Source organism: Haliotis rubra, unplaced genomic scaffold (assembly GCF_003918875.1).
Source record: "Haliotis rubra isolate DU_JTF1 unplaced genomic scaffold, ASM391887v1 Scf175, whole genome shotgun sequence".
Classification (NCBI taxonomy): Eukaryota; Metazoa; Mollusca; class Gastropoda; order Lepetellida; family Haliotidae; genus Haliotis; species Haliotis rubra.
Window position 1 is genome coordinate 454,385 of NW_025765725.1, and position 60,948 is coordinate 515,332.

General features: G+C 41.7%; 4 protein-coding genes across 4 annotated transcripts; 1 reads left to right on the plus strand and 3 right to left on the minus strand.

The window, feature by feature from the left end:
• The first annotated feature begins 2,346 nt into the window (after window positions 1-2,346).
• On the plus strand, window positions 2,347-22,466 carry LOC124272979. Its single transcript, XM_046708217.1, is given in 12 exon segments — window positions 2,347-2,444; window positions 10,836-10,968; window positions 12,955-13,097; window positions 13,581-13,618; window positions 13,620-13,681; window positions 15,554-15,685; window positions 16,550-16,586; window positions 16,618-16,673; window positions 17,911-18,071; window positions 19,003-19,114; window positions 19,615-19,799; window positions 22,195-22,466. Coding segments are annotated over 12 exon segments (1,170 nt in total). The 5' UTR covers window positions 2,347-2,392; the 3' UTR covers window positions 22,254-22,466.
• Window positions 22,467-25,307: 2,841 nt separating this feature from the next.
• Window positions 25,308-35,988, minus strand: LOC124272980 (fatty acid-binding protein, adipocyte-like). Its single transcript, XM_046708219.1, has 4 exons — window positions 35,769-35,988; window positions 30,607-30,776; window positions 29,174-29,287; window positions 25,308-28,035 (listed from the first exon to the last, which is right to left on the minus strand). Exons 1-4 carry the CDS (start codon window positions 35,878-35,880, stop codon window positions 27,985-27,987), a joined length of 447 nt encoding a protein of 148 aa, XP_046564175.1. The 5' UTR covers window positions 35,881-35,988; the 3' UTR covers window positions 25,308-27,984.
• A 7,441-nt stretch (window positions 35,989-43,429) lies between these two features.
• Window positions 43,430-50,674, minus strand: LOC124272981 (fatty acid-binding protein, adipocyte-like). The gene is made up of 4 exons (XM_046708220.1): window positions 50,465-50,674; window positions 48,291-48,460; window positions 47,664-47,774; window positions 43,430-43,828 (listed from the first exon to the last, which is right to left on the minus strand). The coding sequence occupies exons 1-4, from the start codon at window positions 50,574-50,576 to the stop codon at window positions 43,778-43,780; spliced, it is 444 nt and encodes a 147-aa protein (XP_046564176.1). The 5' UTR covers window positions 50,577-50,674; the 3' UTR covers window positions 43,430-43,777.
• Window positions 50,675-52,860: 2,186 nt separating this feature from the next.
• Window positions 52,861-59,234, minus strand: LOC124272982 (fatty acid-binding protein, adipocyte-like). The gene is made up of 4 exons (XM_046708221.1): window positions 59,025-59,234; window positions 55,667-55,836; window positions 53,801-53,911; window positions 52,861-53,280 (listed from the first exon to the last, which is right to left on the minus strand). Exons 1-4 carry the CDS (start codon window positions 59,134-59,136, stop codon window positions 53,230-53,232), a joined length of 444 nt encoding a protein of 147 aa, XP_046564177.1. The 5' UTR covers window positions 59,137-59,234; the 3' UTR covers window positions 52,861-53,229.
• Window positions 59,235-60,948: the final 1,714 nt, after the last annotated feature.

The window sequence follows — 60,948 nt, forward strand, 5'->3', positions numbered from 1 at the left end:
GCTTGAACAATATGTTCATGCGTTTAACATTTGACGTTCCCTTGCATGTGTTTGTGACGAGTGCTAGGGCTGAAAGAAGACACCCTCACCTTATCGCGATCCCCTGTTTCATATACACATGCCTCTGCCCAAGCCAGGATCGTACAACTAGATATCGGTGGCGATGGGATTGCTTTTCTCGCATATATTTCCAGAAGGATTATATCAACACGACTTAATAAAGTTACAAATAGGATATTTTCACTTTCATCATCGAGTGTTAATATCAGAAGACACGAGGATGAGATTCTATTTATCATCAAAAATCACTCGTCATTAGTTTTCAATGAAAAATGTACATCTCTGAACACGGTACTGCCATTAGACTTGCAGTGCAGCGAAGTCATAGCATTGTGACGTCATCAAGTTCATGACGTCATAGCATTGTCAGGGCATTGTGAAAAATCTGTCAAAACGATATCTCATAGGATATATCGTTTGTTATTACTCGTCCGTGGAAGATACTGCAGTGTAATATTTTTACGGCAATATTACCCTATAGTAATACCGCAAGACATATGACGTCATAATGGTGTACAGTTATGACGACACAATGCTAATACCTCTGTCACAATGGTATTAGACCTTGCTTGACTCGTGGAAAGCTGAGAATCACACATCACACTGTAGGCAGTTTCTATCAGTTTATGTTGGCGAGTAATAAACAGAATACTAAACTCACTTCCGAGAAATACCATTTTTATTAAACTCGTGAAAGATTTAGCATCAAACTCGCTTTCGCTCGTTTGATACCAAATCATTAACTCCTTCAATAAAAATGGTATTACACGCAAGGTCGTTTAGTATCCTCTATATATCACAAAAGCAATATCTCCTGTGGAACACAGTTTGGGAAGATAAACGTGTATAAAACACATCTAAACAAATGTAGAAATTCTGCCGATTTCTTTTTCAGAATTCTCCTATCACATGATTCTGACCTTTCTGACCAGGAGGTGGTGTGGTCACAAGCTAGGGGTCAGTCCATGGATTGACGTCCCCTGACCACATTCCTCTCTTGCCCACAGCAAAGTTCCTCACAGACGTGACAGGGTACAACTTCCAAATATTCAGTTTGAAGTCCTTCGTCAACAGCAGATTCTTAAAAATCAGATATATATCTGTCTCTCGCGCTCTGTTCTTGGTGTATGTCAACTCCAAAAACTTTGAAAAATCGTTATTTTTCCGTTCCAGCAGCTGGTATTGACTGATAAGAAAGGTAAGATACTTTCTGGATGTCAACCTCTTTATGACAACATCGTTTCGGTAAAGGTCTTGCTTGACAACGGTATAAGATGCTATACCGAGACGTCGCATCATAATAAGATGAGAAAGCCACAATAACTCGGTGCGCCTAGTGGCTGCAAGAGTTGTATTCTCCCCAGGGAGTTGAGCGAACGCTTTAACCACTAGGTTACCCCCACCGCCCCAGTAGTATTTAGTCATTATTATACCTTTGTGTATTTACCTGAACGTCATAAATTAGGGCGTAGGAACAAGGGGGGGGGCTTGGGGTGTTTAGCCCCTACTTGTTTCAAGACGAAACCATATCTGCCTTACCATAACTACAATTTCATTTTGATTTTCAATAATTTTCATAAATTAGCACACACACCAACACACCCACACACCCCCGCTTTGAAAACCGTTCCTACCCCCTGTATGTGACAAATAATCTCCGACTCAATTAACACTTACAATCAATCATTGCTTTGCTATGAGAAATAGAGATTTGACGTTACGCCTTATTTGTAATTACCGGAAGAAGACGATTTAAATCATGTACCGATTGGTGTTAGGCAGTTTAAGGTACCAATCCTTCTTCGTATTTTTCCCTTCTCCATTCCAGTTTTTACATGTAACCCCAGTGCCAGGGGACGTCAGCACAATATAGGTTTAGCTCCAGCTCTCTAATGCATATAACAAATTTGTTTAACGTACGTTTGCTCAAGTAGGGTAAAAACGTAGCGTTATTTCAATACCTTATCCACGACTATGCGCTCACGTCAACACAAACACAACAGAGCCCCGTAACAGGGGTCTGCAATGTCAACCACAACGAGAATCTCGGCTATTTCGACCACTCAGCATTTTAACAAGTGTAGGGATTTACAAAGAAGGGATTATTTTCGAAGTTGCTAAAATAAGTTCTCCGACGTCCGCTATCGGCACGCTGTGCGGAAGACGTGCGAGGGAGGAAGAACCCGGATTTAGCAGTAGGCTTCGCTGTGATACGACGCAGTGTGCCGAGCAACAGGAAAGGCATCGCGGAGTGTTCGGCCAGGTTCGTCATTCGGGCTACCTCGCTCACTTACACCGGATTGTATCTCGTCGTCTCCATTCTTCAAGCATCATGGAACACTCGACAGTGGGATTTACTATAATAATGTGTTTTCTATTTCAAGGTGGGCAAAAAATCTATTTTTTCTTCTCCTTTTTCTTATTTTGTTAAACCATTAAAAATCATTAATTTTACGTGGTGTGTGATAGCTTTCATAGCAGGTTGTTATCAGAGGCCTTGCATACTACACCTACCTCTATGATGAAGTGATTCAAACTGGCATTTGCCCTGACAGAAAATAAGAAAGTTTTTGTTTCTAAATTGTATACTCGATATACAATCACACCAAAAGAACTGATTCTAAATAACGATTTACTGTTATAGCAAGTTTTTAGTGGTTGAGCAGGTAAGAGTCTCAAAAATATGTCAATGATAAGCAAATTGTAAAATAATTCTTCATAAAGAGTAAAAGAGCTCATTTAAATTTATCATGACGACCTTAGATATACCTCATTCATTCTCATCGAATCTATGGTATAACGAAATATGAATTAATGTACTGAGAGTCTTTAGGAATATAGTTCCTCGAAGTTATACAGTTATCTCGAAACATCAAAGAGAGTCTCAGGATAAGCCCCATATGAGATAAGAGGAAGAAGGATCTAGGTAGCCCGTGAGGACGTAGGTCTTTCTGTATGGGATTACCGTTGTGATATGACACCGTCGGCGATGTCGTAAGTCACCTAATCTGCATGGATTAATTATTTGCTTTTGTCCTTTTAAGGTTTGAGACCTGTGCAGTGACATTATGTGGATATTAATTTTTTGGTTTATTTTGGCAGCTCGCGAAGGTAACATATTTTTGTTACGACTGTTGGCTCAGGTTTGTTTGTTATCTGTGGGATATTGTTAAGAACGGATTGTCCTTGAGTGTTTATTCCTTGAAGAAGGATCACATATTTTCATAAGACGATTATTATGGCCATAGTTTAGACCATAACTGAAAGGCGTTTGTAAAGAAAAGTTCCTTTCTAAAGATGTGATTCTGGTGTGAGATGGATTTGAGAAGGGAAATACAATGTATGATGATTAACTGTCTTCTTCTATCTAACAAATTGTGAAAATAGTGAAATATTGTATTTTTGTTTGAAGTAAAGGGAAACATAAAGGGCGGCTAATCGGGAATTGAGTCAATTGACACAATACTTTACATATTCTGAAAAACAGAACTAACATTATTCAGAATCTAAGTGACAGTTGGTACCATAATTTTTTGAAGTCATGACGTTATTATCTGTAATATCATCCCGCGGAATCCGAGTGAGAATTTGCCCTCAGCAAGCTACATGTATGTTTGACGTAAGAGGCGACCATTGAATCCGGTGGCCAGGTTGTATAACGTGGTTGGTTCATGTCCTCGTATCCCAGCGACATGGACCCTTGTTCATAATATCACTCACTGGATTGTCCTGTCCAAACTCGAATGCTAACAGACCACACTCACAATAATTGGGATACTGTTAGTTCCACCATGACTTCAGTAAATACTGGATTGTGATTGGTTAAATAAAGTCATTTTCCATTTTCCAAAGATTTTCCAGCACAGTATGTATTTTTTTTAAATAATAATAGCGCGGTTATGGTAGAATGGAGATAACCATACTGTGTTGTAAAATCAGAGGTATTTAACGGAATTATAATAGCTTTACTTTATTATTTAAAACCTCAAGCCTCGCGTTCGGTTTTATATCAAATTTAGAGCTATTTTAAGTTTGTTATATACCTCTGATTTTTCGATACAGTATTTTTATCTCCTAAGTGTGTCACAGAACAACAAACGAACGAAAACCATCTGACATAACCATTAATCGTCCTTTGTTGACCGAGAATAGCTGCAAAATTGCTTACAATATTCCTTTTGTTGCTGTCACGGCTTTCGTTTGAATAGGAAGCAAAAAACTCTATCATAGGTCACAGAGTGGGTGCGACAGGGACGTCGTTTACGTCCCTTTCTTTTCAGCATTTAACACCAAGACATTCATTTGTTGTGTGTATCTGTTATAATATGTTCAAGTGTACTGTTTCAATGGGCGTTCTTCATGATGTACTGACATAGTTACACGCAATGTATTGTTCCCGATACTTTTCTGACTACATATTATGAAGACCATCCTTCTCCGACACAGCTTTTGTACTTTCATCACACAATCCATTCCTGAGCGTTTCTCACAGTAGCTGTGTTGTTGCCAGAGCATTGCGTTATCTGTCTTCAAATTGATATGGCTTTGTTTTCGTTTTGTAATTAAGTTCACATTTGACGACTCACTGGAGTATGAATTTAATTAATTAAAAATTATATTATAGAAATGTAATGTATACTGCAGACGTCGACATTTGTATCTGGTAACCTGATTTTGTCATGTAGATATTTTTATGGAGCCACCGGGCGCGGCGTGCAGATTTGTGTAAAACACATGGCATATGAAGGTTGAAAAACTTTCAAATAGTCACTCGTTTCGAGGACACGTGAGCGAAGAGTTAATTAACCTAGCCACTTATGGAGCTTTTAGCGACATTTTAATCGTCTGAACTGTCTTCGCGGGCGACAGTTAACACAGACCAAACAACATCAGCAACGGGAACCTCAGTTTCATTATTTACCTCCATGCCAAACGTTTGCCTCCTGTTTTCAAATCGAGCAGGTCGCGCTTTCCTTAAACCGACTTAACGAGTTCACATAGTTTTCTGAACATGCAAAATAGTTTATCGACTTTTTTCACTCGCTTTGGTTTACAAAGAGACTCCGTAGTCAGAAAAGCCAAGTTACACAATCAGGGGGATTATTTGGTATTGAAAAATAATGACACGTTAAAATATTGATTAAAAGCCAAGGCAACTGTGGATTTAAGTTAAGAGGGAATGTTGACATCCATAAGATCAGCGTGGGAGGAACTCGGCTGTTGGTTTCAGTGCTGTGGCACAGCAAACAGCATCACTGCGCATGTCAATTACCACGTGCTTGTTGATGTCAAGCATTCGTGAAGCTTTACGAACAGATAGATGCTGTCCATGTTAAAGTAACGGCACGATTGTATTGATGGGCCCGGTGATGTGTTCCCAATCAATATGATACAGATGAGTAAGGCATGTTTATATTCTTCAAGGAAATGTAGATTTGGTGTCGTTGCAATTGTTATTTATTCTCTTTAAAGGGACTGAGTGAGTTTAGTTTTACGCTGCTTGAAGCAATATTCCAGCAATATCACGGCAGGGAACATCAGAAATGGGCTTCACACATTCTACCCATGTAGGGAATCGAACCCGGGTGTGTAGTCAGTACAACAGTCTCTAGTTTGACACTGTCTTTGTGGAGTGAGTACAACAGTCTATAGTTTGACACTGTCTTTGTGGAGTGAGTACAACAGTCTATAGTTTGACACTGTCTTTGTGAGTGAGTACAACAGTCTCTAGTCTCATCCTGCCTTTGTGAGTGAGTACAACAGTATCTAGTTTGACATTGTCTTTGTGGAGTGAGTACAACAGTCTATAGTTTGACACTGCCTTTGTGAGTGAGTACAACAGTCTCTAGTCTCATCCTGCCTTTGTGAGTGAGTACAACACACTCTAATTTGACACTGTCTTTGTGAGTGAGTACAACACTCTCTAAATATGCATTCCAATAAACGGTTAACTCAATTAAACGGACGACTGAGATGATACCATAGTCGACTCCCTCGACTACATGCTTCCTGGCACGTGTTACTGGTGCATCTGCCTGCACGTCTTACAGGGCGTCTTCATTCACGTCTTCCTGCATTTCTTCCTGTACGTATTTCTATGGAATCCTGGAAGGGACATTGTCGCGTTGTCGCCCTCTCAAATACAAGCAAAATGAGGCAAATTAACCAAAACGCGACACGCGACAACGCGACAGTTTGCCCATTTGTCGCATTGTAGCGATGTCGCGTGTCGCGCTTTGAATAATATTTTTTTTTATTCCTCCAAAGGGCGACACGCGACATAGCGACAATTTTCAAGGTCAAAACATGTCGCGTTTCGCCCTATCTAAGATGTGTAAAAACAGCCTAAAAATTTACTAAAACGCGACATCGCGACAATGCGACAAATGGGCGAAAAGTCGCGTTGTCGCGATGTCGCGTGTCGCGTTTTGGTTTATTTTGCCTCATTTTACTTGTTTTTTAGAGCGACAATGTCCCTTCTCGGATTCCATATATTTCTCTATGTCGTACATGGCGTATGTTTCCTGAGTGAGATATGTGACCGTCAAATCATCCTGTTATTCCAATATGGCTATTAATCAGTGTTATGCCTATACCAACTGTCTATGGAGAGATAGCCTAGTGGCTGAAGCGTTGGTTCGAAAACCTGGGTTCTTTGCCCAACTTGTGTGAAGATAAAGTTTGGTGCCTCCTGTAGAGGAGAAAGGGAATTATGCTAGGAGCGGCGTAAAACTCCACTCCCTCATCTTCCTAAGATTATAACTATACTGCGGCCGTGTGTTTAATCACCCGTGGAAAAGGTGAAGTAAAATGGGGTTAACGTCGTACTAAAGAATGATTCGCTCATATGACGACGTGCATGCGTGCGCATGTGTGGCTGCTTGTACCAGCCCAGACTTAAGCTGGTTTTATAGTGCTAGCCCACTGAGATACCATGCCGCAGTGAAGCATGAATACCCCACTCAGACACATTATACTGACTCCGAGCCGACCAGTCCTTGTTGTACCCATTAATGCCGAGCGCCAGGCAGGGACCAACAAGTACGGTAACCATATTTTAACGTCTTTTGGTATGAAGCGTCCGGGGATAGAACCCGCGACCTTCCGTTCTCCGGGCGGACGCTCTCACCACAACACCACAGAGGCAGTTCCACGGAAAAGGAGCGCGCAGGCGACAGAAGCTTAAGTGTTTTCTGAAATATAAGATTAGAAAAAAAACCACATCACATCACGGCTGCAGAACGATATGATAATATCACTGCATGGGATATGAAGAAACAATGTTCTGTGAACGTGCTTTGGGATACAGGCAACTGACTGACGGAACTGTTGGGGTCGTTTCGGGATGGTCCCGACACAGATTTCGGAGAGACGCGACTGTGACGAAGCCGTCACGAGGCAGCCCATTTCGTCCAACACTCCCAATATAACTGTGTGTAAACAACACTTATTCGTGAATGAGCATATGTACAATGTCGGGACGGATGCGCCTGCTCTGTGTCACGTGACTCGCGACAGCGCCACCTACCGTTGTACTACTGTTTGTTTGACAAGAAGCTGTCGGTAGAGACATCTACATTCTCTGACCAACAAGTAAACATTTGTTTACATCTGTTTATTCACCTCGGGTTTTAGAATGGAAATAAGATGATTGTTTGTATTCGAATTATTTTCACGGTTTAAATGTAAATGTAACTTCTGATATACATATATTACTACTATGGTCTTAGATTTCATTCACTAAAACCAACACTGAATATGATTTGTGATCCAATCTAACAATTTCATGCAGACATAATCCACTATTTAATACTGATAATATACAACTGTTCATTGAAGCAACCAATGCTGTAGTGAGTGAGTTTAGTTTTACGCCGCTTTTAGCAATATTCCAGCAATATCACGGCGGGGACACCAGAAATGGGCTTCCGCATTGTACCCATGTGGGGAATCGAACTCGGGTCTTTGGCGTGACGAGCGAACGCTTTAACCACTAGGCTACCCCACCGCCCCTCCTATGATGCAGATCACTGGATTATCTGGTTCAGACGCCGCCATATAGATGGAATATTGCTGAGTGCGCTGTTAAACAACAAACAAACAAACAAACAAGCAAACAAACAAACAAACTTATCTTTCACAGAAACTTACGGCACATGAGAGCAGATATTTCAATACTTATGTCTTAATGCTTAATGATTTTTCTATCCTCTCTTGGCAATGCATTTCTGTTTTATATAGTCATACCTGCCCTCTTTGTGACCAGCGTAACCAAGGTTGTATGGCCATATCTTCATACACAAGTTTTCGAGCGTCCGTCCGGAGTGCGGAAGGTCGCGCGTTCGAAACCAGGCCGCGTCATACCAAAAGACGTTAAAATATGGTACTTGTTGGTCCCTGTCTGGTGCTCGGCATTAATGGGTACAACAAGGACTGGTCGGCTCAGAGTCATTATAATGTGTCTGAGTGGGGTATTCATGCTTCACTGCGGCATGGTATCTCAGTGAGCAATCACTATAAAACCAGCTAAGTCTGGGCTAGTACAAGCAGCCACACATACACATACATACGCATGCACGTCGTCATATGAGCGTAATAATCTTAAGCACAACGTTGAACCCCATTTCACCTCACCTCACCTCACCTCACCTCACCTCACCTCACCTCACCTCTCACTCTCCTCACACACAAGTTAATAGTCCCAGAATATGTCTCTCTCTCACACAAGTCCTCGAATATGTCTCTCTCTCTCTCTCCCTCTGTGTTAATCATATTTGTTTCATCGTCTCTCTCTCTTCTCTCTCTCTCTCTCTCTCTCTCTCTCTCTCTCTCTCTCTCTCTCTCTCTCTCTCTCTCTCTCTCTCTCTCTCTCTCTCTCTCTCTCTCTCTCTCACACACACACACAAATGGGCGCTGGAGGGTGAGTTTCTCAAAGATAGCATTGGTTTTTGGGCAGCATATAATGTGTCCGAGTGGGATGTTTAAGGTAAACTCTCCCCCTCTCCCACCTGGTGATGTACAGCCACGATGTGGAGAGTTCAAAGGAGTATTAGGGTTTCACCAGACAGCATATAATACCACTGTTGATACTGCCCAGTACATACAGAACACTGATGGCTAAGACAAACACACTCATTACCTTCTAATCCCAACGTAGAAAACGACAATTAGTTTACTTTGCATAGAGAATCCTACTCTGTTTGCTGTCGGTGCAAGTATGACCCCACCCTGGCTGGTCCTACGTACATACGGGTGACCTACATTACGTTTTACCGTGGCGTCGTTTACTGCTCTAACTCCCCCGCTCTCGACCGGCACTGACAGACATCTGTATTGAGCAACTTTTGAGTACATGACTATCATTTGACATAACACAACACAACACAATACAACACAACTCATTAACGTTATCCTAGCTTACACATGATGGTCGTGGGGCGATGGGGTAGCTTAATGGTTAAAGCGTTCGCTCGTCACGTCGAAGACCCGGGTTCGATTCCCCCATATAGGTACAATGTGTGAAGCCAATTTCTGGTGTCCACCCGCCGCGATATTGCTGGAATATTGCTAAAAGCGGCGTAAAACCGTACTCACTCATTCAACCAACGACTGGCTTAACTTACTCAGCGTCACTGGTAGGCGTTGGTCCATCTCAGCCATGTTCTGTTGGGGAAAGGCCTGGAGAAACAGCTGAGCATTGCAGTACAGGTGTGTTATAATAATACGTGGACAGGCAGTACGTGACTGCAACGTGACATCACGTTGCTGCATTTACTCAAAGCCCGGAGCTACATCTCGAACGACGTACACGTTGATAAATGTTATCTCATTAGTTAAATAGTGGTCGGAAAATTGAACTGAAATTATGTGCGCAGAGCAGAGATGATTTCATATTTCCCCGTCAACTTTTACAAAGATCCATCCTAAACTCACTTCATGAAAATTATTTATGCTACACTGAAATAACATGTAGGTCTATTGAAATTACTATCAAGTGTCCAAATATAACTGGCACGAGTCTGTAGTCCAGGAAGCGTTCGCCTTTCAGAAGATGAGTTCTGATGTCACCATTACCCTTCCATACAATGACGACGTTGGGAAACGCAAGCATGGTTAGCAGGTTCTCCTGGTATACCCTTGCATTACCGCCAGAGTTGTCAGATATATGGTGGACTTCTCCGAGAATGGTATACTGTCCTAATCCTGCAGCCTCAGATGTTCTCTGCACCACGTCAGACGTGCCTTAAGATGACGCGAAAGTAAAACTGAGCGCATCGCTGGACTCAGAGACTGGAGTGAGCGAGTGAGTGAGTTGTACGCCGCTTTTAGCAATATTCCAGCAATATGACGGCGGGGAAAATCAGGAACTGGAGGTTGTGCGCATTCTACCAGCCCAGGGGCAGATACAGCTTTGAGAGAATTAGGCCTAGGGTGCACAGGACACAATAAACTTTAAGGACATACCCCCCACCCCCACCCCGCATCCCCTCAGGAGCCGTCCATACAGCTCCAACGGTTCTGCCACTAACTGGACTTATACAAGGGTCCCTACTAACCGAATACCACTAATTCAATTCTACTGAACTATGAAACACATTGTTAATGGCAAAAAAACCCGTTAGCCATGTGGACAATCAGTTCAGACAACTAATGCCCATTTTGTAGTCGCATATGAAACGTGCACATATTCTCCGTAGCAGGTCCCAGATTGTTTAGCTGTTCGAAAGTTAAACACAGACAAATGTCACTACATGATGTTGATTTTGCATGTGCAGGTGTGACGTCACAGACGTGCAACACGACCCATGCGGAGGTGTGTGTGCGGGAGATGGAGGGGGTGCTGAACCAGGTGATTGAGACGGCGACTGGCGAGGGGGCTGCTGTCGGCACACTCGAGAAAATATGTCTGTGAGTAGAAAAACAAGTTTCCAACAAAATAATGACATTCTGTTCCTTCTTTCAAATGACTACTATTAGTGTCTTTACAAAATGGACACCGGAGAGGGAGTTGGGTTTTTTCGCCGATTTGGGGCAATATTCCAGCAATATCACAGCAGGGGACACCAGAAATTGGCTTCACACATTGTACCCATGTAGGGAATCGAACCCGGGCCTTCGGTGTGACGAGCGAACGCTTTAACCACTAGGCTACCCACCGCCCCGGGTGTTGGATAATCATAGTGGTTAGAGTGAGTCTGGTTCTACGCCGCTTTTAGCAATATTCCAGCAATATCACAGCGGAGGACACCAGAAATAGGCCTCACACATTGTACCCATGTGGGGAATCGAACGCTGGCCTTCGGCGTGACGTGCGAACGCTTTAACCACTAGGCCACCCCACCGCCCCTTAGTGGTCAGAACGTTGGTTCAAATCGGACATGGGTTCAACGTGTGAGGCCATTTTGTGTGTCCCCCGCCGTGATGTGGTTCACATATTTGTTATTGCTAAACGTGTCTCGAACCCAACTCATGTACAAGGTAAGAGTGTGCTAGTGAGGTGAACACCTTAGGACCACTCACCACAGTTGTACGCTTGGGGGATGACGAGATTGAGACTGTGACCGCGTATCTTATATGTATACAGTCGCTGTAGCTTTATTAAACCAGTCCAGGTTCCCACAAACATTTACACATCAGGGACCAATTATTTGATATAACGGGCCGGTGGGGTTATATTTTAAAAATACACATTGCCCATAAAAACTGAAATCAAAAACTGAATTTGACCTCAGGTTTTACGTACACAATAATTGTGCTCCGGATTTCCTGAAATGATTTCTTGTGAAACTGTGATAGTGCACCGGTACTTTTACAGCCACGTTTTCAGTGTTTTGCAAAAGGTTGTTTTTTTTTGCTGACTCCAGGAAAGAACTTTTATTGGCGACTTTATCGAACGATATGAGCTCTGTGAATACCGTTGTACAAAGCAACCTTAGCGCTACGCCAGTCGTAAGTCTATGCTATGGTATGGGAGTTACGATCACCTTAGCGCTAAGATCGCTTTGTACAACGGCACCCTGGTCGTGGAGGGGCGGCTGGGTAGCCTAGTGGTTTCGCTCGTCACGTCGAAGACCCGAGTGAGTTCGCTTGTCACGCCGAAGACCCCGGTTCGGTTCCCCATTTCTGGAGTCCCCCGCAGTGATATTGCTGGAATATTGCTAAAAGCGGCGTAAAACTATATTTACTCACTCACTCACTCATGTCGTGGATGGGAAGTAATGGGTGGTTTTCAACTTCCCTTTCATGTCGAGCAATATTCCAACAGCTCCAGCCTTTTTTACATTTCACATCTTTTGGGGTACCATCGACCGTGCTCTTGTGATCAGGATTTCGAGAGCGCCATTGCTTGATCAAGGTTACAACATTCAAGGCCTCAGTAAAGCTGTCTAGAATTTTTATGGTGGACATGTGGGAGAAATTTCCAAATTTGATGCAGCAGTGACAAAAATTATGTCCGATGCAATTCCCTATTGCTACTTATATCATTCGTTCCCGAATTATTTCAGGTGAACAGTTCACTAGGTTCAGGATAAGTTCATGACGGGTGCCACCGGTGTGGCAGGATACGCTCACCTTTTTGCGAACACCTGGTATCATCACTATAAACACATAAACACATGCTCTGTCATCGTATCGCATGGTGGCAATCACTGGAATGTCTAGTTCAAACCCGATTTGTTTACAAACAACATCATACAGCTGTAATACTGCTGAAACAAATATCTGCTCATTATATTGTCACAATTGTACAATCGACTCTGCTTTTGGCAGAGATCTCTTATGAATGTGGAAAAGGTATTGTCGCTTCTATCTACATCTCCAACATCGTTCCAGTCTGTTCTTCGTGCCTGTGTTATTTTTTACATGTATTATGTTAATGATCTCGTTGTTCAGTGACACCATCAAGGGCAACAACTTGACGCAGTGCTACATCGACGCCACCGCCGGTTGCAACACACAGGGTGATGAGGCGCCCACGTGGACCATGCAGAGATGGGAGCGAGTGATGCAGGACATCTACAAGCTGTGTGATGGGGGTGAGTGATCAGGGCAGGGCAGGGCAGGGCAGCCAGGATGAATATCTACAAGCTGGAGGATGGGGGTTTGATCAGGGCAGGGCAGGGCAGGGCAGGGCAGGGCAGGGGAAAAATGGAGGATATTTTACACCGCTTTAGCAATATTCCTGCAATTCTTCAGCAGGTGACACCAAAAATATGCTTCTCACATTGTACCCATGTATGTAATCGGGTCTTTGGCGTGACGAGTGAACGCTTTAACCACTAGGCAACCCACCGGCCCTTGTTTTGGGGTACTTCTATGTAGTGTCAGTTAAATTGAGGGGTATAAGAATAAGATGAGTCAAGTCGAATTCAGACGTTTCTGTGCATTCTGCCATTGGACCATTCGTCCGTGGATGAATGACATGTCTCAAATCCCCCATCACCCCCAAACTATCCCACCCCTCCTTCCCTGTGATCTTAGCTGATGTTCCTAACCAAAGCATTGCTGTATTGTTCCAGCCTGCCCGAGCTTCCTGGAGAGAACCATCAACATCACTCCAGTGCACCAGCCTCATCAGGTTCGACTCCCTCTACGAGTCGTCCTTCGGAAACTTCTGCAGGTGAGTGGGATCGGGGAGAAGATGGGTGAATGGACCAGATCGGTAAAACAAGTTGTTGACAGGGTCGGGGAGCGTAAACAGACCAAACCAGGCGCGTAGCAAGGCAATTTTGTCATGTAAGCCCGATAGGTTGCAAAGCTTTATATTTAGAAAGTATTGAGGACTTGCCCAACCTTTTTAGCACCAATCATGTGTAAGCCCGGGCTTTTTTTATAATGGTAGCTACGCCCCTGCAGACTGGTAGAACAATTTGTATACCCATTTTCAGTGTATGAAATAAGCCAAAAACCCAGCCAGGCATCAGGGCTGGTAACTTCAAAATGTTAACTCCCCCAAATGGATTAACCAGACCAGACAATCCAAAGAAAATAATTTTAGTTATAGAGAATAACTTTAATGAACCTGAGACACGTATTTACTGTCAAACGGTCTTTTCACTATAGGCATATTCAGAGAAATACGACTCCGCGCATCGATAGGTGTTGCTGTTTTTGTGATACTATATGTCAATGCAGTGCTTTGAGCTTTGAGATACGATAGTTCTATCTTCAAACAGTAATTGTCAAGTCGAAATGCAACGCTCAATTTGAAAAATAGATTTTAAGATATGGTGAATTTACTCAGATGTATGGAACATGTTATATATTTTTTTTTACCAGACCATCGGGCTGGCTAGCAGTAAATTTAAACCGTCCGTCAGAAATCTAGCCCTGGCGGTCAGACGGGCCCTATTTCATACACTGCCATTTCACGGGATCCAAGAGAGAGTGGTCGTTGAGCAGCCAACAACACCATCTGTACTCCCGGGCGGGCAGAGGGAGGTAGACTTGTCTGGGGGGGTGGCGGTAACACTAGGGTCGGGTGTCAGAGAACTGCGTCATGAGTTCCAAAGGCCGAAAACCCGTTTAGCAAGTAGACTCAAAGTTACGTTACCATCAGTAAAATATGTTAACACAAAGCAAAATGGAATGTGAATGCTTGTTCTCGATATTCAGTCATTGTGGATCTGGGTAATGTAAATGCCCCCAGCAATCTTGGTGGCTTTGAAAGGCGCAGTAAATTACGTTACAAGTAGTGAAATACGACGGGTCTACAAAACCTTATATCCGATTGTTACGTTTAATAAGAGCATAATTAACACAGTACGACATCTTTATCATTACATGCTGGTCAGTTGATGAAGGAAGTAGTTTAAAAGCTAATGAAGGTGGCTTACATAGATAATATTCAGCTATCTATATCGTCCGCCAATCTTTATAAAAAGGACATACAAGTAAAAAATGATTTTCATTTTCTCTTTCGTCTTTCAATATATAAACGTGTTCCTTTATTTACCAGTACCGTCTGTGTGACGTGGTTGATTGTCATCGTATCACAACCCCATGGATTGGTGCTCCTTATATCAATCACAGGATTGTCTATTCCAGACTCGAATATCTATGGTTGGAATATTGACAAGTGACACGTTCAACGATAGCACAATAAATGTCCTTTGAATGAGGTACAATGTCGGCTACAATGTCGGCTACAATGCCGGCAACAATGTCGGCTGCAATGTCGGCTACAATGCCGGCAACAATGTCGGCCTGCTCGGGTCAGACAGCCAACAACTCAGTTGTCCTTCCAGTGTTTGACCTTAACCCTGAAAAGCTGCAGGCCCTAAGGACCCAGAACCATAAAACGTTGTGGTTCCTGATCAGAATGTGTAGGCCCTATATTTGAATATGGAAATAATTCTATTAGTTATTGGGAATGAAAAAGCTGTCGGCCATAAGGACCTGCAGAAAACAAAAAGCTGTGGGTCCGAGTGGTTTTCAGTCGGCTTCGGGCCTAAGGACCGACGTTAATTTCGTACGCTGCTTCCTCCCACAGGTCCCTCAACGACAGCTTGGAGTGTGCCGCCCAGGTGACTGCTGACTGCCCCATGTTCGCCCGTCTCTTCTACGACCTTCTGCCCCAGGGAGTGGACCAGACCGCCAACACCATCTGTACAGCCGGTGAGTGGTGTCGTAGAGAGGGTGGATGGGTAGGGTGAGTGAGTGAGTTTAGGTTTACTCCGCTTTTAGCGTTATTCCAGCAATATCACGGCGGGGAACACCATAAATTGTCTTCACATTGTACCCATGTGGGGAATCGAACCGGGTTTTCGGCGTGACGAGCGAACTCTCTAACCACTAGGCTACCCCACGGCCCCTGGATGGGTAGAGTAGACCCTGGGTTGGTTTTCATGGTGGGGATAAAACTATTGCTTGTTATTAAGTGAACGATTATCAGAGGAATCGATGAGATGTTTAGTGTCGGTGTGTGGGTGCACTGCAAACGAGTTAATCTGAGCAATTCAATCTGAGTGAGTGAGTATAGTTTTACGCCGCTTTTAGCACTATTCCAGCAATATCATGGCGGGGGACACCAGAAATGGGCTTCACACATTTTACCCATGTAGGGAATCAATTCAATCTGAAGAAATGTTGATCAGCATAAGTAAACCTGGTGCTGACCAAGCTTCGAAGAGTCGGTGCATCATACACCGGTAGACCCGTGAAGATCCGGGGTAGAATAGGTCTTCAGCAACCCATTCTTGTCATAAAAGGCGACTATGCTTGTCGTACAAGGCGACTAACGGGATCGGGTGGTCAGGCTCGCTGACTTGGTTGACCCATGTCATCGGTTCCCAATTGCGCAGATCGATGCTCATGCTGTTGATCACTGGATTGTCTGGTCCAGACCCGATTATTTACAGACCGCCGCCACATCGCTGGAATATTGCTGAGTGCGGCGTAAAACTAAACTCACTCACTCACCACTCTTCATACACCGGTAACAGACTCAGTTGCATCTTTGTAATCCTTTAATGCAACATGAAATAAGTCCGCTAACATTCGACAAAAAGGCTATGGAGGTGTTGAGACATCTAGGCACGACGAGGCTATGATGTTGAGACATGCAAGGCACGCGTGATGGACCTGCCGGAGGACCTGGACGCCGCGTGCAAGTGAGTCATGTCAAATCAGGGCATCCAGTAAAGATCAAGTCTTATTTAGACAAAGAATGGATATCAGGTCCTCTCAGAGCATCCCCGGACAATTGTGTCCATTCAGAGCATCCCAGAAAAAGTGTGTCCATTTAGGGCATCCCACGAAAATTGTGTCCATTCAGAGCATCCCATGACAAGTTTGTCTAATCAGAGCATCCCATGACAATTGTGTCTAATCAGAGCATCCCATGAATATTGTGTCTAATCAGAGCATCCCAGAACAATTGTGTCCATTCAGGGCATCCCAGAACAATTGTGTCCATTCAGGGCATCCCAGAACAATTGTGTCCATTCAGGGCATCCCAGAACAATTGTGTCCATTCAGGGCATCCCAGAACAATTGTGTCCATTCAGATCATCCCAGAACAATTGTGTCCATTCAGATCATCCCAGATCAATTGTGTCCATTCAGGGCATCCCAGAATAATTGTGTCCATTCAGGGCATCCCATGACGATCATGTTCATGCAAGTCGTCCAAATCCAGTCATGATGACTCCAACGAGAAAGTTGTTTCAGGGCACCCCATGACAATCAAATCTAGTCAGGACATCCGTTGGCAATCAAGTTCACTCAGGGCACGTGGGCGCGCCTTTTCTGACTGCAGCATTATATTTAAGGCCACCCAGGCCATCTCAGGCCATCCCGTGACAATAAAGCCTAGAGAGTGAGTGAGTTTAGGTTTACGCCGCACTCAGCAATATCCCAGCTATATGGCGGCGGTCTGTAAATAATCGAGGCTGGACCAGACAATCCAGTGATCAACAGCATGAGCATCGATCTGCACAATCGGGAATCGATTACATGTGTCAACCAAGTCAGCGAGCCTGACCACCCGATCCCGATGAACTAAACTTACTGGAGATCATTGCCTTCACGCACAATCAAATCCCGGGTACCCATTTTACAGCTGGGTGAACTGAGACAATGTGGATCTAAGTATCTTGTCCAAGGATACTACGCAAATGTGCCAACCTCGGAACCCGAACCTAGGTGCCTACACCGGGGATCGAACCCGGGCCTTCTGCGTGATAGGCAGACGCCTTACCACTGCACTACTGCGCTCCACGTATATAAGTCCATTCAGAGAATCCCAAACGCCTGGGTATGATCCACAGCACTGCGAACGGCATGTTGGATAAGTGTTGACTTGATAGATATACGTTATACTCATCACCATAATCATTAATATTCCAGGTCGTATGTACAATTCAAGTCGTGTCTCCACACTTCGCGGGTGCCGGTGACGTGTCCGATGTTTGGGGCGCTGCTACAGGTGCTCTACCCTCAACACATCTTCGGCCTGTATGAACAGCAGTGCGGCACCGGCAACAACACATCGGAAGCAGAACCCGAAGGTACATCACATTCCTTATCATCATCAAATCACTATGGTAACATTGGTAACTCCGGAAGAGTGAGTGAGTGAGTGAGTGAGATTAGTTTTACGCCGCACTCAGCAATAGTCCAGCTAAACTCACTCACCCACCCAAAAAACATCAGTTTATTCCTTGGGCGACTGGACAACCTACGAGTGCCAACACTTCAGATATGACTTAGACATACACTGCCATTTCATGAGTGAGTGCGCCTAGTTTTACGCCGCACTCAACAATATTCCAGCTATATCGCGGCGGTTTGTAAATAATCGAGTCTGGGCCAGACAATCCAGCGATCAACATCATGGGCATCGATCTACACAAATGGGATACGATGGCATGTGTCAACCAAGTCAGTGAGCCTGACCACCCGATCCCGTTAGTCGCCTCTTACGACAAGCATTGGTTGCTGAAGACCAGTTCTAACCCGGATCTTCACGGGTCTGCATTATAAATAAAGATATTCTGGTATGCTGTACGTCCCTAACCCGGATGTCCGGAAGACTTGAAACCTACATATCTGAAGAATGGTAGGGTAGCCTAGAAGTTAAAGCGTTCGCTTGTCACGCCGGAGACCCGGGTTCGATTCACAACATGTGAATCATGTATGAAGCGTGCGTTCGTAGTGTCAAAGAACAGGGTTCAATTTCTACATGTGAATAATGTATGAAGCCCATTTTCTGGTGTCCCCCGTCCGTCGTGATATTGCTGGAATACTGCTGAAAGCGGCGTAAACCCATATTCACTCACTAACATTTCTGGCGTTGATCCAGTCTTAAAAAACATCATCAGGTCAGGTCTGAGTCTGTAACACTGCAATGTTAGAATGCCTCAACACAGAGCATACAGACGTTGGCCTGAAATGAATAACAGCTATCAAGAAATGTTTATTGGCTCTTGTACATTCCAGGAGACGAATGTGGTACACGGGGCCAAGCGAGAATTCAGCACTGCATCCGGGTACTTGCACTGTCATGGCCGATGACAGTCAGCCAACCGGAAATTACAGAACAGCAGTGCAGGTGAGAATGTAGTGCCGCAGCTTCAGCCATCAATCACCTCCCACTAACAAACATTGTCTTTTATGTGTTGGCGGTAAACGTGAAGAAACCCAACTAAACTGCCACTACATATATTATATTCAGTATTGAAGTGAAATGTATGTTTGTCATGTGATTCACGACAAATTAAACGGATAACTTCGAAATGGAAAAGCAACCAATTATCGAAAACGAAATACGTTCCTGGAGGGTACAGTTTTGAATGCATTTTTCCTCCTGCACTTCGGTAGCCCTATTTACAAAGAAAAAAGTGATTTCTCTATTTTGTCATAATATATTTTTGCGTTACTATATTTGAAGCTGATAGCAGTAGTCAAACATTGGTTGTAAAATTGGGTTTATTTAATATCTTAATTTCATGTACATTATTCTCAGGTGAGCATAAGCTGGATGTATTTGCTAATTCCATGGGATCACGTGTATATTACGCATGTGCCTGATTCGGTACCCCTGATTCACAGGGACTACGAAACCGGACTTCGTTGCCTTGACAACGCCGGATTCCATCGGTGCAGCGTCCTGCGGCAGTATTTCCACAACATGACGTCCAACCGACGTGATCACATGGACGTCCTTCAAGACGAGTGCGCCGACTTCCTCACCCAGCAGCGACAACTGGATGGGAGCGGTGCCTTCACCACGGCAGGTAGGCATCCACCCGTGTGTTACCACAAATACAATAGTCTGTCTCACAGTCCCTGAACCACACTATTTTAACTAATGCCACTCCTCCCTGCAATGCTTAAGCCCTGAATGAAGCAAGTCTAGATTTCTCCTGATCCTTTTCAATTAAATGGGTTTATTTGTTACTATCAAAATTATATATATATTTAGGGACTAAGCGTTAGTCTACAAACACAACAATATCGCTGTTTTGACGGCATCTTGACGTTTGGCGTACTGACGCTACTCTTCCCGGAAGTAGATACACGTTGACTAGCACATGCGCATCATGTTTTTGATAGCGGTCGCAAGGACAGATAACTCACGTTTGGAGAGAGGGCAATACTCTCTCTTTTTCTTAAATTTATACACTTTTTAAATAGAAACTGACTTTAATACGTCTCGAGTTAAATGAATTAACGTAAAACGCGGTGTGCATACTGTGTGACAGGTTTATGGAGGGTGCACACCTGGTTTTGTAAATGTGTATTCTACATAAACGCGCATGATTATTTAACTGAGTATTGTTTTACGCCGCGTTTAGAAATATTCCGGCGGAGGACAGAAATGGGCTTCAGACATTGTAACCATGTGGGAAATCGAACTCGGGGTTTTCTCCGTTACGAACGAACGCTTTATCCACAAGGCTACCTCACAGCCCTGGAGAATGATTCAAGTAGTTCTTGTAACTGAATACGTCAACAACAAGAAACAAACTCCTTTCTAATGATTAACATGAAAACGTAGAAAGTATGAAATCTGGGACATCGTTAAGCTTTAGAATGCTGCATACAACCGGTCAATCTATTATCAGCCAACCAAGAAACTAGGCCGTTTGTGCCTCGGGGTTTATGAAAAGAATAAAAAATGTATGTTTACATTTACAAAAAACACAAACACATTGAATCAAAGATTTCAGGGGCGGTGGGGTAGCCTAGTGGTTAAAGCTTTCGCTCTTCCCGCAGAAGACCCGGGTTCGATTCCCCTCATGGGTACAATGTATGAATCCTATTTCTGGTGTCTTGATATTGCTGGAATGTTGCTAAATATGTGGCGTAAAACTAAACACAATCAATCAATCAAAGACTTCAAGAATGTACTTCACGCTCCAGCTAAACAGGGGCGGTGAGGTAGCCTTGTGGTTAAAGTGTTGGCTCGTCACGCCGAAGACCCGAATTGATTCCCAACATTGGTGCAATGTGTGAATTCCTTTTCTGGTGTCCACCGACGCGATATTGCTGGAATATTGCTAAAAGCGGCGTAAAACCATACTCAATCGATGAATCCAGCTGAAAAGCAGGGCTAACAATAGTGTTCACCGATATTGGTTAAAGTGAAACAAGCAACAAATGCTATCCATGGGGATGTAAAGCCTGCCGAACAGTTATCGCCATATTTTGGCAGTTTTTACACAATTACTCCGCCGTTCTTCAAATTAATGAAACAAAACTAATTATGATACTTAATTAGCTATCCACCGATGGGTCCCGCCCGCTGACTGCCTCCGATCGTATTTATATATAAGTCGGCGGAAGGGAATCGTGTCAGTACAAATAGATGTTTTCTCACAACTATCTGTAACAGTTATCGCCATTTCAGATTTATTCATGTCATTCGTGAAATATATATTTATATCATGAAGTAACCTCGAATAATTGATTGTGTGATTAGATGAAAGTTGTTGTTTTTACAGTAGAATAATAGGGAATGAAACAATTGATATGACTTGAACTTGCTATTATATAGATAGTGTGACACATTCCCATACCCCACCCCCCAGTTCCACCCAGACTAAGTTAATAATATTTACCGGAATTGTTATTGACCGGAACTGCGAGCGCTTGATACTGATGTATTGACGATAGCTGCGATAACCGTTCGGCAGCCACTGTATTTGATGCGGGTATCTTAAGATAAGATAAGTTAAGATAAACTTTATTGTCCCGCAAGGGAAATTTGTCTTGAATTCAAAGAGCCAATACAAGCACATAACAACAAATAATTTAAAGTATATACGTGTATACACAATGCCAAGCTAGTCAGAATATTATGTTGAATTATAACATAATCAAAGTTCATGATATAATAATCACTCGTGCCTCATCATAGATTTCACTATTACAATTTTGGAGGAAGATTAGAAGTTTTCCTCCAAAATTGTAAAAGTGAAATCTATCAAATCTTAGCTGGGTTTTTCAGTGTTTCCACCCTTCTACTGTTTTGATCACTTTTGTAATTGTTGGTCAAACTTAAATTTCAATTATATACTTCTTTTGCTGGACCGTTTAGAATGTCCATTTGTCCGTGAAGGGTGGTCTTGGGACAAATGTTGTTACATTTGTACATTCCGAATAAAAACCTGTGTATTATTATTTCAGCGAACATCCTGCAGGTATTGAGTGTCGTGATAGTGTCCTGGGTGGCAAGTCTGCTCTGAAGGCCTCAAGAAACCCAGTCTACCGGAAGTGGCTCCAGTCTACCGGAAGTCCCTACCTGACCTGCGCTGTACATATGTGAATAGATGGCTGTACACATAGCTTCGTTAAAAGTATTTGTATATTTTATATAAACTATTGTATATATTTTTGCATAATTTATTGTATGCCCTTAGAAGTCACATTTTTTATAAATAAATGATACATTTCTATCATTGTTAAACTTCATTTCATCTGCCATTTTGACCAAGGTTCAGTTTTATGACGATGTCGTCCAAATGCGGAAGGAAGGTCACAGCGTGAAACTTATTGACAAAGTAATACTAGTGGGCGATAGCAACAGGCACCAACTATGCGGAAACAAAATCAGACTGGGTACAAATTGAAACCATGTTTCTAAATATTTGGAATGGTTATACAAGCACAGATCAGTGGGGTCTGTTCCACCCTGGGGTGAGTTAGTGAGTGAGTGTGTATGGTTTTACGCCAATTTTAGCACTAATCCAACAAAATAACGGCGGGGGACGCCAGAAATGGGCGAGTGAACGCTTTAACCAGTAGGCTACCCCACCGCCGAGCCACATTTCAATCTAGCTGTAACAGAGACATATAAATGTCCTGCATACGCAGTGTCGGAAGGTATTGCGGCATCATGAAACGCTGAGCACGGGACCGTCTAAAAATAGCACTGCATCTCAGTCACTACCATAAGTGTTCAGTCCGTTTTCTTTCGATTGAGCTAAAAACACAGCGTTGTATGCATTTAGTTTCTGGAACAAGGATGTTGATTTTGTAAAACTTTCTCTGACTGAACTCTAGGGGTGAAACTAAAGTACTGTCGGAAATAGAAAACAAAATGTTTTTTTTCACATTTATATCTACAATTTAGGTAGTTAATATGTGAAAGTGTGAAATATCTGCTAAACTAAGTTCGGCCTAACTACAGTCGCAGTGGGAGGGAGATAGGAAACGCGAAAGAAGGATTTTACTGAGGAGAGATTAGTGCAGAAATGAGCAATGCGCGTTTTTTGTAAGTCCAATGCGACTCATTCAGAACAGACCATGGCTTTATGCAAATTAGTGTGCGATGATATTGTATTACAAAGGACACTTTTTAAATGATCATTTTGAAATTAGACTTAGCTAGACGTATAAAATAATACTGAAACTATTAAGGATGTAGCTTCCATGGCGTTTCACTATCACTATAAAAAGAAACAGGTAGGAGGGGTCGTCTCAAAAGCAAAACCAGGACGGGTATCGCAGACGCTGGTTGGGGTCGGGCTGGGGAACTGAGATATTAGCTAAGATTAGATAATCAATAGAGACATGAAAAAAAACATAAAATATCTTTGAGATGACCCCCTTGTGCCTGTGGGCAGCACGTGCATTCCATGCCATGTGAGTCGACGGTCCGTCGTCATACCTGGCTGAGCGACCTAATTGCCATCTATAGTCTGATCTATTGTTTTCAGCAGCTATACGTATTTTTTCTAAGTTTTGCCCGATTTTACGAGTAAACATGCTTTTCTGGATATCCTATTACGCTTCCCCCTGAACGCCCAGTTAGGCCGATGTGGGTTATTTCGACATACGCTATTTGCAATTGTGCAAATTTTAGTAAGACAGAGCAACAGCCTAAAACAGTTTTTTTCCTATTTCCGACAGTACTTTAGCTTTCGATACAGGCTTGGGAACGCATCCGGGGAAGGTTATATTATCGAGAACATAATCTTTTGTGTCCCTAAACTTAGCATCCTTTTACATCTCAGGGCACCTGGTAGGATGTGTATATGTGATCGCCATTTTCAGACTTATAATCAAATCAGTATGTGTGACAGAGGACAAGAGATGACAAACATAGGCTCTCTCTTATTTAGAGTGAGTGAGTGAATTCGGTCGTCTAACAGGCACACCAGTGACCGAAAATATGAGCGCGAACCCAACACACAGAGGTTACCTAAAATAGACTTTACAATTTGTTTTGGTTTCCAGCTTTAACATAAATTGGTACAGACATATATCTACAAAAACACAGGGTTCAAATATACATTACTATATAAATAATGTAAAATGCACTTTCATTTTTTTTAAATCAGCTTCAGTTTTTGTACAGTAGTTTTCTAAAGTGGGGTGTTGAAATAATGTGAGAAACGCCTCGTGAGGTTAGTTCAAAGGAGTATATTTTAATTCTCTTTCGCGACCGAATTACTGACTTTACTTTCCAATGCTAAATGTCGACTGAGAAACCTAGTCATTGGAGAGGTGAGGTGAAAGCGGATATGACGTCGTGCATGCATGTGTATGTGTGGCTGCTTGTACTAGCCCAGACGTAAGCTGGTTTTATAGTGCTAGCTCACTGAGATACCATGCCGCAGTTTAGCACGAATACCCCACTCAGACACATTATACTGACTCCGAGCCGATAGTCCTTGTACCCATTAATGCCGAGCGCCAGACAGGGACCAACAAGTACCATATTATAACGTCTTTTGGTATGACGCGGCCGGGGATGGAACCTGGTCATTGGCAGTCATGAAACATAATCTTCACACGATATCAGTACAAGAAAAAATTATGGTTGACATAGGTCGACATTTACACTCACGGAAACGAATAAGGGAACACATGAAAGTACAAATCTTCCCTTATTTATTTGCAGAATTTCACCCACAGTAAAATATACATACCTTGTGAAGAAACCTGGAGAAGACAACTCGCGCAGTTCACAGTCAGTCGTTTCCGCTGATGTGTACTTTTTTTACTGCCAGAAAATACAATAATGAGATTCGCCTGAGAAATTCCAGCACAACTAGTCCTTGTTTTGTCTGCTCTTTAGCATGATGTATTAACACTCATGCTGGGGATCGAACCACAGAATTTCGTTCATCAAGCAGGTGCATTATCCACGGGACCAAGGAGATGGTTGCAAGCAGCTTTACAAGTAAAATTAAGATCACAAATCCCTTACAAAGGTTCCTTCAGTGAGTGAAAAGACGTTCAGAAACACAGGCTTCTTGTGTTACCATGTCCCAGAACACAACACGACACATCCATGTGTATAATTATGTTTAATGAAAAACGTAAAGAAAATAGAAAGAATTGGAAACCAACAATGATTTCCGCTTAGTGACTTAATATGCAAATGTGCCCAGGTTTGGCAGCTAAACGTACATATAAACAAGTTCTGTTTAAAACACAATGCTTACATTGATACAAGTATATATAGCTAGTCACATTTGGCAGAAAATGCCTTTATCTTACTTCTTTCAGATAATAGGCTTTGAAGCAGAGAAGTATTTGCAGGATAAACCCGTAAAAATGTTCTGGGTTCTGTTATGAGTACATATGCTTTTCTGAGGTTCTGTTTTTGTTCTGGCTCTAACTGTAAGCCGCGGTCACATCTTACGGTCATGAACGTTGTTGACCGTAACTCGTTCCAACGTAGTTCACCGTAGTACCACTACGGTGAACTAGACTGTAGTAGGGTGTAATAGAAGTAAACCGTAGTTTCATCGTAGAAGTAAACCGTAGTTTTATCGTAGTGCCACGTTACCACGGTGTACTGCGGGCAACAAACCGGTGCAGTAGCGAGAACGAGGGTCAACCACGTTCAAACTACGGTCTAGGCTATCAAGCTAACCGTAGAGATATATTGAACATGTTGAAAACATTTTGGTCTAACCGTGGCCACATCATGTGTTTGCTGAAGCTCAAAGCACGGTCATACCTACGATGATCTACGTTGAGATACGCGTAAGTACGTCTAACTACGTTGAACTGACTGAGTATAGTTGTACGCCGCTTTTTGCAATATTCCAGCAATATCACGGCAGGGGACACCAGAAGTGGGCTTGACACATTGCACCCATGTGGGGATTCGAACCCGGATCTTCGGCGCGACGAGCCAACGCTTTAACCACTATGCTACCCCACCGCCCACTACGTTTAACTAAGGTCAACTACGGTTCTACTACGGTCTACTACGCTCATCCCCGACTACGGTCAACTACGTACGTGCGTGTCCGTAAGATGTTACCACCGCTTATGTTGCGTTACAAATTACAATATTGCTCATTCCCAGTGCTCAACGAAAAGACTGCGCATATAAATTAAGTGCTTAGTTTCCACGAGTTAGTCGTAATTTAGGCTACGGAAGCTTTGTCTTGAGTAGAATTTATAGACGTCGATCAGTTGGAACGATTCTACTTGGCTCGATAACCATATAAAAAATTTACATTTCAAAGCTGATGTTTACTAAAACTGAATTTTTAATTATTATTTTTTAATGCTTGTCAAAACCTAAAATACGTATGTTCATAAATGCGGTTCAACATCGAGTATCAAGAGATAATGAGTGAGTGAGTATAACATTAGGCCGCTTTTAGCAATATTCCAGCTACAACCCGTAGAAAAGTGCTTCACACATAACACCAATATCTAGAATCGAACCAGGGCGTTCGGCGTGACGAGCGAACGCTTAAACCTCTAAACTATCAACAAGAGTGGGTAACATATGAAGAACCTATTACTGTTGAGTATATGTCTACATTTCCATCGAAAATTATGCACGTAAATTTAAAAACATAAAGAAACAGTTTGTCATGCATGCGAACACAAAGAACATACATTGTTCAGTTTGAAAATATCACAACCGCTGATGTATCACCACACTTGATCATATCTCTATCATTACATCCCTCCACTTTATCACGCATTTGTATTTTGTTCACTGTAAGATATCATATTCACCTGGAGTGAGTGAGTAAGTTTAGCGCTGCTCTAACGGTATTTAAGTCAGATCATGGAGTATCAGCTTTGCTCAGAACGAGAGTGCGAACTCAAGTGGGGACCACGGGTGGCCCAGTCGTCCAAGGCACGGCAATTAGCTGAGCAGAGTTACATCCCTTTGCAACGCCAGAAACCGATAATAGTGGTACGGTTCAACTGGATCGGGTTTGTTTGGGGGTTCTGTCACAACTAAAGCAGCAAACCTCTCAGATCAACGTTATTTCGGGCTTTTATCTTACATTAAGTTCACCCGCTGTGATATGACATGAATATTGTTGGAAGCATGTCAAAAACAAGATGGGGTTTGATTCACAGGTGGCCGTGTCGTCCATGTATCAGAATGAGTGAGTGAGTGAGTTTGGTTTTGCGCCGCTTTTAGAGTGAGTGACTGAGTGAGTTTTGGTTTTGCGCCACTTTTAGAAATATTACCGCAATATCACGGCGGGGGACACCAGAAATGGGCTTCACACATTGTACCTATGTGGGGAATCGAACCCGGTCTTTGGCGTGACGAGCCAACGCTTTGACCACTAGGCTACCCCATCGCGCCCAATCTTTCAGAAATGTCACCAAGGTTGATATGGATTCGAACCCGTATTCATAGGCGTTTAGGAACGTAACTCTTGAGACAGCCAACTCCGTAGCCTTAGATGACCGAGTCACCTGTATCCCTTGCTTAAAACAGACACAGTCAACTACGGTTATGACGAACTCAAAGGAACCACTATTATACTTCGAAATAACCGTAGTTCGTTTTCGATTCGTTTTACGCATTTGACTACAATATACAATAAAATATATAAATGGCCAAAGGAAATAGATCGTTAATTCTGCCAGTTCGTTAAAAGCGGGTTCGTTTTAAACGTAGTTTACTGTTGAAATATCATGGGAAAATGTCATGATCCCTCTGTCCGGCTTGATGAGATGGTTGGCGCTACTCGACTACACACGTCCAAATATCCTCTTGGCAACGACGTCCCCGACTTCGATTTTCTAAAATGGAAAAAGTATAATTTGCTCAATAAGGTGTCGAGATTATTAAAATGGCATCAAGCGGTTTACAAATGTCAAAATCATAACTGACCATTTTTAGCAAAACGAGACAGATAATAACGTACATGGAATGACACCTTGAACTGAGTTTGTATTGGGAGAGCTGGTTGATCGCCTGAGATGTGACGATTGAACACATTATCGTTGAGTGAGTGAGTGAGTGAGTGAGTGAGTGAGTGAAAATATTTTACGCCTCTTTTAGCAATATTCCAGCAATATCACGGCGGAGAACACCAGAAATGGGCTTCACACATTGTACCCATGTGGGGAATCGAACCCGGGTCTTCGGCGTGATGAGCGAACGCTTTAACCACTAGGCTACCCCACCTCCCCTTATCGTTGAGTGAACGCAGAGCGAGAGAGCGTGCTGCTGTCTTAGCGTTGATACACCAGCTCTCATCCATTCCGAACTAAATCTCGCTATAACTTTGTTTCACTTTGTAAAAATTGAGCCGTCACTTAAACGTCGGGTGAGTTGGGAGGTTTGTCGGGGTGGGGTGTTGTCGGTGAGTGCCTGGGGATGGCGCGGGAGTGGTGGGAGGTAGGGCAGGGAGGTATTTCGTTTGTGATCGTTTGTGGTCGTGTGCAGACCGGATGATTTTGGTAGTTAAGATTTTGTGTTTGTTTGTTGTTTAACGCCGCACTCAGCAATATTCCAGGTATATGACGAAGGTCTGTAAATAATCGAGTCAATCCAGCCAATCCAGCGATCAACATAAGCATCGATTTACGCAAATGTGAAAGTACGTCATGTGTCAACCCAGTCAGCTAGTCTCACCATCCGACCCCGTTAGTTGCCTGTCACGACAAGCATGGGTTGCTGAAGATCTATTCTAAAGGAGAAACGAAACCTACATTTTTACAGATAACATATTAGTCACACAGGCACATACACCCATTACACGCACGCACGCACACACACACACACGGGCGCGCGCACATGATTTCGACCCACTTGGAAATGCGGAGGTAATAAATCGCAATGTCATGTTTCTGTAAAACATAGTTGATTTTATGTCCGCTTCCCTTTCCACTATCGCGGATGATACAGTCAGACCTATATGTAAAGTGTATTTACCAAGACCATGTTGTCGTTATCGATATATCGTGTCTGTTTCTGGGGTTTGATCTTGGAGCCATCAATCGGTTCCATCGTCATAAGGATGTTGCCGTCTTCATACTTGGCGTGACACTGAAACAAAGCAGGGAGACTACAAAAGCTGGACTTGTCTGTCTCTGAACCAAATTATTTCCCCTCGATCAACACGTTTGTGTTGTGCAGTGAGTGAGTGAGTTTAGTTTTACGCCGCTTTTAGCAATATTTCAGCAATAACACGACGCGGGACACCAGAAATGAGCTTCATACATTGTACCCATGTGGGGAATCGAACCCTGGTATTCGGCGCGACGAGCCCAAACTCCAACCAGCCATTTTATTTGGGTTACTTGTTTCTATCAAAATATTCATGTTTAGACAAAGCGTCAGTATATCCCATTATCCCATTAAGACATTATGTCTTTCCCATCAGCTCAGCCCTGTTCTTGAGGGTAAAGCCCCAAATTAAGTCCAAATTTTTCAGCTTCTGCAATCCTAAGCTTCTGTATCTTCCATCTCACTGGAGCTCCTTATAAATCTAAATGGAGTTCTTTGTTTTTATCAAAATTATGTACATTCAGAGACTAGGCGTTAGTCTACTGCTGGGTATACAATCAACACTCGTGGCCATACAATCAACACTCCTTTTAGCCCAGCGGATAAGTGCACTTTTTTCAGTGAATTGTGCAATTCTTGTTACAAGCATGAAATTTGGCATGATTGTAGCTTATATCCTTATTATTAAATATAGATCGAGAGGCCTCGCAGATTTTTTATACTTTTCATTTTTTGGAGGGAAAAGTGAAACAAAATCATTTTTTTACTATTTTAGTCGCAATTTTAGACTGAATTCTTCCATTCTCATAAATCAAATATGAAATTGTAGAAAATTTACAGCTGATCATTTTTTATCCCATACATCTTTAACAGTTAGGTCTACTGAAGTAAATTTATATCATGACTGCACGAAAATGGGAAAATTGAAGCACATTTTTCAAAACGGCCGCCATATAGACAACATCAGTAAAATAACTATGAGATCATCCCATGATCTGACATTTTTCTATCAATTCTTTACAAATTCAAAACGAGGAGCCTCGCAGATTTTGGCCATTTTTCATTTTTGGGGAAAAAGTGGTGGGGGGGGGGAATAATTTTCCAAAATATAAAAAATTCCAAGATAAGAAATGTGCGAGGCCTCTCGATCTGCATTTAATAAGAAAGGTATAAGCTACAACCATGCCAAACTTCATGCTTGTAACACGAAGTGCACAAGTTACTTATCCGCTGGGCTATCTGGGATGGTAATGGCCTGTAGGTTGGCCGAGAGCACATAGCAGCCAAGAATATAGACACGTATACAAGATGCATTTATTAACCTCGACACTTTTCAAGAAAATACTTTGAACGGGCACCTTCATCTTTGTCTTCTGAATTTCTTTTTCGTAGTCAACGTTGAACTGGATGATGTCTTCTTGTGACCAGAAGGTCGTCGTCGTGTACACTCTCACTTTGTCGTCAATGATGCTGACCTCGCAGTCGGGTTTGCTGAAACCAGCCATCTTCCGCGCCGGGTAAGGAGCACCTGCCGAAAATCAGCACAAATAATGGTTGGTTGCTTGTTGTTTTACGCCGCACTCAGCTATATTCCATCTATATGGCGGAAGTCTGTATATAATCGAGTTTGGACCAGACAATCCAGTGATCAACAGCATGAGTACCGACCTACGTAATTGGGATACGATGACATGTGTCAACCAATTCAGCGAGCCTGTCCACCCGATCCCGTTATAGTCGCCTCTTAGACAAGCGTAGGTTGCTGAAGACCAACTCTAACCCGGATCTTCACGGGTGCAGTACAAAGAGTGGAGGGTAGGGAAGGATTTTTCGACAGCCAGTACACACAAAATGTCTGGGACACGTGTCAATAGACCACACGCACATAGTTAACGGGTATACAACAGCCCAATGGTTTCGAAGCAGGGGATATTTGGTTTTAAGGATGTAACTTACAACATAACCGTCTTATCCCCACACCTACATTGCAGCCGGAGGAAGGTGATGTGACATGGGGTTTAACGTCGTGCTAGAGAAAACTTCGCTCATATGACGACGTGCATGCGTATGTATGTGTATGTGCGGCTGCTTGTACTAGCCAAGACTGAAGCTGGTTTTATAGTGCTAGCCCACTAAGATACCATGCCGCAGTGAAGCATGAATACCCCACTCAGACACATGATACTGACTCCGAGCTAACCAGTCCTTGTTGTACCCATTAATGCCGGGCGCCAGGCAGGGACCAACAAGTACCATATTTTAACGTCTTTTGGTATGACGCGGTCGGAGGAAACAGTGAACATATATGAAACTATAGATTTTATAGATTGAGCCGATCACATAATATGTAGTAAGTTTAAAACACAAAATCCCATCAATGCATCTAAACTGACAGACAAATATATACCAAACACAAACGCAAAAGTAAAAATAGATTTAGTGCTTTTTATGTTTAGCTTTAATCATCAAGATGCTGCAGCAGGTGTCCTTGCAGACCTTCCTGTCTGTCATAATAGCTTAACCACGTAACCTCTAACGGGAGTGAACTTGAACTTACGGGAGTGAACTTGAACTTACGGGAGTGAATTTGAACTTACGGGAGTGAACTTGAACTTACGGGAATGAACTTGAACTTGAACTTTCGGGAGTGAACTTGAACTTACGGGAGTGAACTTGAACTTACGGGAGTGAACTTGAAATTACGGGAATGAACTTGAACTTGAACTTACGGGAGTGAACTTGAACTTACGGGAGTGAACTTGAACTTACGGGAGTGAACTTGAACTTACGGGAGTGAACTTGAACTTGAACTTACGGGAGTGAACTTGAACTTACGGGAGTGAACTTGAACTTGAACTTACGGGAGTGAACTTGAACTTACGGGAGTGAACTTGAACTTACGGGAGTGAACTTGAACTTACGGGAGTGAACTTGAACTTACGGGAGTGAACTTGAACTTGAACTTACGGGAGTGAACTTGAACTTGAACTTACGGGAGTGAACTTGAACTTACGGGAGTGAACTTGAACTTGAACTTACGGGAATGAACTTGAACTTGAACTTACGGGAGTGAACTTGAACTTACGGGAGTGAACTTGAACTTGAACTTACGGGAGTGAACTTGAACTTACGGGAGTGAACTTGAACTTACGGGAGTGAACTTGAACTTACGGGAATGAACTTGAACTTGAACTTACGGGAGTGAACTTGAACTTACGGGAGTGAACTTGAACTTGAACTTACGGGAGTGAACTTGAACTTACGGGAGTGAGCTTGAACTTGAACTTACGGGAGTGAACTTGAACTTGAACTTACGGGAGTGAACTTGAACTTGAACTTACGGGAGTGAACTTGAACTTACTTACGGGAGTGAACTTGAACTTGAACTTACGGGAGTGAACTTGAACTTACGGGAGTGAACTTGAACTTGAACTTACGGGAGTGAACTTGAACTTACTTACGGGAGTGAACTTGAACTTACGGGAACTTGAACTTGAACTTACGGGAGTGAACTTGAACTTACGGGAGTGAACTTGAACTTACTTACGGGAGTGAACTTGAACTTACAGGGAGTGAACTTGAACTTGAACTTACACTTAGGAACTGAACTTGAACTTACGGGAGTGAACTTGAACTTACGGGAGTGAACTTGAACTTGAACTTACGGGAGTGAACTTGAACTTACGGGAGTGAACTTGAACTTACTTACGGGAGTGAACTTGAACTTGAACTTACGGGAGTGAACTTGAACTTGAACTTACGGGAGTGAACTTGAACTTACGGGGAGTGAACTTGAACTTACGGGAGTGAACTTGAACTTACGGGACTTGAACTTGAACTTGAACTTACGGGAGTGAACTTGAACTTACGGGAGTGAACTTGAACTTGAACTTACGGGAGTGAACTTGAACTTACGGGAGTGAACTTGAACTTGAACTTACGGGAGTGAACTTGAACTTACGGGAGTGAACTTGAACTTACGGGAGTGAACTTGAACTTACGGGAATGAACTTGAACTTGAATTTTCGAGAGTGTTAGTAGCTATTATAATTGCAGAAACACTTGATAAACGCGGCATAAAAGCAGACCTGACTGTCAGCCATTTATTCTGGACATAGTCTATTGGTATCTAAGATGCCCACGTAACGTCTTCTTAAGGTGGATATTCTGAAGTTGTTCATTTGCCCCCCTTCCAATATAAACAGACTGCATGCTAGGGGCGACTGTGTTACAGATACCGTATTTTGTACACTGGGTTTAATTACTGTTATTGTTAGTGAGCTGCTTTACCCTCAGCGCTTATTGGAGGAAATACGGTATACTTAAAGATATGTCGTTATATACACGTCATCTCACATTTGCGATAACAATACGTACATCAGATAAGGGGTTTTATCTTTAAACATTACATCATTCACTCACTGACAACGTCAAATACCGTTAACAGGTTCAATTGTTGGTACGCGCTGATTGATGTCGCTATATGCCGACATGCGGCAGTAAAACATGTTAAATACACCTTCCAACACCGCTGTGGCGAAGTTGAAGTGACCAACGTGAATACTTCGAGTCATCCGAGGTTCGACACAGAAGCAATTTGTTGATCATGGATACGGTTTTTAATTCGACACAACCGCCGGTGTCTAGTTATTAGCGAGACGGTGTACCGTCAATAATTACAAGTACAACCCTGACAAAACACGGATACATAACTAAACCTCGAAATGTCATGTCGAAAATTACGAAAATGTCCTCCAATGAGTATAGCACTAGTTACCTGGATATGTGCGCTATATAAATATCATATAATAATAATAATATCACAATAGAGATGGGCGGTGGGTATCCTTGTGGTTAAAGCGTTGGCTCGTCACGCCGAAGACCCGGGTTCGACATGGGTACAATTAGTCTGTCTCACAGTCCCTGAACCACATTATTTTCCCTACTGCCAAGCCCTCCCTGCAGTGCTAAAGCCCTAAATAAAGCAAGTGTAGATTTCCCCAGGTTCTGAATCTCTGATCTCCCTAGGGCTCCTTTTCAATATAAATGGGCTTTTTGTTACTATCACAAATTATATATATTCAGAGACTAAGCCTTAGTCTAGGGTACAATGTGTGAAGCCCATTTCTGGTGTTCCCCGCAGTGATATTGCTGGAATATTGCTAAACGAGTTGTAAACCAAACTCACTCACAATAGAACTAATATATGATACGTGGGACAATCCAGTAGAGTGTCGGGTAATGGCGTCTCTGTCACAGCTGTTGGTGCGATAAGCCACGTTAATGTTTCAGCATAATCAAAGCCCGGATATCGATACCAGCCATCAACATATAAAACCCCAGCTAAATCATCACGCAGGAGCGATACGTGCAGATGGCATGCTGGGCTCAGACTTTAATTACAGGTCGCCGTGACCCATCAAGAATACTGCTGACTACGGCAATAAAACAGTCCAACACTACAGTCGGCACGTTTCACGTGAAGCTATTATCAACTACCGTGCACAAGCACACACACTCAGGCCGTCAGCATTTACCTCAAGTACACTCACACAATCCATAAGTGATCGAGTGAGTATGGTTTTACACCGTTTATAGCAATATTCAAGCAACATCACGGCGGGGGGCACCAGAAATGGGCTTTACACATTGTACCCATGTGGGGAATCGAACCCGGGTCTTCCACTTCGAACGCTTTAACCACTTATAGACTGCCCCACCGCCCCATTATTGAATCAATTGGTGACTGGTTATAATGTTTGTCACTGAAACCGGACGGCGAATGTTTGTGTTCATGCTATCGACCTCTAGTTTTCCAGACACGATTATTTACAGATCGTCGTGGTGTAACTGAATATTGAGTAGCACGGCGTAAAATACACACTCATTTCGATCTGGGCAGGCGCACGACCTTCAGAACTGGGGTCAGTGTGCCCTCGAGCTGTTAATCGTGCAGGGATACCTTCCTGCCTCGTGATGAACATGTCAGGTACATGACCTCAGAGATACGAAAGCTCGCAGATTACGATCAAATTTAGTCTCAAAATAAGCACAGGTTTAGCACTTAATAAACGGTATAAGTTAAAGAGAAATTGGGTTTTTACATATGTTTACAACCGGTACATACAGCTGTGTGTTGATGTGTTGACCTTTTGACCCTTCACGTGGTCGTCGTTAACTCACTGATACGTAAAGTGGGGGTGTAAACGCTTGTGTAACCTTCAGGTGATATTTCTTTCAAATGATCAATGGGAATCGTTTGCCAAAAGCCTTCAAACTCTACCACCTCGTTATAGCGCGAAATGATGTTTCGTCGTACTCTAATGAAACCAAAACGTTAAATTGGTGCTTGTGATAGTGAGAGGAGGTACTGACGACTCAAATTAGTTCTACGGTCATTAAACACACATCACAGCTCTGTAGAATATATAAACAAGCTTGGAAGAACATATAAACAACACGTTTGGCCCAGTAAGGGTTAAATGAAAGCCGATTCATTCTTATGCAAGTTGATATTTACCCATCTCTTTCAGGAAATCTTCAAAGTTTTCACTGCCAACCAGTCGCCATTTTCCAACAAATTTTGTCCGGATTTCCCGGAGATTATCCGATTCCGACGGAGACTCCGCCATACCGTCCAGAGGTGAGATCGCGATATGGATGCTGTTCTCGCCTAACTCGTCGCTATACCGTCCACAGGTCGTTCTCGAGCCACTGTCACTTCCGACACGTAGTACTGCAAGCTCACACCAGTTACCTACCTTTGTTTGATATGTGTAACGTGTGTTTATCAGTGCTTTGCGACTGGATCATTCATGCTTGGCGTGTCAAATCACGGGACATAGCCTGGCTGGCGTTTGGCTTTTTGCGACTGGGGTGAGATGGTTGGCTATTGCAGGGGCGGGTACAGCTTTTTTGAAGAATGAGGGGTGCGCATGCTGTTCAGAAAGGGGTCCACAGTAAATTTTCACCCATTTTCTCGAGAGTTTCAATGGTCATTTGATAAACTTTCAGGACAAAAGTGGGGTGGGGGTGCGCATCCCTGCAACCACCCCCCACCTCTCTCTCTCTCTCTCTCTCTCTCTCTCTCTCTCTCTCTCTCTCTCTCTCTCTCTCTCTCTCTCTCTCTCTCTCTCTCTCTCTCTCTCTCTCTCTCTCTCTCTCAATCCATTTTCATTTGATAGCCAGCTCTGATACCGCAGTGAGTGGGCCAGCTAGCAGCTAGGTCTCTGGGTGGCGGATAATGACCCTTATACAAACTGTTCAAGTACAATTCAACGCTATGCTCATAATGGAGTTGAGTTGGGTTTTGCGTCACATCGGCATTATTCTAGCCATATAGTGACGAGAACAAGTTTGCATTAATAAACATACACACTCGGAATGAGTTTTATTTCAAAACGTATATTCATTACATTGTCATTTAAAAGCAGAAAAAGTCATAGCATCAAATTTAAAGGCAGGAAATTTGTTAGTCACATTACACAGTTACAATTTATGGTACAGATCAACTTCCCTCAGGTAGTTCACTATCAGATGAGCGCTCACGCGGGAGAACAGATCTTTTAGGTTTGTTGCATCATAATGTGAGTCCCTTGCAGACGATAAGTCCACGCATTCAATCAGAATATGCTTGACCTTATAGTAACCTTGTTAGGGTTTATATTTGGTCTAGGATAATTATAATACCTAGAATTTGTTGTCGGGGAATTAGCTTGGGACCGCAACACCTTTAAATAACCAAGAGAAGCATCGATTAGTGGCCAGTCTTTATTCGGTCATTTCATGAGGAGTCAAATTATAAAAAACATCAGCATTATTTCAAACTTGGACAATTAATACCTAATATGAAAATCATGTGAATTAATAATTACATAAACCTTACTGACAATATACCTTACAATAAACAATTGCCAAGATTACACGGAAGTGAGGACACTTCATATTATATTGGAAACATAATACACGAGATGTAGCGCAGCTGAGAAATATGCGTAGAGAATGATGAGGTAACTGTTCAGTAAGACACGTAGTACATGTGCTATCAATTGCTAAAATAATCTTCTATGGAAGTCGTAAATGATAGGCGTTACTTTGCTACATCCCACAGAATACAACCTAAGCAGAATAATAAGAATACACAAATAATATAAATGTTCAGTCTGCTAGTTGAATCATATGACCACATCTGAATATCTAGACTGTCGCGAATTACTAAAGATCATATGCCGAACGGCATGTTATTGAATAAGTACACATATACATACTTAAAGCTTTACAGTACTGAGAACGTAGCAATATGTGAGCAACAGAATGAAACAACAATGTTTATGTGCGCTCAGTAGTTTTGCGTGTACCGTATTGTAACCTCACATAATATGTACATTGTTTAAACATTGGTTGATGAAAGGTAGCATGGAACATTTGAGTTAAACACATATAATAATCATTTAGAAATACATTCACTGACATTCACTTTCATTGCAAACACGCAATAAAATATACAACACGTGCGCAAGAATTGCTTTGCTTCCACGAGCCCGATCATATGTAATTGTGATTTACTGAACCTATATTATGTCTTAACGTTACTACATTATACTGTAAACTATTTTGATGTAAGATTGTTAGATTGGTTCTACATGGTCTGACACAACTATGATACAGATATTCCTTGTTGTACTTATTCAATACTGCATAGTTTAAATGATGATATTGGCATAAACTAACAGTATGGAACGTAATAGAAAACAGAGAAAATATGAACATAATTTAAGAACATACAATGAATGAATTGAACATGGCTTACCTTCAAATAACCAAGAGAAGCATCGATTAGTGGCCAGTCTTTATTCGGTGCATTTCATGAGTGAAATACCCCGAATAAAGGCCGTTATATATACCACCGATGCTCTCAGAGTTCGTGATATGGTCGCGCGTTCAATGGTCACTTCTTTAAACAATACTTACAAATGCTGCTAATCTACACTGCTGACTATCTAAATCTTAAGATTACCTCGTAGCTTTGAAAGACTTGAGAGTGCAGAAATGACCAAAATTATCTAACAGTTTTCTCGGAGAGCGTGTTATCATAGAGTAATGTTTACTTCTCTCTCCGGACATGTCGTCTTAACAGTTAGTACATAAGGCTTATCAAGAAAACTTGGGAATGAAGACGAGCGTATATCGATACTGACAGATTATAGACTTGGGCCGGACCATGCATGTAGTCTTAAAGCTTAACACATAATGCTAATTATCTTACAACTTGGAAAATGAAGATCAACACTAACTGAGACAGCGTTTAGTATTCTCGTTATTGAATAAAATATACAAAATGTGCTGTTTAGTCCTATTTTATAAAGTCACAATTATTTATATAAGATTGAGGAAAGTATGACGTATTTTAGAACTATGATATACCCCTGGGCGTCGTGGAGCTTTTGTCCTCAAAAGCTTTTATGTTGAGAACAGTATACAATTTTTCAAAATACAATGAAACAAAATAAAGGAATGAATACAAGAAAACCAATCACATCAAATATCAGATATATAAATGATTACACAAGATAATAGATACACAATATAATGTATTGCTCAGATGCAATGCCCACACATAAATGTATCTACAACATGTCTGTCTGACCAAGGACCTGATAAAAACTGTTGTGGACTTGAAGAATGTATGCACTAAAAGGTTGTGATAAAATCTTATGGAGTTTACGGGCATTAAGAAAAGATATTCTTATGTTGTTAGGGATAACAAGGGAAGTTGTAGTCAGCTTGTTTGTAATGGTGAATCCTGGCCAATCAACAGAAAGAGTAGGGAAGAAATAACCTGAGATTCGAAGGTTGTCTATACTGTAAGGTGGCTGAATGTTCCAATAAGAAGGGCACAGAGTCAGGGACATGACTGGGACAGTAACACAATCCGGACCTGTAGTCAGTTCCAGCAGGAGACCATTCTGAGAAGCGGAGCGTCGGCGACATAGAAGGAGCAAGACAGAAGCAACAGCTACAGTGAGTAATCCTAAAAGGATAGACACGTGATAGTCAGCCAGATCCCTTAGCACAAAGTCAGATACACCTGTACTAGGAGTAGTTGGAGCGATGTAACTGAGATCTGGAGGCATCACAGCTTTGACAGGGGCAGCCCGGGTGACCAACAAAAGAGCAGCAGTAAGTGAACGAATTTTAAAGAACATCCAAAGGGCCAAAACAAAGGTTATACCAGAGATAGTACTGGCAATAATGGCAATGAGGAAGTTTGTATTCAGCCATGTGGTTTGAACAGCAATTTTTCCATCAAGAAGAGGCTCAGCTATTGTTTGAAAAATAGTTTCATCTCTCTTGGCACTCTCTGCAATATGCTTGAGACTAAGATGGGCCTTATTGTCATTTGCCAAAGTATCAGACATCATGTGTGAATATATTTTAAATTTTGGAATAGAAAAATTAAGAGCTTTCTGAAACGTTGTATCTCAGGCAATTGTTGAGAGAGCAGATGAATCAAAGAAATGTTGAAGTAAGGCTAGATTAACAGGGAAAAGTTAAGAGAAAAGGCTGCTGGGTAGGAGAATGTTTCAGTTGATAATGAGCAGTAACAAGGAATTTCTAGAACACAAAAGGAACAACCAGTAACCATTCTATGGCTGCCCTTACAAGCAAGCCTCAGAAAGTGGATCCTGTAGACGAGAACATGAGAGTCATCTATCATTAGTATCTGGGAAGGCTCTGGTTTGGTAATGTAACGAAAATCACAGAGAGCCTTCACAGAAGATTTGATGTTTTGAAACAAGGCAAAAGTACACGAAGGCATAGTTGTAGAATGGACCGCAATACGAAAGGGACACTTAAGTAATATGTCATCACCGAAGCAAGAACCTGTCATAGAACTGGAGAGTTCAACATATTGTTGATGATCTTGTGAAATGGCAATAATATCTGGAATATCTAAAAGTTGTGTAGCATGAGATGAAGTGTCGTTGATGGGTAAGGGCAGAGATATTATTTTGAATAGTTGATATGGCTTGGTCATAGAGGACAACAAGGTATATTGTCAGTAAGGTTTGTGTAATTATTAATTCACATGATTTTCATATAAGGTATTAATTGTCCAAGTTTGAAATAATGCTGATGTTTTATATAATTTGACTCATGAAATACACCCAATAAAGACTGGCCACTAATCGATGCTTCTCTTGGTTATTTGAAGTTGTTGCGGTCCCAAGCTAATTCCCCGACAACACATTCTAGGTATTATAATTATCCTAGACCAAATATAAACCCTAACAAGGTTACTATAAGGTCAAGGTTATTATAAATGGTGGAGAATCCGGGTATGTCGTCTTAACAGTTAGTACATAAGGTGAGGTGAGGATGAAATTGGGTTTTACGTCGTGCTTGAGAATATTTCGCTCATAGGACGACTAGTACATAAGGCGTAACAGGAAAACTTTGGAATGAAGACGAGCGTATATCGATACTGACAGATTATAGACTTGGGCCGGACCATGCATGTAGTCTTAAAGCTTAACACATAATGCTAATTATCTTACAACTTGGAAAATGAAGATCAACACTAACTGAGACAGCGTTTAGTATTCTCGTTATTCGATAAAATATACAAAATGTGCTGTTTAGTCCTATTTTATAAAGTCACAATTTTTTATATAAGATTGAGTAAAGTATGACGTATTTTAGAACTATGGTAATTATAAGAGCGGATTTATAAAACAATAACTATTGTTTGATTGTTGCCGACACTGTACAACATACTCCACATGGTGGCATCCTGGAACCAAACCAGATAATACAAGTGATGGGCCAGAAAACACAGACACAAGCGCATTTAGAAATATTGTAAAAACCGAAAACAATATGATAATTTTGAATATTACATGCTTCTGCAATAGTATTACGTATTTTGTATTCGGCATATACCTGAATGAATGGAAGGAGGTGTATACGGTTCATGTCAGTTAAGATGCGTTTTAGTGCTTCTTACTTTGGAAATGTAGCTACAGTACAACCAGAAATTATTGAGAATTTAAGATTGTAATTGTTTTAATTTTCTTCACTCATTACTCACGTATTAAATGTATATTAGCAGAACATAACTCCAGATTCAAAGACAGGTGAACAGTTAGTATTTTGTCAAGTCACCATGGGCAGCAATGCAGGCTTCAATGCGGCGGGGCATACTACAGATCAAAGAAGTTAGAAAGTCGTGGTCCATGCTGTCCCAATATCGGACCACCTCTTCTTTCATTTCACCAATATTTGTCAGATTTTTCTCATTGACACTTTCCTTCAAAAGTCCCCAAACATTTTCCATTGGATTTAGGTCAGGGCTATAGCTTGGTCAATCTAATAATGTCATATTTTGGGTCCGAAACCAGGCCTGTGAATGCTTTGAACGATGTTTTGGGTCGTTGTCCTGCTGGAAAATCCAAAAGTTTCCATAGAACACGTGAGCAGATGGAAGTACTTGTCCCTCGAGAATATCTGTGTACCGCTCACTGTTCATATTCCCTTCAAATACACAGAGGGGCGTTGCCCCTAACACATATATGCCACACCACACGTTAAATTTCGGACTGTACTTTGGGCGCTGATACAAAGGTTTTTCAGTTTGTTTGGCCCAGAATTTCAGTGTATTAGGAAACAGCCACACAGAACTTTCATCTGAGAAAATCACATTGTCCCAGTTAAAATTCCTATGCTGTAAGCACCAGTTCAACCTTCGCTCCTTTTGTTCAGGTTTCATGATCGGTGATGGAATTCCTCGACTTTTCTGCCAACCCATTGCATGCAGCTCAGCTCTAATTGTCTCCTTACAGACAGCCACAGTTCCTCTATCAATCATATCAAGCCTTAAGATTTTTTAAACTGCTTCGTTTGTTTTTAGAAACAAGAATACCAAGTCGCCTCCTGTCACCGACAGTCAATTTTCTGAGCCTACCTGCGCCTCCCTGGTGCCCAGTGCCATATCCATTTGCATTATTTTTCAAAACACGATAAACAGTGAACAAAGGGATGCCTGTTCTACTTGAAATCACTTTAGCTGATCTGATGTCCTTGTTATAATACTCTAATATCAACTTCCTCTTCTCTAAAGCATCCATACTGAGGATCAATGAAAATGTCGTCTGCTAGCAAGTAAACAAAGAGGGATAACTCTTCACAAACTAATGAAAAAGGATTAACAGAGTTGTCTCTCTTGAATGAAACCAAGCACTTGATAGCTGATCAAGGTTGTTTATACTAGAAATCCAATTAAATATATTCCTAAAATTCTCAATAATTTCTGGTCATACTATATAAGGATATTGAAAAGATACTGAATGCCAATCACATCACTATTTATGGTGTGACATTCTGGTTCTCAAGAAGCTTGGACCCTTGACCATGGCATTTCTGTCTCATGGCCAATTTGGTGAATGTGTCAAGCTAAGTGAGATGAAACAAAGATAAGACCTCAGCAGTGGACACTGTCTAACCGGGTGTATAGATTGTAATTTAAACCCAGACGCCAGTCACCAAACGCCATGCAGGTTTTACACTATGTCGCCTATGGTTGCCTGCATGCTGGCGTTATTAAAGTACTCTCCACGCTTAACTCGAATATTTTCTGTGAGTGAGTGAGTTTAGCTTTACGCCGCACTCAGCAATTTTCCAGCTATATGGCGGTAATGTGTTCTGTCAAATGCTCTTTCCGGTTCAAATGGTTTGCTTGTTAACTTTTCACCTCGACATAGTGTCCGACCTGAAACTTCAAGTCCACCACATCATTTATTGCCCTGTTCAATTTTCATCAAAGCTTCAAACCACTGTAAATAACCGAGTCTGGACCAGGCAATCCTGTGATTGACATCATGAGCAACGTAAATGGGATACGATGACATGCATCAACCTAATCAGCGAGACTGACTACCCCACCCCGTTTGTAGCCGTTTTCGACTAACGGTGATCGGAAATCGCATCTTACAAGCGTGGGGCGGTGGGTAGGCGAATGGTTAAAGCGACCAATCGTCACGGTGAAGACCCGGGTTCGATTCCACACATGGGTACAATGTGTGAAACCAGTTTCTGGCGTCCTCCGCCGTGATATTGTCGGCGTTAAACAACAAATACAGCCTCACACATTCGACATACAGGATAGCAAAACGAAGCACTACACAAGTTAGGTAAATCTATATTTAAAAATGATAGGGGGTGATAAGGATATAGTTTTGAAATTTTGTCTTATTACAATCAAAACTAACGTGCGTTGAATCTCCATCTGATTTATTTAAAATGCTATTTCAGGGTTTAACAAATTACGAGTAAGTGGCAAAAGTATATGGCAAAACATGACGCTGGTCCATAAAATATATACATAGTGCTGTGAAAACAATGTATGGTTTTCCTATGCAACATATTCACAGGTATTTGCGAATGTCTTAAATATCTCGAATAGTCCTGCGTACGCCAAACAGATCACTGCGATCTGAACATTGTCTCTCGTCACTTGCAACAACGGCGACCCTATGCACGTTCAAATATTCTTGTTGCGACTGTGTTCCCCGCCTCAAGTGTCTGAAAAGCAACGGAAAATATATAAAACACGATACAGCATTTCATTTATCACTATTCCCCAGTCACGGGGAACGTGGTCATTTTGTTCCATATAGTAAAGAATAAATTGCAAGTAGTCTGTTTAGTTTTACGGAAAGTGAGTGAGTGAGTGAGTATGGTTTTATGCTGCTTTTAGCAATATTCCTGCAATATATATCACGGCGGGGGACACCAGAGTTGGGCTTCACACACTGTACCCACATGGGAAATCGAACCCGGGTCTTCGGCGTGACGAGCGAACGCTTTAACCACTAGGCTTCTCCGCCGTCCCTTTTACGGAAAGAAAAACTGTAGGTTATACGGAGAAGAAAAAAGGCAAATGTTTCACGCACTTTGTAGTGTTTTTAACAAGTGGGGTCATTATCAAGATTATGGTATGCCGTATCAATCACCGAGGACAATGTCAACATCTGATGTAACCTCCGCCAACTGCATTAACATCCCTGACGTTCCTCCTCCTCCTCACTAACTGTATCAGACGTTAAATTTGACGTTGAGGTGTTGCGTTCCATTCTTGATGGAGGACTTTCACGAGGGTATTCTCGGGACGTGGACAACCTGTGTCGTGTTAAAAACAAGTCCAGAAAAAAGTGTCCACTTCGTGCGAATGGGTTACTGAGCTAATTAACGCCAGGCAATAGACAAAGTTGTATGTTATTACAAGACTTCGGGCAATACTAAATTGTGAAATTATAAGGAAACGAAACAGGCTTTTTAACAATTTTAATAAGTAAGACAAACACAGTGGCGCTGATGTGTTCAGTATGTTTTTGGTGACCTCGTATCTTTCTTGCAGGTTGGAGTATTTTATCATTTAACATCGACAAACCTCAATTTCATTCGGAACAGCGAGGTGGTTATGTACACTGAGCGCCTTGGTGAGGATGTCGTTGACGCTAGATACAATTGATTTACAATCCTTGATGGTACATTGCCAAGTACACCAGTTATTTCGTCTTCTCTTCGGGATTCTGTAAGTGTGCCCATTCACGCAGAAGTATCTTCCACTTCAGGATGTGGGAAGAAATTTGTAATCCAACTGTATGTTTGCCATAGCGAAAGTGATGCACGATTTACCTCATTTTGCCAGAATTATATAGTACAATTTTCTTTACACTGAGTAAACGTTTGAGTAAATTTACTCACCTACTGATGTATACTTATGATGAACATTTTTTATTAAATCAATCAACACTGAAAACAATTTCTGAGTGAACTCACTCACCTATCATAGTCACATGCTTACCAGAGTGAACAGAGTTCATGAAACCTTAACAATTCCGGATAACACAGTTGACATTTTAACTCTTCCCGATCAGTAAATCCCTTACAAAAACAACACACGACATCAAAGGTACACCGACGTTTGGAATAAAGGATCTCTCTGGCGTATTCTGCACCCATAATGTCCAAAACATGCTCTATAGGATTGCGGTGTGGACTCCTGGCGGGCTAAGGTAGAGTTTGCTACTGCCTCTTGACGTCATCCATGAAGACTAGTCTTGTGTTCCGAGGATGGTCATGGAAATGTGGCACAACAACCGTGTCTTGGATGTCAGTGATGTACCGATGTCCATTCAGATTTTGTCTAATCGTCACAAGGCCAAGTTTACAGCCATATGAGATGCACACCCTACCATCAATAAACCTCCGCCAAACGGTACTTGCTCCAAGATGGTTAACACATGTCATCGGTTCCCAATTGCGCAGATCGATGTTCATGCTGTTGGTCACTGGATTGTCTGGTTCAGACTCGATTATTTACAGACCGCCGCCATATAACTGGAATATTGCTGAGTGCGGCGTTAAACTAAACTCACTCACTCACTTGCTCCAAGATATTCCGTTGTGCATATGCAGTGTTTCTGCGGCACCAAAGACGAGCTCGACCTTCAGTCGGAACAAAAATCTACTTTCGTCCTACCAGTGGATCCTTCCCAGTCAAATTCCAGTCGAGTGTGACATTGCACGCCCTGCTGCTTTGTTGTCTGGGAATAACAGAGGCCGCATGACAGATCCTCGGGCTCTATACCTGGCTGGTTTTAGAAGTTTTCGGGCCCTTCTGTTGGACACACGACGATGTGGAAGCTACACTGTATTAACAAGCTACTTGACATGACCAGATGAAGTCTTTATTCACACCATTATTCACAACAGTGAGACTGTAAACAGTCGCTGAAAATAGCGGTTTTGTCAATATTCCAGAATGTCATCTTGCGGAAATATAAGCTAATCGTAACCATGTCATCAGAAATCCCCAAGCGTATATATACTGCAGATCAAATATATCTGTTTTATGCGGATTTTCGTTTGTTGCCATTTTGTAAGTGACACCGAACCCTAAATAGTAGCCGTTGTCTGATTGGTTAAATCCGTTCGGTCGTCTCGCGTTTGATTGGACGGTCATAGGTCGCTCAAAAGTTAGCTGACGCGACCTACTTGGGTGTTTACTTAGACTGGAGTTGTCACCGGTGAACGACTGAAACGCTGACCTTTCACCTTTACTACTTCCATGGTGTTTTCTGGCCAGTTGGCTGATAGTCGGTGATTGACAACCAGCTAGCTCTTGCAATAGCCATGCCAGCATTCCGTACACCAATAACTAACCATCTTGGAGCAGTTGTCACTTGCGGAGGCCCATATACACTAAACGCCAAAAGAAACGTTACCCTCCTCCCTTAATGACGGCTGGCGTTTTGATGCGTGCACGTCCACGTCCACTTCTTGGTCTGTCTACGGTAACCTCAGTCTGTCTGAAGCCCTGAATAAGTCTTATAACCGTGATGCGGTGGTTTCCGAGGGCGTTGGCAACAGCATTGTATGTCGACCCAATCTGCACCATCCCAATGGCTCTTTCTCTCTCTTCAGCTGTTAATCGTGGCCTTTTTCTCATACTTGTGTATCAGATCATGTATTCTAGTCTCTCTTCATACCCTATAGAATCATTCTACATGTGAAATCGATGCATATTGCTGCGTTGTGGCGACTGATATTGCTATGTGTAAACAGAAAATGGAAAAATGTTGCTTTGCAAGCAAAAATGTTAACTAAGATAATCTTACATGTTCCTAAACATTTTTTCACAATATCAAAGACACGTTTTATTTGTTTTCACTAATGCAAACTAGCAGAAAATGTTTTAAAAGACTGAAATCATAGGAATGATTCTTTTACAATTTTACACACTCTACAACAGTTGTTTCTTGTTTTAATAGTTGAAAAATGGTGACTTTAAATGATTTATCTTTGTCCCAAAGCAGAATTTTATTCCAACCTTTCTGTTGGACATCTAAATCACTGTTATTGGTTTATTTCGGCATGGACAAAATAGGACAATTTAACTCTTCTGAAAAAGATGCATTTTACCTAAATATGAATGCATTTGAGAAATAGTTTTCGTCATTTTGATAAAGTTGTGTTGTTCAGCTTTCTTGTAAACTAATACCTTCTAACATATCTTTGATAGTTTTTTAAGTAATTCATAAAGGTAGGAGGGTAACGTTTCTTTTGGCGTTTAGTGTATGCTTTGATTATCAACAACGAAATCAATTGATTTTTCAGGTTATTGCGCCATGTGAACAGTTTACTGAAACTTGGTAGTTACTCAAGGAAGGGTACACGTATTGCACGTGGTACTCAGCTTTGAACACACATAACTATTTTCCATGTGTATGTATAAATGGCACAAATGTGGACCAGCTATACCTTTTCTTGACCTTCCGTAGTCAAGATTTAGCAGCCACATGTTAAGGAATTGTTACAATTACCAGAGTGATTATGAGGCGGAACTACTTACAAGGATCAGTTTGCCATCCTTGATCTCACGGATCATTTTGTGCTTCTTGTGTTTCGAGTCAACAGGGTCCACATCAAAGACTATCTTCCCATCAACAAACGTTGGGTGCAACTGTAATTAGGGACACAAATACCACTAAGACATAAGTACACATTCATTCTCAAACAAAACCCTTGCGTATACAAACATCATACATCAAGAAAACTGTTGGTGATTTTAAATTCTAATGTTGGTTTGACTAGTGGAACTGAAACTGGGTTTAGTTGCTTTAGTTTTCAAGGACGACCTAAATTCCCAAATGAGAGAAGGAACACGCGATTTCCGTCAATCTTCTTCATCTGCGAGAACACGTTTGAAATATTTGATCCCACTAACATAAATTATAAAGTAAAATGTCACTGAAACTAAATTTGCATTTAACCCTCAAATTATGTAATCTAATCCTTACTTTTCCTTCTATTAATCCCATTTGCCCAATCTAGATAATCTGCGTATCAGTGAGTGTTCAGAAGACGCTGGATGATCCGATTAAGTTTCTATATTAAACCCACATGCGTTATGGAGTGAGTGAGTGAGTATTGTTGACGTCACTATATACATGTGTATCGGCTTTAGCCTTAAGCATACCTTGGCTTTACCGTGTGGCATATCCTGATCAAACGTTTCCCCGAATCTGAAGAGGAATTCTTGTGATTTGACCATAGCTGACATGTAGATGCGGACCTGATCGTCAATGATGCTGATTTCACAATCTGGCTTCATGGTGCTAACCATTTTACGGGCAAGGAAAGGGGCATCTGTGAACAAAAGAAGGGTGTCCTCATCTCAAAAGAGGTATTTGTGTTGTCGGGAGGTACATAGTGGGTATTGCTTCGATGGAGATGGTGTGGTACTATCGGTACTACTACTACTACTACTACTACTACTACTACTACTACTACTACTATTAGTAAATACTACTACTACTACTACATGTACTACCGAGGCTGTCGGGTAGCCTAATGGTTAAAGCGTTCGCTCGTCACGATGAAGACCCAGGTTCGATTTCCCACATGCGTACAATGTGTGAAGCCCACTTTTGGTGTCCCGCGCAGTGATATTGCTGGAATATTGCTAAGAGCGGCTTAAAACCAAACTCAATCACTCACACACTACTGCCATCACTTATTAACCCGTAAAGATTCGGGTCAGAATTGATCTTCAGCAACCTATATATACTTGTGGTCAGTTTAATTTCTCTGACATAGTTGACACATGTCATATATAGATGTTCATGCTGTTGAGCACTGGATTGTCTAGTCCAAACTCGATTATTTACAGAATATTGCTGACAACAAACAAACAACTAATTTTATTCATCCAGTTACTGTCATTAAATATCCCATTACCATTTGAACTTTAAATAGCGATTCTACTGAGACTGGCCGAAAGTCTACTGCCATCTTTTAACGCTTGCCTAACTTGGTATTCCGTGGTGTTAATGGGACGGATGTACTCCAGTCAACAAAAAAGTGGTACTTGATTTGTATACGCTGAACCGCCCTAAGGTACATCGTTATAACGTATATTTGAGTATCATTTTCTACGCTTAATAAGATGTTTGGTGCTATTGTAGCATCGGTGGATGCTAAGATACCTCGATCAACATGTTTACAGAGACTTCAGTGCGGTGCTGAATGAGCAATACTGGTCAATGCATCCGTACATACAGACATACAGGCGGACCTTACTGTGTTAATACAGTCAGTGTACATACAGACATACAGGCGGACCTCACTGTGTTAATACAGTCAGTGTACATACAGTAGACAGACTAAACATAGGTAACAGGATCAACCAGTCACACGGAACATTTTCACAAGCGGGTGCAGAGTTATTAATAAACCAAACTAGCCCAGCTTAAAAAGCGTCATTATGATTCTCCGCCATGATAATACGAGTACATTGAGCTGTCTATGGTCACGGGTTAGAGGTCAAAATATAGGCCGGTCTGTGACTGAGTGACGTGCACGAAAGGTCAAGGTGAATGCAGCTCTTTACATATGAACGTGGGAGTCTACAACAGACTGATTGCTGTATGCGTCATGTTTCGCGTCTGACGCTTGAACCACGTTGCGTTAACCCTCCGATTGCCTGAACGAGTAACTGCATTACTAACAGAATGACCTTCACGGTGTATTTTTATTGCGTGTGTTATGACTTACAGAATGATCTTCACGGTGTATTTTATTGGATGTTATAATCACTAACAGAATGACCTTCACGGTGTATTTTTATTGCGTGTGTTATGACTTACAGAATGATCTTCACGGTGTATTTTATTGGATGTTATAATCACTAACAGAATGATCTTCACGGTGTATTTTATTGGGTATGTTATAATCATTAAGAGAATGATCTTCACGGTGTATTTTTTTGCGAGTGTTATAATCACTTACAGAATGATCTTCACGGTGTATTTTGCTGGGCATACATTATGTTATAGCGAACTGACAATTAAACGCGAGTGTAATGTATTCGTAAACAACACAACCTTGTTTGCCAATTTGACTCGACGATCAGAGGTAGGTAAGAACTATATAGGGCACAGCCACAGTTTATTCAGTGTTTCCTTGTTGGTACAATCATACTGTCTATACAGTATAGTTAGAATTGCTACGATGTCCACTCACGAGCCCACTTCTCTATGAGCTTCCTTCATCGATGATACAGATTTATTTATCTATATATGTACCATATACAAACGAGGTATTTCAAACTGGGTATGTGATTATGAGCGTAAAACAAAGATAAATATTTACCCATTTCTTTGAGGAAAGCTTCGAAGTTATTAGATTCCACCATTTTCCACTTCCCCACAAACTTCGTCCTGATTTCCTTAATGATGTCGGCGTTAGACTGAGATTCTGCCATTATTTGTTGAGGATAGTGGAGCTTGCACTACTGTGAGACCGACGAACGTGTACCCGACCCTCGCTGTACCTATACTTACATCTACAGCAGTTACCTCCCTTAGACTATACACCCGTTATTATTCAATTTCTGATCGATGAATGTGTCAATTAGCTCTCTCAAGCATGGCGCGATGTACGTGCTTGTTGACCGCCAAGAGTGAGGCGAGGTGAGTCAGTGAGTGAGGCTTGCGTTCAGTATTTGTACATGCACTTATATATCGACCGCAACCTTGCGTGTGTATGGCTGCTTGGATTAGTATGGATAATAAATTGGGTTTTATATTGCTAATCCAACGAGCTTACTATGTCGCGATTTAACGCATACATCACACTGACTTAAAGCTTCGAGCCGAGCAGTACAACATATTCACTTATGAAGAGCACAGGGTACGGAAACAACAAGTAACATATTTCAACGTCCGTTCTCCGAAAAGGTGCTTAGCCACTTGACCAAGCAAAACGTGCTCATGCCAAGCCCTGGGGCGGTGGGATAGTCTAGTGGTTAAAGCCTTCTCTCGTCACGCTGAAGACCTGGGTTCGATTGTCCACATGGGTGCAATGCACGAAGCCAATTTCTGCTGTACCCCGCCGTGATATTGCTGGAATATTGATAAAAGCGGCGTAAAATATATAAACTCACTCGCTCATGCCAACCTTTTAAGATATACCTCGGAATTTGCTGAAACGTCCCGCATACTGCAACCAAGCTTAACGGGTTTTCTTTCCCATTACTTCCGGGGGCCTACTCCGAGTGAGTGAGTGAGTTTGGTTTTAAGCCGGTTTTAGAAATATTCCAGCAATATCACGGCGCGGGACACCAGAAATGGGCTTCACACATTGTGCCCAAGTGGGAAATCGAACCCTGGTCTTCGGTGTGACGAGCGAACGCTTTAACCACTAGGCTACTCCGCCGTCCCTTTTACGGAAAGAAAAACTGTAGTTTACACAGTTTGCATTAACATCCCTGACGCTCCTCCGCGCTGACTGTATCAGACGTTAGATTTGACGTTAAGGCGTTGCGCTCCATTCTTGATGGAGGACTTTCACGACATTTTGCACTAAAGAATCTCTCTGGCGACCCATAATGTCCCAAACATACTCTATGGGCCTGCGATCTGGACTCCTGGCGGGCCACGGTAGAGTTTGCCAGTCACTCATTCTCAATAAACCGTTGCATTGATGTCTCTGGTTATTTAACTTATAACGACAATGTCCTTGATTAATCTGGTGATTGGATTAAATGCAGTAGTACTTGGGTGTACTATAGCAGGCATCCATTCAGTGTTTTTATGTAAACTTCAAAAGCGCAAAGGAAGGATATTACTGATTTTGTAATGTACGTTACTGTCTCCAGGCTGAACTGACAAAAGTCATTGGCTTTGTTTTAATGAATTCTGCAAGAAATATTATAAATAAAGTAGTATTATGATAAACGAGATATGTGACTATACATTTCTATTAAGCTCCAATGATGTGATCGTTTTGCGGATTTTGCAGAGTATGTTATAACTGTGTCTCCAGTTTTCATGCAACTCACGACTAACTTCATAAATCCATTGACGCAAACAATATTTACGGAGTAAAAACAATTATTTGGATTTATTTTAAATGATAATAATGTACTTTACAAGAAAACAATGTTTGGTTCTTACAAAGAATCGTTTAATGTTTTTACACTCACTTTAAGTGCCATTATTCAGTGATTATGGTTAAGGATGTAACGTACGTGACCACCAACTGTTCCTCAATTTGAGATTAAATATATAGGTCATTATTAAAATAATGCATGTAGTTGTTTTTATGCAATGTGTCATAAAAAAATGCCGACAAACTTGGGATCAATAAGGACAAACTTGTACATGACAGAAATTTGCGTTACCGTAATGTACGTTACCATCCGATACGAAACTACCAGCCACGGGTCGCTGAATGTGAAACAGCTTAGTTTGAAACACGTGGAGTGACGTAGCCATTTTTGCTTACGCCATTAGAACGCACGACAGCCGACCATATCTTCCGACTTAGATTATCAACAAATTTCGGTAAGTGCTTTGAGTGTTTTTTGTCAGGATAATATGAGGCTGACTTTATCTGCACATTGTTTCCTCATCTATAGCCTGTACTTTCTGAAACATTGTCATATTGATGAATGCTATGCGAAATACGTCGTATGGGTGTTACTGAATATGTGTTATGTACGTTACAATTGGTAGACATAGAGGATAGCAAAACGAAGCGCAACAGAAGTTAGGTAAAGGTTTATTTAAAAACAATAGGGGATGATAAGGATATAGTTTTGAAATTTTGTCTTATTACAATAAAAAATAAAGTGCTTTCAATCTCCATCTCATTTATTTTAAAATGTAATTTCAGGGTTTAACAAATTACGAGTAAGTGTCAATGTTGTTAGTACCGTCACGTGGAAATGTATATGGCATAACATGGAGCTGGTCCATAAAATATATATCTAGTGTTGTGAAAAGAATACATTGTTTTAAGGTGCAACTTATTCACAGGTATTTGCGAATGTCGTAAATATCTCGAATATTCCTGCGTACGCCAAACAGATCACTGCGATCAGAACATTGCAACAACGTGCAACACCAACGACCCTATGCACGTTCAAATATTCTTGTTGCAACGGTGTTCCCCGCCTCAAGTGTCTGAAAGCAACGGAAAATATGTAAAACACGAAACAGCATTTAATTTATCACTATCCCCCAGCCACGGGGAACGTGGTCATTTTGTTCCATATAGTAAAGAAAAAATTGCAAGTAGTGAGTTTAGTTTTACGGAAAGTGAGTGAGTGAGTATGGGTTTACGCCGCTTTTTGCAATATTCCAGCAATATCACGGCGGGGGACACCAGAAATAGGCTTCACACATTGTGCCCATGTAGGGAACCGAACCCGAGTCTTTGGCTTGACAAGCGAATGCTTTAACCACTGGGCTACCCAAACGCCCCAACTCACCTTTGAAAAAGCATAACTATGATATGAATATAAATGGCTATATGTGGGTTACAAATCATAGGTGTTGCAATTCTATTTTCCATGTGTATATATGGCGCAAATATAGACCGTCCATATATATCTTTTCTTGACCTTCCGTAGCCAAGCCATAGCAGCCACATGTTAAGGAATTGTTACAATTACCAGAGTGATTATGACGCAGAACTACTTACAAGGATCAGTTTGCCATCCTTGATCTCACGGATCACTTTGTTCTTCTTGTGTTTCGAGTCAAAAGGGTCCACATCAAAGACTATCTTCCCATCAACAAACGTTGGGTGCAACTGTAACAAGAAGACAAAGCCATCAATATCCCCCCGCAATGGCAAAATACTCTTCATAAATATGTCAGTTAGCTATGACTATGTCAAATGTTTTGGCGTGGTTATATCAATGAGTGAGTTAGTTTACTTTTATGCCACACGCAGCAATATTCCAGCTATATGGCCGTGGTCTGTAAATAATAGAATCTGGACCAGATAATCCAGTGATCAACGGTATGAGCATCGATCTATACAATTGGGATACACTGATATGTGTCAACCAAGTCAATGACTATATTGCAAAGTGGAAGGAGAGTATTGAAAGGTTTTTAAGTTCTGCTCCGAAAAAGAGCACCAACACCAATTTCAGTCGAAGTCAAACTTTTTTGCCATGGAAATGCAAAATATAATTTATTCAGAAATCCAAAACTACCAAAAGGCACCAGTCCATCACCAGATCTATCTATGTGTGAAGTTTGGTAAAGAAATATTGAACGGTTTTAAAGTTCTGCTCCAGAAAAGAGTACCAACACCAATTTCAGTCGAAGTCAAACTTGTTGCCATGGAAACTGATTTTTTGTTTTCTGATTTTTTTATTATAATCAGAAATTAAAAACTACCAAACGGCACCAGTTCACCACCAGACCTATCTATGTGCCACGGCTGGTAAAGAAATATTGAACGGTTTTTAAGTTCTGCACTGGAAAAGAACGGTCGGACACACGGACGGACGGACGGACGGACGGACTGCGTGCCTTACGGGGGATAGTTAGGGACGAACATACCAGTAAGACATAAATAAACTTTCACTCTCACACAAAAACCTTGCGAATACAAACATTATACACCATGAAAACTGTGATTTTAAATTCTAATGTTGGTTTCAATAACAGACTGGTGGAACTGAAGGTGGGTTGAACATTTGCTTTAGTTTTCAACGACTACCTAAATTACCGCATGAGAGAAGGAACAGGTTTTCCATCCATCTTCTTTATCTATGAGAATCTTGATATGCCTGAGTGAGTGAGTTTAGTTTTACGCCGCACTCAGCAATATTCCAGCTATATGGCGGCGGTCTTTAAATAATTGAGTCTGGACCAGACATTCCAGTGATCAACAGCACAAGCATCGATCTATGCAACTGGGATACAATGACATGTGTCAACCAAGTCAGGAAGCCTGACCACCCGATCCCGTTAGTCGCCTCTTACGAGCAGCATGGGTTGCTGAAGACAAATTCTAACCCGGATATTCACGGGTAAGCACACGTTTGAAATATTTGATCCCACTAATACAATTGTATGTAAATTGTCACTCAAACTAAATTTACATTTAGCTCAACACATTATGTCATCTAATCTCCCATAAATCTCTTTATAGTATCAGTGAGTGTTCAGAAGACGCTGGTTGATCCGATTGAGTGAGTGAGTTTAGTTTTACGCCGCACTCAACAATATTCAAGCTGTATGGCGGCGGTCTGTAAATAATCGAGTCTGGACCAAACAATCCAGTGATCAAAAAGCATATGCATCCATCGGCGCAATTGGGAACCGATGACATGTGTCAACCAAGTCAGCGAGCCTGACCACCCGATCCCGTTAGTCGCCTCTTACGACAAGCACAGTCGCCTTTTGTGGCAAGCACGGGTTGCTACGACCTATTCTACTCCGGATCTTCACGGATCTCCGATTAAGTTTCTATATTAACCCTACATGCGTTATGGAGTGAGTGAGTATTGTTGACGCCACTAGATATCAGCTTTAGCCTTAAGCTTACCTTAGCTTTACCGCGTTCCGTTTCCTGATCAAACGTTTCCCCGAATCTGAAGAGGAAGTCTTGTGACGTGACCATAGTTGACATGTAGATGCGAACCTGGTCGTCAATGATGCTGATTTCACAGTCTGGCTTCATGGTGCCAGCCATTTTACGGGCAAGGAACGGGGCATCTGTGAACAAATAAAGCGTGTCCTCATCTCAAAATCTCAAAAGACAGAATTAGATCTTGAGTGTTGGCGGGAGGGACTTTAGTGGGGATTACTTGGATGGAGATGGTGGGGTACAATCGATACTACTGCTGCTGGTACTACTACTACTACTATTACTACTAGTACTACTACTTCTCGTAACGATGAAGACCCAAGTTCGATTCCCCACTAGGGTACAATGTGTGAAGCCCATTTCTGGTGTCCTGCGCCGTGATATTGCTGGAATATTGCTAAACTCACTCACTCACACACTACTACTACCACTTATCAACCCGTGAAGATTCGGGTCAGAATTGATCTTCAGCAACCTATATATGCTTGTGGTCAGTTTAATTTCTCTGACATAGTTGACACATGTCATATAAAGATGCTCATGCTGTTGATCACTGGATTGTCTGGTCCAAACTCGATTATTTACAGAATATTGCTGACAACAAACAAACAACTTATTTTATTCATCCAGTTAATGTCATGAAATATCCCATTAGCATTTGAACTTTAAATAGCGATTCTACTGAGACTGGACGAAAATCTACTGCCATATTTTACGCTTGCCTTATTTAGTATTCCGTGGTGTTAATGGGACGGATGTACTCCAGTCAACAAAATATTGCTACTTGTTTTGTATACGCTGAACCGCCCTAAGGTACATCGTTATAACGCATATTTGAGTATCGTTTTCTACGCTTAATAAGATGTATGCTGCTATTGTAGCATCGGTGGTTGCTAAGATACCTCGATCAACATGTTTACAGAGACTTCAGTGCGGTGCTGAATGAGCAATACTGGTCGATGCATCCATACATACAGACATACAGGCGGACCTCCCTGTGTTAATACAGTCAGTATATAGTATGACCAGAAATTATTGAGAATTTTAGGAATATGTTTAATTGGATTTCGAGTATAAACAACCTTGACCAGCTATCAAGTGCTTGGTTTTATTCGGGAGAGACAACACCGTTAATCCTTTGTCATTAGTTTGTGAAGAGTTATCCCCCTTTGTTTACTTGCTAGCAGACGACATTTCAGTGATCCTCAGTATGGATGATTTAGAGAAGAGGAAGTTGATTTTAGAGTATTATAACAAGGACATCAGATCAGCTAAAGTGATTTCAAGTAGAACAGGCATCCCATTGTCCACTGTTTATCGTGTTTTGAAAAATATTGCAAATGGATACGGCATTGAGCACCAGGGAGGCGCAGGTAGGCCCAGAAAATTGACTGTCGGTGACAGGAGGCGGCTTGGTATTCTTGTTTCAAAAAACAAACGAAGGAGTCTAGCAAACGTAAGGCTGGATATGATTGATAGAGGAACTGTGGCTGTCTGTAAGGAGACAATTAGAACTGAGCTGCATGCAATGGGTTGGCAGAAAAGTCGAGGAATTCCATCACCGATCATGAACAAAAGGAGCGAAGGTTGACCTGGTGCTTACAGCATAGGAATTTTAGCTGGGACAATGTGATTTTCTCAGATGAAAGTTCTGTGTGGCTGTTTCCTAATACACTAAAATTCTGGACCAAACAAACTGAAAAACCTTTGTATCAGCGCCCAAAGTACAGTCCGAAATTTAACGTGTGGGGTGGCATATATGTGTTAGGGGCAACGCCTCTCTGTGTATTTGAAGGGAATATGAACAGTGAGCGGTACACAGGTATTCTCGAGGGACATTTACTTCCATCTGCTCACGTGTTCTATGGAAACTTTGGATTTTCCAGCAGGACAACGACCCAAAACATCGTTCAAAGCATTCACAGGCCTGGTTTCGGACCCAAAATATGACATTATTAGATTGGCCAAGCTATAGGCCTGATCTAAATCCAATAGAAAATGTTTGGGGACTTATGAAGGAAAGTGTCAATGAGAAAAATCTGACAAATATTGCTGAAATGAAAGAAGAGGTGGTCCGATATTGGGACAGCATGGACCACGACTTTCTAACTTCTTTGATCAGTAGTATGCCCCACCGCATTGAAGCCTGCATTGCTGCCCATGGTGACTTGACAAAATACTAACTGTTCACCTGTCTAATACGTGAGTAATGAGTGAAAAAAATAAAAAAATGACAATCTTTAAATTCTCAATAATTTCTGGTTGTACTGTACATACAGTAGACAGTGTAACATGCGCTGGTGTAGAGTTATTAATAAACCAAACTAGCCCAGCTTAAAAAAGGTCATTATGATTCTCCGCCATGATAATACGAGTACATTGAGCTGTCTATGGTCACGGGTTAGAGGTCAAAATATAGGCCGGTCTGTGACTGAGTGACGTGCACGAAAGGTCAAGGTGAATGCAGCTCTTTACATATGAACGTGGGAGTCTACAACAGACTGATTGCTGTATGCGTCATGTTTCTCACGCTTGGACTACGTTGCCTTCGTTTGCCTGAATGAGCTATACATTACTAACAGAATGATCTTCACGGTGTATTTTATTGGGTGTGTTATAATCACTAACAGAATGATCTTCACGGTGTATTTTATTGGGTGTGTTAAAATCACTAACAGAATGATCTTCACGGTGGATTTTATTGGGTGTGCTATAATCACTAACAGAATGATCTTCACGGTGTTTTTTATTGGGTGTGTTATAATCACTAACAGAGTGATCTTCACGGTGTTTTTTATTGGGTGTGTTTATAATCACTTACAGAATGATCTTCACGGTGTTTTTGTCAAATAAACTGACAATTAAATGAGAGTGAAATGTATTAGTACATAACACAACCTGGTTGCCGCTTGGACTCGGCGATCAGAGGTAGGTGAGTGAGTGAGTGAGTTTAGTTTTACGCCGCACTCAGCAATATTCCAGCTATCTGGCAGCGGTTTGTAAATAATCGAGTCTGGACCAGACAATCCAGTGATCAACAGCATGAGCATCGATCTGCGCCAGAGGTAGGTAAGAAATATATAGGACACAACCACGGTATTCAGCTATTTGTTTCCTTGTTGGTACAATCATACTGTCTATACAGTGCAGTTGGAATTGCCTCCACTAACTACCATGTCCACTCACATGTCCACTTCTCTATGAGTTACCTTCATCGACGATACAGAGTTATTTATCTATATAAGTACCAAGAAAAAAACGAGGTGTATCAAACTGGGTCAGTGATTATGAGCGTAAAACAAAGATAAATATTTACCCATTGCTTTGAGGAAAGCTTCGAAGTTATTAGATTCCACCATTTTCCACTTCCCCACAAACTTCGTCCTGATTTCCTTAATGATGTCGGCGTTAGACGGAGATTCTGCCATTATATGGTGAGGATAGTGGAGCTTGCACTACTGTGAGACCGACGAATGTGTACCCGGCCTTCGCTGTATCTATACCTACATCTACAGCAGTTACCTCCCTTAGAATATACACCCGTTGTTATTCAATTTCTGATCGATGAATGTGACCAATTCTACAATGGCTACGTGAAATGTTCGAATTTGTTTGGACAAAAATATAATTAGACGCTATCAATACTGGATTGAAAATGCGTCTGATTTCAGGGCAGCTTCACTGCGCACGTACGTATGCTACTGCCGCACAACTTCAGCTTGACCACCAACATGGCTAATGGAAATGCTGATAAAACATTTATTAAAACTCGAAAAATACACTTGACCTACCTTTAGAATCACCCACCAAATAAGCGCACGTGAAGTCAAACGTATCTTTTTGTTTCTGAACATTGCACGACCCGTCCCTTTTCTTAACCATGACGTTGAGGAGCTTCTCCCCTCCCCCCCCTCCCCAAACTATGTGTTACTGTTTGGGTTTTGTTTGGGTTTCCTTATCATTGCTTTTATACTTTCACTTTTAGGTTTTAGGGGTGGGTTTAGATGGCCTTGCCCCCTACTATGGGTGGCGAAGGGGATTTTTCAGGGTTTTTTTCTTTCTCATCGCCCTTGCTTTCGATGTTATTCAACCAAGCACTACTCGCATGTCAATATAAGTCTGTGGGCGTGACGTGGTCTCTGGCGGTAACTATTACCCAGTCATTATTGGCGGTAGGACGATATACCTTATAGTTAACCTGACCATGAACATTAGACACACCCTGATCAAAATACCACTGTCACGTAAATTACCACTCAACAACTTTAAATAACGGATATTAGTGATACTATCATAAGCAAGGATCAAAGCAGAAATTTCGAAGGGTTTTGACGTATGAACTTATAAAACTTAGAAACTGGATCATGGATAAAGGGGGTAGCTTTAGCTTTACAATCATTGGTTCGTGTGTTGTACTGGACACACCATTCTCAGACATTGCCGTCACTACAGGCTCCTGTGGACCAACGTCTGCAGTAGCTTCATTCTAGTTCATAGAAGTTAGACTGGATTTTATATTTTCTGACAATTCTTTTGTTTCTCTCTCTACGTTTTCTTTTGCTTTTGCAGCTCTAGACAGTGTACTGGTTTGCTTATTATACTCTTAAAAGTTCTGTTTATTTCCTGTTCCATTTGTTTCCCAGTTCTGACTTTTCCGTTCTCTGTATTCGATTTGTCTCTCTGCTTGAGATTTAGTCACAGTATCTGCAATAGATGACCTCAATTCAAGCAATAATGTATAGATACTATAATTTAACATAATGTCGCTTTCTCAAATCTGTGTAACCTCTCAGAAATCCTAAATATATTATTGTAAGTTACGTTGTAATTTACGTTACCAGCAAATATAAGACTTTATAAATGCTTTATTATGAATCGCTTGTAATAACAACACTACTTTGAACAGGTTCCCAATAGCCATTTGTTTAAGAATAAAACCATGTTTTAAAGTATTATCATCATACCAAGTGTGCAGTTTATTATGTAAAGACCTACAACAACAAATAACCATACACTGAAAATGGTTCTGTTTACATCTTTAAACTTAAATCTCTCCGACCCAGTCAGAGCTTTACTGCTTTGTCACTTGATAGGAAACCATATTTTTCAATATTCAGCTTACTTGATACACCAGTGATTTATACAGAAATTAAGGTACAGGCAATGACAAGTAATTTACGTCACAGTTCTTGTAATTTACGTTACAGGGTCATGCATGGAAGGCAAGGAATGGTTTTCAT

Bases quoted from the DNA above. Each gene is read 5' to 3' on its own strand.
- LOC124272980 (XM_046708219.1), bottom strand. From the start codon at position 35,880: ATGGCGGAGTCTCCGTCGGAATCGGATAATCTCCGGGAAATCCGGACA. The intron at 29,288-30,606 runs GTGCCCGTTCAA...GCTTTGTTTCAG, and splicing joins TTCAGAAGACAAAGATGAAG to TGTCACGCCAAGTATGAAGA. The intron at 28,036-29,173 runs GTAAATACACTT...TTTCCATTTTAG, and splicing joins ATAACGACAACATGGTCTTG to AAAATCGAAGTCGGGGACGT.
- LOC124272981 (XM_046708220.1), bottom strand. From the start codon at position 50,576: ATGGCAGAATCTCAGTCTAACGCCGACATCATTAAGGAAATCAGGACG. The intron at 48,461-50,464 runs GTAAATATTTAT...TTTTGTTCACAG, and splicing joins AGCTTTCCTCAAAGAAATGG to ATGCCCCTTTCCTTGCCCGT. The intron at 47,775-48,290 runs GTATGCTTAAGG...CCCTAATTACAG, and splicing joins TGCCACACGGTAAAGCCAAG to TTGCACCCAACGTTTGTTGA.
- LOC124272982 (XM_046708221.1), bottom strand. From the start codon at position 59,136: ATGGCAGAATCTCCGTCTAACGCCGACATCATTAAGGAAATCAGGACG. The intron at 55,837-59,024 runs GTAAATATTTAT...ATTTGTTCACAG, and splicing joins AGCTTTCCTCAAAGCAATGG to ATGCCCCGTTCCTTGCCCGT. The intron at 53,281-53,800 runs GTAAGTAGTTCT...CGTTGCTTTCAG, and splicing joins AGGATGGCAAACTGATCCTT to ACACTTGAGGCGGGGAACAC.